The following is a 60948-nucleotide window of genomic DNA, read 5'->3' as shown; positions in this document are numbered from 1 at the left end:
ATGCACTACAGGGATGTGATTTAATAAAAATCCACTAGCATTAGCAAGAGCTTTTTCAAATCACTAGTGCTTAGGAGTAACTGTTCTGCATAAAATACACCGTTCTACATTGCAGGCTGATATATTAGTAGAAAGGATGCTAATCGGGCAATTGACAAGTTTAAATCATCCTTTCTTTTTTCCATGTGCAGTTTCTCTCCTCATCCCCCCAGTCTCTAAGAGCGTACGCACGGCCGCAGAAGAGAAGTGACAGGCATGCTGAATCAGCCTGATGCCTCTGTCACTCACTTCTCTGCTCTTTGATTGGCCGCCTTGGTCTCCCCTTCTCTCCGGTGGTCCTGCCGCTGTAAGAGCGAAGGGAGGGGGGGCAGAGGCTATATACTGTCACTGTCCTCTGCCCCCCTCCTCGAGTAGCATGTCTGCGCCCCCCCTCAGCCCTTCTGCCACCCACCGCCGCTGGATTCTCTCTTCCCCGCACTGAACATCTGGGAAGGATAAAGGCGGTGTAATGTCTGATTGCGCTGCCCGGAAGCTCCCTTCCACACCGAGTAGCACGCATGCTCAGTGTGAAGTTAATGATGCCGCTGGAGATAAAATATGAAATATCTCCGCTCCCACACCTCTTACACTCTCCAAATTTTGAGGGTAGGGAGGGGACCCCCCAAACGACCTTTATGCCAAATTGCAGCCCCCGAGACCCGCTGGTTCAGGAGATAGATTAGAGAAATCTATCTCGGGAACCAGCGGGTCTCGGGGGCTGCAATTTGGTATAGAGGTAGTTCGGGGGGTCCCCTCTCTACCCTGAAAATTTGGGGAGTGTAAGAGGTGTGGGAGCGGAGATATTTAGTATTTTATCTCCAGCCGCATCATTCTATAGGAAATGTGGCCGCACAGTCTCCTACTGCGCATGCGGGGCAGCGCAAATCCACAGGCAGCGTAATCAGACACAACACCGGCACACACAGAGTCTTTGAATAATGGTTTCAGGCACTGCAGTATCCTTCTATATCCTCTGCACTGCCTCCGGTGGTAGTGCTCCCCCATTTTTAGCCCTTGTTTAAAACTGCTTCATTTTAATAAACAGAGCTGCTTCTCAGACTAGACAAACCCGCCCACATAAAGGCAGCAGACATTGGTTTACTTTCCATACTCCAGAACAAAACATTTTCTGTTAGGAATTAGGTAATAAACAGTAAGTGTTTAGCATATAGCAGACTCAGACTCAAAATTTTGGAATTAACAGCACAAAATATATGCCTTTGGACATCTAACAAGGCACAGGGATTTAATTTTCAGCAGCTAATATTAATCAGTGTCATTAGGAATGTAACACAGGGATTGGCAGCAAGTTCATTTTGCTTAGTATGGCCACAGGCACAGTGCAAATCAAGTCTGTAGACTATCTTTGTGGTTCACCAACAACAGTACTTTATTTTTGCTGTACCCTCTATTAAAAAAACTTTACCACTAGATGAAAATCCTCTCTGCTGGGAGCAAACCAACCATTCGTCCCAAATGGAAGAAAAAAAAAACACAACCGAATAATTTGAACAAATATTCTACATAAAAACATTCTAATATTTTTGTTTGGCAGTCCAGTACACTATGTGCGTCATAGAGTAGGGACCACTTTAGACAAACTAATTGCCATTTTATCCTCAGGAAAAATTGCAAATCCTGGAGGGGAATGGTTAATTGGCAGTACAGAAGAGAGAAAAACTATGGACATATATAAATACCAATGATCATCCTCCCAGACTCTATCTCCCCCTGCAATTGCCACAGTATGACTTAAAGAACACCTGAACTGAGGGACATGGTGGCTTACCATATTTATTTCATTTTAAACAATACCAGTTGCCTCGTCCTGTTGTTCTTTTCTGGAAACCGTAGTGAGTCACACATCTTAAACTAGCATGTGACTAATCTAGTCAGACTGCAGTCAGAGCACCTGCTCTGCATGCTTGTTCAGGGTCTATGGCTGAAAGTATTAGGCGCAGAGGATCAGTAGGATAGCCAGACAACATGCATTGTTTAAAAGGAAATAAATGTCAGCCTCCATATCTCTCTCACTTCAGGTGTCCTTTAAATACAATTGAAAGAATGCTTGAGCATGCTCATTTAATATAAATCAATGTAATATCAATATTGCAAAGTTATTTAAATCAAGCAGATAAAACAACATTCAGTCAGTTATGCAACTGTAATCTGTATTCAGTCCAGCACGAATGGAGCAATACGCGAGTACTACAGCTAGCCGCTGTGGCGGTGAGTTGTATCAGATCTCTGTTGAGCGTATACAGTCCTGAACAGGACCTCTGAAGAAGTGCATATTATCCACGACACGTCAGGTCGGCCATCTGCAGCAGAAAGAGTGCACCTTCATATTTGCCCTCCGCACCAGGGACAGTGCACCTCCATCCTGGCCTCCCTCCACCAGCAACCAGGTATTCCATGCTATTTATATACTTTATTAGGCAAATTATTTTACTACCACCAGGATGACGTTATTACAATTCATGATTTATTTATACTTAGGACTTTTTGATCCTGCGAATAACAATCTAGACTGCATAAGATATATCTGACTGCTGTGAATGGAAAATAAAACTCACAGACTCTCTTCCTTTGTGCCAAGATATGATGGAATCTATATTTATTCTTGATCAAGGGCTTCTATGCCAGCTTACAAAGGCAAAGGTCTGACCTCCACCTCACTGGCACAGAAAAGCAAAGGTCGTCCCACCCTCAGTCTATTTTAAAGTCCCTTAACATGCTCCCTCCTTTCAGGCGGCATCATCTGGTTGCATCCAATCATCTCTGGCTTCTGGCCACTTTCACTTTCTGGCTGGGTGCGCAAACTTGTCTTTGACTGTGTCCTGGTTTTGTTTCTTCCTTCAGACTATTCCTATCTTTCGATTTCTCCTTGAGAAGTCTTTGTGTTGTTCAGCCCCTCCAGAAAATACCAGTATAGGCCAGTTCTGTGTCTCCTTCAAGGGTCCCTGGAATATCAAAGACCTTGGCAAAGTACCTGAGTTCAATATAGCATACTGAAAGCATCACTATAGCAATTTAATATATATTAGCAATTTTTAAAGCAATACAGTAGTTTGTTCTCAATAACACATTATACAAGCAAACTTTAACCATTTAACCCTTCTGGACGTAGAGGCTACTTCCAGAAGGCCATACTCGCTCCCGAGGCCGATCGTGTGCGTGCACGCGTGCACCCGGCCACGCATCGTTAGCCCAGGAATCAATGAATAGGGACATGGTGCCAATCATTGATTCCTTTCCCCGGCAGAAAAAGCGACCTCTTCTCTTGGAAGCCTCGCTTTTTCTGCCTGTTACGTCCCCCTAGGTCCCTCTAAGCGTTCATGTTACGCTTAGAGTGATGTCATGTAAAAAACTCAAGGTTGCCATCTTGTGGCCAAAAAGGAAAACTACATCTACTTGTAAAAAAAAAAATTAAACACATATTTACAAAAACAATTACTATTTACATCCCACCCTCCCAAAAATACCCAAATAAAATAAACTACAATAAAAAAACACGTAAATATTTACCTAAGTGTCTAAACTTTTTAAATATCCATGTAAATATGAAATATTTCTATTTTTTTTTTTTATTATAAGCTTGTAAATAGTGATGGATGCAAAACGGAAAAAATGCACTTTTATTTCCAAATACAATATAGTCGCCATACATTGTGATAGGAACATAATTTAAACAATGTAATAACCGGGACAAATGGGCAAATACAATACGTGGGTTTTAATTATGGATGCATGTATTATTGTAAAACTATAATGGCCGAAAACTGAGAAATAATAATTTTTTTCAGTTTTTTTATTGTTCCTGTTAAAATGCATTTACAGTAAAGTAGCTCTTAGCAAAATGTACCACCCAAAGAAAGCCTAATTGGTGGCGGAAAAACAAGATATGGAGATCAGTTCATTGTGATAAGTAGTGATAAAGTTATAGGCTAATGAATGGGAGGTGAACATTGCTCGGATGCATAAAGTGAAAACGACTGAAGGCTGAAGTGGTTAAGCAGTATAAAAGATATAAACACAATTAAATTATAAAAACTTTATTGATTCTTTCCACACTGCACCACCCTTTCTATGGCTGTTGCTTTGTAATGCAGACTTAGCTCTCCTCTCCAACAGAGTCGGTACGATCATTACTCCCTCTGGCTACCTATATTCAGACACATCTCTAGCTACATTGGTATTAAGGGCAAACCTCTAGCAACCTAATATTGGCGGTATACATGATCTAGCTATCTGATACTTAAAGGAGTTATCAATCAAAATGTGCTGCCCCATGATATACTTACCCGGGGCTTCCTTCAGCCCCTTGCAGCCATGTCCCTCGAGGCATTTCCGCTCGCAGCCACCGGCCCGGGGTCGCCACCAGTGCAGAGGCCGACCTCCTCTACTGCGCCTGCATGAGCGCCGCTGTCAATCAAGTCCATGTTGTCTGCAGTGTACTGCGCCTGCACAGTACACTGCGGACAACGTGCACTTGATTTACAGCAGCGCTCGCGCAGGTTCAGTAAGGACAAACTCGAGGTCAGCCTCTGCACCAGCAGGGACTCCGGGCCGGCAGCTGCGAGCGGAAAGAGGGACATGTCGGCTGCAAGGGGCTGGAGGAAGCCCCGGGTAAGTATATCTTAGGGCAGCACATTTTGATTGATAACTCCTTTAAAGGATAACTGAAGTGAGAAGAATATGGAGGCTGCCATATGTATTTATTTTTAAACAATACCAGTTGCCTGGCAGCCCTGCTGATCTCTTTGGCTGCAGTAGTGTCTGAATAACACCAGAAAAAAGCATGCAGCTAATTTTGTCAGATCTGACAATAATGTCAGAAACACCTGATCTGCTGCATGCTTGTTCAGGGTCTATGGTTGAAAGTATTAGAGGCAGAGGAGCAGCAGGATAGCCAGGCACCTGGTATTGCTTAAAAGGAAATCTTTATGGCAGCCTCCATATCCCTCTCACTACAGTTCTCCTTTAACCTCTTGAGGACCGCAGTGCTAAACCCCCCTAGTGACCAGGCCATTTTTAGTAAAATGGGCCACTGCAGCTTTAAGGCCAAGCTGCAGCGTCACACAACACAGCACACAAGTGATTTCCCCCCCCCCCCTTTTCTACCCACCAACAGAGCTCTCTATTGGTGGGGTCTGATCGCTCCCCCCATGTTTATAATAAAAATACATATATAAACAAAAATAGTTTTTTTAATAAAAATCACTGTTACTTTAAATATTTCCCCTCCACACAGCCAGCCAATCATTGCGATCGGCTGTCATAGGCTTCAGCCTATTCTCTCCAGTGTCCCAGGGGGACAGCCGTGTCACACGGCTGTCCCCAGTACAGTGCTGCTGCTTATCGCAGTGATGTACAATGTAATTAGACGGCAATTTCGCCGTCTAACAGTCTCCCGAGTGGCAATCGACGCTCGGAGACTGAAGGAGGGGCGGAGCTCCGCCCCCCGAACAGGAGATGCGATCGCCTGCACTGCGAGCTCCCGGGACTTTACGCCGATCGGCGTTAGGCGGTCCTGGGGCTACCGCCGCGGCCACGCCCATTCGCGTGATCCGGTCGGCAAGCAGTTAAAGGACACCTGAAGTGATTGTATATGGAGGCTGTCATTTATTTCCTTTTAAACAACACCAGTTGCCTGGCTATCCTGCTGATCATTCTGGACTGGTATCAAAAGTGTCTTAACCACTTTACCCCCACGCGTACGGATTTCCTTGCCCCTTTTTTCCCTCCTAAAAAACCAGGGACGGAGAAATCCGTACCTTCCGCGCTACCGCCGCTGTCCGCGCTCCCGCCGCTCATGCGCGCGCACCCGCCGCTCGTGCTCGCCGCCGCCCGCTCGCCCGGAGATCAATGAACGGGAAAATCCATTCCCGTTCGTTGATCTAAGCCCCCGCAATGATCTGCTGCTTCTTTCAGAAACAGAGAGATCATTGTGAGTCTCCCAGCCTCCTACTGCTTCCTGGACATGTATACAAACACTCTGTGGCCATCTTGTGGCCAAATAGTAAACTACACCCTAAAAGCATTTTACATATACAAACATTACATTTACACAATAAATTAACTCATTACCTCCCACACTCCCCAATTTTTATTTATTTTTTGTAATAAAAAAAAAAAAAAATACAATAAAAAAAAAACATAAATAGTTACCTTAGGGACTGAACTTTTTAAATATTTATGTCAAGAGGGTATAACACTGTTACTTTATAAACTGCGGGCTTGTAATTAGGGATGGATGCAAAACTGAAAAAAATGCACCTTTATTTCCAAATAAAATATTGTTGCCAAACATTGTGATAGGGACATAATTTAAATGGTTTTATAACCAGGACAAATGGGTTAATACATTTCATGGGTTTTAATTACAGTAGCATGCTTTATTTAAAAACTATAATGGCCGAAAACTGAAAAATAATAATTTTTTCCCACATTTTTTCCTATTTCCCCATTAAAACACATTTAGAATAAAATAATTCTTGGCATAATGTCCCACCTAAAGAAAGCCTAATTGGTGGCGAAAAAAAACAAGATATACTTCATTTCATTGGGATAAGTAATAATAAAGTTATAGACGAATGAATGGAAGGAGCGCTGAAAGGTGAAAATTGCTCTGGTGGTCAGGGGGTAAAACCCCTCAGTGGTGAAGTGGTTAATCACACACCTGAATCGAGCATGCAGCTAATCTGCAGGCTTGTTCAGGATCTATGGCTAAAAGTATTAGAAACAGAGGCTCAGAAGAACTGTCTGGCAATCTGCATTGCTTAAGTGAAAATAAATATGTCATCCTTTATATCCCTCTCACTCACCCATGACCATGGTTCTGACAGTTTGCTGTCTGTGAGCCGTGTTGCATTGTGGGAAATAACAGCCTTTTCCAACTGCCAGGCAAGCAGTATCTCCTTACGTGCATAGAACTCTCAGTGTATGAACATTCCACAGTGATGCACCTGCCAGCAGTAAAGATGCTGCTGCCTGTGATAAACTTCAGAATGTAAATCAGGGAGAGGAAAGGTTTTACAATGGGCCAACACCAACTAAATAATTTAGTAAATGAATATTGTAAAAAAAAAAAAAGATAAGCAATAGGTTTCATTATGTTATTTTCCCTACGATTCCTCTTTAGAGGCAACACTTGATACTTAAAGAGAACCTTAAAGGGGCACTATACTGAAAAATTGTAAAATGTAAAATATTTGCAAACATAGACAAATAAGAAGTATGTGTTTTTTTTCCGGAGTAAAATGAGCCATAAATTACTTTTCTCCTATGTTGCTGTCACTTGCAGTAGGTAGTAGAAATCTGACAGAAGCAACAGGTTTTGGAATAGTCCATCTCTTCATAGGGGATTCTCAACAAGGCTTTTATTCTTTATAAAGATATTCCCTAAAAAGGATTTTTACAATGATGCTGGCCAGCTTCCCTGCTCCCTACACAGTTTTTTGGCAGTTGGACAGAGCAACTGCCATTCACTAAGTGGTTTGGAAAATAAATAAATCCCTGAGAATCCCCCCATGAAGAGATGGACTAGTCCAAAACCTGTCGCTTCTGTCAGATTTCTACTACCTACTGTAAGTGACAGCAACATAGAAGAAAAGTAATTTATGGCTCATTCTCTGGGGAAAAAAAGTACTTATTTGTATATGTTTGCACATATTTTAAATTTTAAAATTTTTCACCATAGTGCCCCTTTAAGTGACGTGACATGAGATAGATGTGTTTGTGCAGTGCACCGCACACAAATAAAAATGCTGTCATGCTTTTCTTCTTTCTCTTCCTGAAAGAGTTAATATTCTATTATGCAACTTTTTCCCAGTCAGCCTATGAGAGAGGATCGCATTGTGGGCCACTTGAAGGGACAAGCTGTCCCCTTACAGTGCTGCACAACGATCGCAGCGCTGTTTACTAAAAAAAAAAAAGCATTTTTTTTCTTTTGACAGCCTGCTAGCTGCGATTGTGGGCTAGCAGGCTGTTTACGGAACAGAGCTCCATAACTAAAGCAGGGATGCGCGCGTGCCATCCTCTGCAATCTCCTCCCCCAGGACTTGACGCCAATCGGCATTACTCAGTCCTGGGAGAGCAACCTTGCGGCCGCCGATCGGCATTAGGCGGTCGTAAGGTGGTTAAATTGTCCCTGAGGTGGACTGGAACACAAAAAGATAAATATTTACCTAACAAGAGGGAAGCCTCTGGATCATCTACAGGCTTTCCATGTCCTCCTGGAGACCACCGTTGCCACACATGGACCCCTGGACCATATCTGACATGAGCTTGTTGGATAAGTTACCATGGTCACGCACCCTGCCGTGTATGAGGGTGGCTGCACTGCGCCTATGCAGTCAGCTGGAGCTGCTCATCCGCTCATGCATGAAGAGGAGTGCAGCAGCAAACTTCCAGAGGGTCCGAACGCTGGATCGGTGGTCTGGAGGAGGACATGGGAAGCCTCTGGAGGACTTCTTCCTAGGTAAGTATCCATCTTTTTTGTTAGGATCCGTCTCAGGTTTTCTTTAATACTGAGAGTGCCTCTGGCTACCTGATACTAGGGGGTACCTTAGGGCTGGAAGAGGGCTGGCCTGCCACCACACTTGCAGTGCGGTTTGATAGTTCATGGAGGGTGTAGTAACATCTGTGACTATAGGCCCTTGTGATGTAAGTCTGAGACTGAGTGCAGTTACACCTTCTACAGGAAGAGTCCTCCTCACCCCTCCTACAAGGAGTCATTTTTACTATTAGCATCTCCTTTAAGGACACTTGAAGTGAGAGGGGTATGGAGGCTGCCATATTTAATTCCTATTAAACAATGCCAGTTGCCTAGCAGCCCTGCTGACCTCTTTGTCTGCAGTAGTGTCTGAATCACACCAGAAAAAAGCATGAAGCTTATCCAGTCACACTTAAAGGAATACTTAAGGCAAAAAAAAAAATGACATTTACTCACCTGGGGCATCCCTCAGCCCCCCGAAGCTGGATGGTGCCCTCGCAACCCCGCTCCAATCGTCCTGTCCCTGCCGGCGGCTACTTCCGGTTCGGCGACAGCCGCCGACAGGCTGGGAACGCGGCTGATTTTCCGCGTTCCCAGCCGCTGCTATCACCCTCTATGCTGCTATCAGCCGCGTTCCCAGCCTGTCGGCGGCTGTCGCCGAACCGGAAGTAGCCGCCGGTGGGGACAGGACGATCGGAGCAGGGCTGCGAGGGCACCATCCAGCTTCGGGGGGCTGAGGGATGCCCCAGGTGAGTAAATGTCATTTTTTTTTTTTTTTTGCCTTAAGTATTCCTTTAAAGGGAACCTAAACTGAGAGGGATATGGATGTTTCCTTTTAAACAATACCAGTTGCCTGGCAGCCTTGCTGATCTCTTTGGCTGCATTAGCAGCTGAATCACACACCTGAAACAAGCATGCAGCTAATCCAGTCTGGCTTCAGTCAGAGCACTTGATCTGCATGCTTGTTCAGGGGCTGTGGCTAAAAGTATTAGAGACAGAGGAGCAGCAGGAGAGTCGGGCAACTGGTATTATTTTAAAAGAAAAAATCTATATCCTTCTCAGTTTAGGTTCCCTTTCAGTCAGAAACATCTGATCTGCATGCTTCTTCAGGGTCTATGGCTAAAAGTATTAGAGGCAGAGGATCAGCAGGACTGCCAGGCAACTAGTATTGTTTAAAATTAAATCAATATGTCGGCCTCCACATCCAACTCCCATCATGTGTGCTTTAAAGATTATCTGAGACAAATACAAAATACAGATTTATACTTATTTAGGGTTACCTCCAGTCCCTTGTAGTCCATGGGCTCCCTTGGTGTCCATCAGGAACCGTCTGTTCTGCCACAGTAAGCCCCGGGAAAAAACCCCAACTGAGCCTGTTGGGGACTACTGCGCATGCACGGCCCTGACCATGCGCCTCATTGGTTCAGGTACCATGGTTGCAGGCAGGGCTGTGGAGTCGGAGTTGGAGTTGAGGAGTCGGAGCAATTTTGGGTACCCGGAGTCAGAGATTTCATAAACTGAGGAGTTAGAGTCGGATGATTTTGTACAAAATCCACAGCCCTGGTAAGTATTAGACTAAGGAGTCTGAGTCTGAGCCATTTTGAGTACCTCGAGTCAGAGTTGGAGGTTTCATAAACTGAGGAGTCGGAGTCAGAAGATTTTTGTAACGACTCAACAGCCCTGGTTGCAGTAACAAGCCTTAACTAACTGCAGGCACAGACTGCTCCCAGCCATAGCCAGGACTGTGCATGCGCAGTACTTCAGGGGCTGACAGCGGGAGAATAGATGGGATCAGAGAGACCCCGATAGGGTCTATAGACTACAGGGGCTGAAGGAAGCCCCAGGTAAGTATAAATCCTTGTGTTGTATTTGTCTCAGGCTTACGTTAACCATCTCTACAGACAACAAGTCAAATTATTTGCTCCTCTCTAAAATTCACCTACTTCTTGTTAGCTAAATATTTATCTTCTGTGTTCCATCCACCTCAGGGACACTTTAGGTAACTAGAGGTGCCCTAACTGAAGTGAACATAACATAATGAATACAATTACTTTTTTTTACAATATTCACCTGGAGATGGCTTTCATTACTTGCACTATGGGGCAACCCAGAAGATAATAACATAATAGCTATGCTCCAAGTATCCCCCACACACAATTCTCACCACATCCTATTCCTACCTAGCAGAAGCAGGACTATGTGGAACGCACAGAGAGGAAGTGATGCTATGTGTGGGAAGGAAACAGGAAGTGTAGAGTAAAGTGGGCGGAAGTAAAGAGGAGACAATACTGGAACTGGCAGCAGAGGAGGTAATAAGAGATTATGTTTTTATTATACACCCAGTGACTTCCCTGTGTCCCCTCGCCACAGTCACACACTGTTATTATTTATTATACATTTATATAGCTCTGACATATTTCACAGCACTGTACAGAGATCACTGATCCATTCATTCCCATCAGCCTCTGCACCAGAGGAGCTTACACTCTAATGTCCTCACTACAGTCACACAATATTATTATTATACATTTATATAGCTCTGACATACTCAACAGCACTTGCAGAGATCACTGACCCATTCTCATCAGTCTGTGAATCAGAGGAGCTTACACTCTAATGTCCTCACTACAGTCACACAATATTATTATTATTATTATACATTTATATAGCTCTGACATACTCAACAGTGCTATACAGAGATCCCTGATCCATTCCCAACAGTCTCTGCACCAGAGGAGCTTGTACTAAATGCTTGGCACAAATTCCTTATTTATTTATTTATTTATTGGACATTCCAAATGCATAGCTCCTAACTGTCCCTCTTTCGGAGGGACAGTCCCTTTTTGGGAGCCCTGTCCCTCTTTCCCCCTCATTTGTCCCTCTTTCAGGACTTTGTCCCTCTTTCTATGTAAATATATATATATATTTCTATAGTAAAAATGTGTTTGACTCTAAACTTTATTCCAATCCTTTAAATTGATATAATACTAATTTTAAAATGTTACTATGAAGGAAAATTAACCAAGATAGAAAGGACCAGTGTGGTTTGAATTATAAATCAACATATTTTTCTTATGAAATCTTTATGGTATGTGTGACTAGGGGCGTGGTGGGGGGTGTGCCCAGGGGTGTGACATGGGCATGGCTTAAGTGTCCCTTATTCTCAGCTCAAAAAGTTGGGCGGTATGCAAATGTTATATTTATGTTTTGTCTTTTATCCTTTCAGGATGTCTATTTTTTGTGCAAGAGTGGCAGTATTTAGAAGGACCTCTACAAGGACATCATAATGGAGAATCAGCCGCCCCTCACATCACCGGGTAAGAGAAGACTTTCATGTCTTGTAAAGGAGAGAGCAGTATGGAGGGTCCACCTACATCTCCCATCATCTGATGATCACATAAAGACAATGTATTCAGTCAGTGTGTATTTTTCCTACAGGTGGATCCAGTAACAAGAACCTCACAGAGAAATGTACAGGTCCTCTTTATTCCCAGGATTGTACACAGGAAGATCCCACCATCCGCCACCATTATCAGGTAGGTGGAATTCAGGGGCTATGCAAGGATGTTGATGCACGTGTTGATTTTTCTTGTCAGTCTGGTTGCTTTGTGTATTGGTGTCAATGCACATTCTTATCATTTTAGGGTAAGGATATGAATGTTTTGAAAGTGGAGGATAAAGCTGTAGAGACGTATGTGAGGGGTGATCAGCGGTGTGCGGAGGAGAGTGACCTGATTGGTAGCATTAAAGATGAAGAGGAGGAGTCACATCTCAGTGATGATCTGCAGTCTATGGAAAAGGACATCGTGATGGTGATAAGTAGAAGAGGCAGAGGGGGCTGATGTGAGGGATGATCAGCAGACTTTGGAAGAGGAGGTCAGGATGGTGACAATTAAAGAGGAGGGATTTTCTCTAGTTCCCGGCATAGGTAAGTCATAAACACTACAAGCTGGAAACGTTTTGCAGTGTTTCGCTAAAAACGTAAATCCTACCTGCACTTTTCTTTCTACTCTCACTGTCATGGGCACCTCTTGCCCCAAACCTTTCAGAGCAGGATCTTCTACCAGGCAACCTAGGCAGGTGCCTGGAGCCTAGTGGGTGTCGAAGGGCCCACCAGCCACCTTCCCTGACCTCTTTCCATGTCAGCTTACCAAAAAGACCACAGGGGGCCCCAAATCTACGACCTTGTCAAGGCCCAATTGCATCTTAATCCTTCTCTTGTTTTAATGAGTAACAGTGATGATGTCACGTTGGAACTTCCTGCTGGGTTCCCTTGTCTTTTGCTGTTGGGCTGTCCTTCCTACAGTGACACTTGAGAGTGGGTGTGTCCCTTATTTCACTCACACCCTCCCTTTACTGCTGACTGGGTGAGAGGCAGGGCTGTTATAGCCAAGGTTTTTGCAAGGGACATAGTGTAGGCAACAACTGTGAGCCCACTCTTAGAGGACACATTTATTTTTATTTTATTTCTTTATTTATTTATTGGGGGAGGGGGGTAATATTTGGTGGAGCTTAGTGACAACTGGGCCCCTAGTCTTTCTCTAGGACATAGGCAATTGCCTCGGTGCCTTGTGGATGATCCAGCTGTGGGATAAACACAAAGTATGGGATGTAGGGAATTGTTGAAAGAGGAGGAGATAGGACTACACTGAAGGGCCTTGGAGGTATGGATGGTGCCAAACACGTAACCCCAAGAGGTGACACATTAGGGTAGTTGGTGGGGAATAAGGAGTTAACATGGCAAATAATACTGGTCTCAGTGTATTAAATATGAAAGAGAATCCACAGCCGTATCCTCTCTGATGCCCGGCCACTCCTTACAGAGCTGGCATCTTAATCTCATCTTCGCAGACAGGAAAATGTGCACCTCATTGCTTGTCCCTAGGGAGGATGCTAGGACCCACTAATTACAGCATGAGAATCACACAAACTTAACTAGACAGAAGCATCTGGGGACAAAGAGCAGAACCTGAAGCTTGCTAGGAATTGGTCAGAGTGGATTTGGCAACTATATGTTGTAGATTCAGTGTTCCCCAACCCTGTTCTCAAGGCCCACCAACAGTGCATGTTTTGTAGAAACCCACAAACATGCACAGGTGAGGTAATTAGTGTCGCAGCAGAGCTGATTAACTACCTGTGTGGCTTTCCACAAAACACTGCACTGTTGGTGGGCCTTGAGGACAGGGTTGAGGAACACTACAATGTAGAAGATGACAGGTTTGTTAGGAGTGGCCAGGAGGACAGTGTGGCTGAGAGCCTATAAGCCAATACAACATTTCAATTACTTGTGTTTTTAAAGAGGCACTGCAGTGACCTATAGTCAAAAGCACTTCCTATATCTATATATTATTATTTTGTATTTATGTAGGGCCAACATCTTCCACAGCGCTGTACAGAGTATATTGTCTTGTCACTAACTGTCCCTCAGAGGGCTCACAATCTAGTCCCTACCGTAGTCATATGTCTATGTCAGATGTGTTGAACTCCAGGCCTGGAGGGCCAGATCCATGCCAGTGTTTAGGATGGACTGAGAAAGAGAGGAATGTGTTCTACCTGATGGACCACACCTTTCCTGATTCAGACCCATCAATTCATTTGAGCTGTATCAAAAATGTGTGAGGATCTCGGCCCTCGTAGGACCGGTTTGACATACCTGGTCTATGTATATACCATTTAGTGTACGTATCATAGTCTCGGGACAATTTAGGGGGAAGCCAATCAACTTATCTGTATGTTTTTGGGATGTTTGAGGAAACTGGAGTGGCCAGAGGAAACCCACACAGACACAGGAGAACATACAAACTTTTTGCAGATAGTGCCGTGGCTGGTATTCGAACCAGGGACCGAGCACTGCAAGGTGAGAGTGCTGCCCACTACTCCACCGTGTTGGTATGTAGCACTGTCCTCCCAATGATAAGGGCCCCACATGTGATAAATATCAGAATGCAAATCAGTGTGAGGAAAGATTTTACAATGGGCAAACAGCAACAAACAACGATTTTGTCCGCTTCCCTGAAACACATCAGTGTTACAGATGCTGAAAAGCGGTCAGTGGACAAAACTGCGTTGGTGGGCTCAGGTCCTTACAAGGACTGCCCCTATCTTTTGCAGTATTACGGAAAAGCACAGTCCTGGGCTGTCAGTGCCTATTTCATTGACGGGAGAACAGCCACAAAGAAGATGAGGGTCCCGGCTAGCAGCGGTTGGCTCAAGATGGATCGGATAATGTCATGACTTCATGTTTCACAGTCAGGGGCAGTACCTCTGGATCATTTTGAGGATCCAGAGACTTCCCTCTACTGAAGTAAGTATTTGAAAAATCACAGGTTTGCTTTATATTAAATGAAAATTGTATGCACCATTAACTAAGAGACTGCTTGGCTAACATGCTTGACTCCTGACTGAATAAAGTTACATCTGTATAACAGTAATATCTTCTGTCCACCAGGGGGACATAATTGCAGGAGCCCCTCGGAGGCACCTCTTATCTCCCCTCCAGATGATGCTGCAGAAGATAATGGTGTCACACAATGTTCTCCAGGAGGAAACCCCATTACTGGAAATGCACATCACCGGGATTACAATGTGGATGTAGAAGTAGATGGGTGCAATGTGGAAGGATCTCTGTGTGATACATCACATCATGCAAGCTTGACAGACAGAGAGACATTTCCATGTCCTGAATGCAGCAAATCTTGTAAATCTAAAACTGCTCTTGTGGCACATCTGAAGAAGCATTCTGACAGTCAATCTCTGATGTGTTCAGAGTGTGGGAAATGTTGTAGGTCTAAATCAGTACTCGTTAGACACCTGAGAGTTCACACTGGTGAAAAGCCTTTTTCTTGCTACAGCTGTAACAGGTGTTTTACAGACAGGCAAAGCCTAACCAATCATTTTAAGCTCCACACGGAGTTGAAACCATTTTCCTGCCCAGAGTGTGGGAAATTTTTCACTCACAAGGGAAACTTTCTTAGACACCAGAAAATTCACACAGGTGAGCGGCCATTTCTCTGCCCAGAGTGTGGGAAAGATTTCATTCAGAAAAGGTGCCTTTTCACTCACATGAGAAGCCACAAAGGTGAGTATCCATTTTCCTGTTCAGAGTGTGGGAAGTGTTTCTCTGAAAAAGCAAACCTTCTTAGACACCAGAAAATCCACACAGGTGAACGTCCTTTCTCTTGCACAGAGTGTGGGAAATCTTTCATTGAGAAAAGAAATCTCTTACTTCACCAGAGCAGCCATACAGGGGAGCGTCCTTTCTCCTGTTCAGAGTGTGGGAAATGTTTTAATGAAAAAGCACAGCTTCTTATACACCAGAGAAGTCACACAGGTGAGCGTCCCTTTTCTTGCCCGGAGTGTGGGAAACGGTTTACAAGAAAAGGACATTTAATTACACACCTGAAAACACCCAGTTGATGATGATATGGTCAAGTTTTATAGGTTGAATTGTTTATGTTGAGAAGAATGTTATCATAAATTTAAGGAAACTGAAAAGGGCACTCCTAGTATACAGCAGTGGGCTGAGTGTTCCCTTATTTATTTAAGTACAGTAAAAATATGCATTTGTGATGTGTTTTGGACTATTATATCATCTCATGGGGGTTTCTCAATATATTCTTTATAAATGATGCCACCTCCACACTATTCTGGCCACTGCTGTACAGGGAGTGCTTTTTAAAAAAAAAAAAAAAAGGAATTTCCCAGAAACCCACCATGAGGAGATGGACTAATCTAAACCGTAAGTGGCAGTTATATAGGAAAAAAGTAATTTATAGTGCATTTCACTGCTCGCTGTAAGTGGCAGCTACATAGGAAAAAGTATTTTATAGTATATTTTACAGCCCTCCCTAAGTGGCAGCTACATGAGAAAAAAGTTCTTTATAGTGCATTTTACTCTGGTACAAATGTAAACAAATGTAAATTTATGTATATATATATATATATATATATATATATATATATATATATATATATATATATATATATATATATATATATATATATATACTGTATATATATATATATATACTGTATATATATATATATATATATATTTGTTTTACATTTTTTTCATGATCGTTATCCTTTAACTACAGGCACCAATCTATAAATATAACCTAGTTACTTAGTTAACAGGTCAGGTGTTGACTTTTTTTGTGAAATAGGTTTTCTGCAGTCACTCCTGTCCAGAAGCACTGTACAGGGATACAGTATTCATCTGTGAGGGTGGAGCTGTCACTGTTTGAGTTGCACCATCTCACTGTTCAGATGGCAAGGGGGCACAGATTAAATCTCTCAGAGAAAAATGCAGCCTATAGCACAGGCAAGCAGTAACACAGGAAGGGATGTATGTGACCTCGGCCAATGAAGGAGCTCCTGCACATCGCACAGCTGAGGGACTGCAGAGATCTGAGAGGATTTGTACCTGGAGTAAATTCTTTAATGTTTACATGTATTCATTATAATAAATAATAAAGCTTTCAGCTTCTTCCCTGAGTTATTTTGTACATTTTTGTCTTCCATGAATTCCTTTTGGATAAATGGAGATAACATCGATAGATCTGCTGCTGCATGTAAACTACTGAACCTTCAGTATTAAACCATTGTTTTTTTTTCTGTCCCCCAAACACAAGGTCACCTTTTCAGGCTTCTTTCAGATGGGCGGCTGAACTGTGCGCTTGTGGACCCAATGTGGCCACCGGCAGGGATGGTCAGAATTGCTGATTTCCGATTCTACGGAAATTCCGGATTCCGCCAATGCAGATTTCCGCTACCGCTGTATTCCGACGGTATTTAGCAGTACTCCGATGGTATTCTGATTTACGTGGATTTCTGTTTTCCGTGGAAAATTCTGCCTACCGCTTACCACACTACAAATTTTCATTCTCTGATTGGCTTATTCATTCAGAGTATTCTGATTGGCTTAAAATTACTGACTATTAGTATGGCGGATTTCCGTGAAAATTTCCGCTACCGCTTACCGCACTACAAATCCTCAATCTCTGATTGGCTGATTCATCCCGAGTCTTCTGATTGGCTTTAAATTACCGATTATCGATATAGTGGAAATTTCCGCGAATTCCACATTCCGCACCCTAATTTCCATGTACCGCATTCCAATGCAAAAATGTAATTTCCAATTAGAAATGCTGAAATTTCCGGTCCACGGAATCGGAATGAGTATCCCTTGCCACTGGCCCCATTTTCACATCTCATCAATAAGATGCATTTTCAGCTACCAGCAGTGGTGTAGCTAAGGAGCTGTGTGCCCAAGTTTTACAACGGGCCCCCCAAGCACTCTATACATAACAATTGATACGGCGCACCAAAACCTGCCAATGGCAACTACAGTGTCAGAGGTGCAAGAAGGGGATGGGGAACAGTTTGTTAATCATTACCACTATTCAAAGCATCTATAGAAGTGATTAATATGAGCACAGAATCAATAAAGAGCTAATACTGCAGTTGAGGGAGGGCCCTTCGGGCCCCTCTGGTCCAAGGGCCCCGATGCGGTTGCAACCTCTGCAACCCCTATTGCTACGCCCCTGGCTACCAGCAAGCAAAAAGACACGCAGGATAATTTTGACAATACTTTCTCACCTACCTTTTGATACTTTTTCAATTGTAGAGTGCTGAAAAAATATTTTAAACAGAAGATGGAAATTATCTCCTAGAAGAAAACTTAGTAAAAAAGGGGAATTGAATCAGGCCAACAGTGCCCAGTATATATGAGCCGTGTGTTTTAACATCTTGTTGATATATGGGAACAATGTCCGAAAAAGGCTCATTAGCCGAAAGCTTACTTTTTATTTTCCTTTAAGTTACCCAATAAATGGTATCGACCTGATTCAAAACTTTTTGTGTTGCTGGACGACCTGATTGTACTGTGTGTTGAACTATTCATGTATTTATGCTCCCCACGATTGTCTGTGTTGTACTATAAACAGTGCTACAGAAGATGTTGGCGCTATGTAAATAATAAATATGGTAGCGGATGACAATGTATACAGAAAGAAGGACCCTGTAGGACTCCATGCACAAGAGGCCCCTAATAACTTACACATGAGTCCTGGTTGATACCAGTAATGTATTTTAAAAGGAACTTGACGTAAGGAAGCTTCAGGCTAGATACTTACCTGCAGGTCGAATATCTTCAATGGGGGACAGCAGTGGAATTACTGAATGGACTGAGTACCAATGAGGCTCTATGGCATACAGAACCTTCCCTCTACATAGGTGAGTATCTAACTTTTGTATGATCCACTTCAGGTCCACTTTAATTCCAATATAGTTTAAAAAAAAATATATATATATATATATATATACCCAGTGGTGTGAAAAACTATTTGCCCCCTTCCTGATTTCTTATTCTTTTGCATGTCTGTCACACTTAAATGTTTCTGCTCATCAAAAACCGTTAACTATTAGTCAACGATAACATAATTGAACGCAAAATGCAGTTTTCAATGATGGTTTTTATTATTTAGTGAGAAAAAAACTCAAAACCTACATGGCCCTGTGTGAAAAAGAAATTGCCCCCTGAACATAATAACTGGTTGGGCCACCCTTAGCAGCAATAACTGCAATCAAGCGTTTGCGATAACTTGCAACGATTCTTTTACAGCGCTCTGGAGGAATTTTGGCCCACTCATCGTTGCAGAATTGTTGTAATTCAGCTTTATTTGAGGGTTTTCTAGCATGAACCGCCTTTGTAAGGTCATGCCACAACATCTCAATAGGATTCAGGTCAGGACTTTGACTAGGCCACTCCAAAGTCTTCATTTTGTTTTTCTTCAGCCATTCAGAGGTGTATTTGCTAGTGTGTTTTGGGTCATTGTCCTGCTGCAGCACCCAAGATCGCTTCAGCTTGAGTTGACGAACAGATGGCCGGACATTTTCCTTCAGGATTTTTTGGTAGACAGTAGAATTCATGGTTCCATCTATCACAGCAAGCCTTCCAGGTCCTGAAGCAGCAAAACAACCCCAGACCATCACACTACCACCACCATATTTTACTGTTGGTATGATGTTCTTTTGCTGAAATGCTGTGTTACTTCTACGCCAGATGTAACGGGACACGCACCTTCCAAAAAGTTCAGCTTTTGTCTCGTCGGTCCACAAGGTATTTTCCCAAAAGTCTTGGCAATCATTGAGACGTTTTTTTAGCAAAATTGAGATGAGCCTTAATGTTCTTTTTGCTTAAAAGTGGTTTGCGCCTTGGATATCTGCCATGCAGGCCGTTTTTGCCCAGTCTCTTTCTTATGGTGGAGTCGTGAACACTGACCTTAATTGAGGCAAGTGAGGCCTGCAGTTCTTTAGATGTTGTCCTGGGGTCTTTTGTGGCCTCTCGGATGAGTTTTCTCTGCACTCTTGGGGTAATTTTGGTCGGCCGGCCACTCCTGGGAAGGTTCATCACTGTTCCATGTTTTTGCCATTTGTGGATAATGGCTCTCACTGTAGTTCGCTGGAGTCCCAAAGCTTAAGAAATTGCTTTATAAGCTTTACCAGACTGATAGGACTCAATTACTTTTGATCTCATTTGTTCCTGAATTTCTGTGGATCTTGGCATGATGTCTAGCTTTTGAGGTGTTTTTGGTCTACTTCTCTGTGTCAGATAGCTCCTATTTAAGTGATTGGTTCTTGATTGAAACAGGTGTGGCAGTAATCAGGCCTGGGGGTGACTACAGAAATTGAACTTAGGTGTGATAAACCACAGTTAAGTTATTTTTTAACAAGGGGGGCAATCACTTTTTCACACAGGGCCATGTAGATTTGGAGTTTTTTTTCTCACTAAATAATAAAAACCATCATTGAAAACTGCATTTTGTGTTCAATTATGTTATCTTTGACTTAATAGTTAACGGTTTTTGATGAGCATAAACATTTAAGTGTGACAAACATGCAAAAGAATAAGAATTTTCACACCACTGTGTGTATATATATATATATATATATATATATATATATATATATATATATATATATATATATATACATATATACACATATACAGTGGCTTGCAAAAGTATTCGGCCCCTTTGAAGTTTTCCACATTTTGTCACATTACTGCCACAAACATGACTCAATTTTATTGGAATTCCACATGAAAGACCAATACACAGTGGTGTACACGTGAGAAGTGGAACGGAAATCATACATGATTCCAAACATTTTTTTATAAAGCAATAACTGCAAAGTGGGGTGTGCGTAATTATTCAGCCCCCTTTGATCTGAGTGCAGCCAGTTGCCCATAGACATTGCCTGATGAGTGCTAATGGCTAAATAGAGTGTGCCTGTGTGTAATCTAATGTCAGTACAAATACAGCTGCTCTATGATGGCCTCAGAGGTTGTCTAAGAGAATATTGGGAGCAACAACACCATGAAGTCCAAAGAACACACAAGACAGGTCAGGGATAAAGTTATTGAGAAATTTAAAGCAGGCTACAAAAAGATTTCCAAAGCCTTGAACAGTGGTCCGTGGGATGTTCAACGATCATTCAGAAATGGAAGGAGTATGGCACAACTGTACACCTACCAAGACAAGGCTGTCCACCTAAACACAAAGGCCGAACAAGGATAACGCTGATCAGAAATGCAGTCAAGAGGCCCATGGGGACTCTGAACGAACTGCGGAGATCTACAGCTCAGGTGGGGGAATCTGTCCTTAGGACAACTATTAGTCATGCACTGCACAAAATTGGCCTTTATGGAAGAGTAGCAAGAAGAAAGCCATTGTTAACAGAAAAGCATAAGAAGTCGTGTTTGCATTTTGCCACAAGCCATGTGGTGGGGCACAGCAAACATGTGGAAAAGGTGCTCTGGTCAGATGAGACCAAAACTGAACTTTTTGGCCAAAAGGCAAAACGCTATGTGTGGCGGAAAACTAACACTGCACATCACTCTGAACACACCATCCCCACTGTCAAATATGGTGGTGGCAGCATCATGTTCTGGGGGTGCTTCTCTTCCGCAGGGACAGGGAAGCTGGTCAGACTTGATGGGAAGATGGATGGAGCCAAATACAGGGCGATCTTGGATGAAAACCTCTTGGAGTCTGCAAAAGACTTGAGTCTGGGGCGGAGGTTCACCTTCCAGCATGACAATGACCCTAAACATAAAGCCAGAGCAACAATGGAATGGTTTAAAACAAAACATATCCATGTGTTAGAATGGCCCAGTCAAAGTCCAGATCTAAATCCAATCGGAAAAATCTGTGGCACGATCTGAAAACTGCTGTTCAGAAAAGCTATCCATCTAATCTGACTGAGCTGGAGCTGTTTTGCAGAGAATAATGGGTAAGGATTTCAGTCTCTAGATGTGCAAAGCTGGTAGAGACATACCGTAAAAGTCTGGCAGCTGTAATTGCAGCAAAAGGTGGTTCTACAAAGTATTGAATTTATGAAAAAATATTATTGGGTAAGATCCTTTATGTTGTGAAGGATCAAAACACAGTCCTCTTTAGGGGCAATCCACCTTGCCCACCGTGACTAGTATATTGCTTTTAGAAAAGGACTAATATAAAAATGCAATCTCAAAATTACAAAAATTTCCTTATAAAAAACTTTATTGACACATATACAAAAAAGTGTATCCAAAAATAGAAAATATATAAGAGCACAGTTCTTAAATATCAGATAGTGGGTCCTCTTAGAGCCAAAGACAAAAAAGCGATATCTGATTTAGCTTGGTAAACAGTTGCAGTTATAACGGGTATTAGTTTTCAAGGCAACGACACATGTTCGTTTCGGGCTGTGTAAATATGTATATGCCCTTCATCAGGCCAAAATACCCAATTCTACAAAAAGAAACAACAACATCACATTAGGAATCGCAAAACACATTTCCGCACAAAATATGATCAAAAAAAGGATCACAAGAAAAGAGGGCCCACCACCATGAAGGATTATGGCGTCTACACCAGGCTCAGTCCAAGAGCCTTATACGCCTGGGAGGTTAAAAGAAAAAATAGTACATAGCACTAACTTAAAAATTAGACCAAGGATTCATAGTACACACAAAGAGTGTCAGGATGAAGAACAGAACCACCAAACAAAAGAAATCGAGAAAGATAAAACTCCAAGTGGACCAAACAGAGTACACGCAATGGGGACTAGTAAATATCAGTCCTCATGTTAAACTGTTGGTCCTAAAGGCAGGAATGTACCCGGTGTGTAGGACATTATCAACAGTGCAAAAGGCATGCAAGTAGAGGGTAGAGAGCATAAGAGATCAATGCAAACCTGCGTGGCTCAATCAGGCGAGGAAAACCAGATAAGAATCAGAAATATACTGGGGACGCCTGAGCCTACCAGGCGTACAAACAACCTAAGAAAAAATATGTATACACATGAACATAGCTTAACCCCATGTAAAGATAATGTCAACACGCGTAACACATACTGCAAGGCTCCATAAAATGACAGTACAACTCATAATGGACATACAGATGGACATAAATAATAAAATGAACCTAAGCCCATGGATAATCATATCAAGATAATGCCTAATTTGCTCAGCACGTGGACAATTGTACATGTAAACCAATGATACAACCGCATATGAGCAGGCGGAAGTCTAATCAGAATAGACTTAGTAAACAAATGCATCATCCACATACAAAGCAAATAGTACCCCGACAAACCTAGCAATATATGGCCCACCGAACAAAGGTCAATAGAGATGGATAAAGCTGGAAGTATAACTAAAGAGAAGCAGCTAGGCATATCAAATAGAAGCTCTGGAACTTACCTTCCCAACAGCGAAGAAGACGCTAAAACGTGGGAACCCAGATAATAATGGCTGCTATGCACATTTAAATATCCCACAAGGCCCCGCTCTCCAAAGGATTAGCCAATGAGAAGCTGGCTATGGCAAGGCTGCATCAGAGCACGTCATCCGAACGGACGAATAGTCCGTATGGAGGCGTTCAGTGGGTGGAAACTACTACATAATGCGCTGCCTCCTCCCACCAGAGATGACGCGAAGCTCCCAGGAGTCAATGTGCATGCGCAACCCAGCGCTGGAACGCAAACAAAGGTACGTATCCAGCCAGGAAGCACTCCATAGGGCGGGGGAAGAGAGCACAGGCAGGGTCACATCCTATCAAACAAGGAAGGACCACGCTGGAGCGCAAGTAAAGGTATGTAACCAGCAGGGGCGTATCTTATTAGGCAAAAAGGAAAAAATACAAAGTGGCTTCTTATTAGGCAAAAGGGTGAGAGAAACTGGACCTAATTATAATATATAGAGCAGCCAAAAAAAAGCCATCCATAAAAACTAAAAAGATAGTTGATGGCCCCCACCGTATACCAAAAGGTCCCCACAGAAAAAGCAGATAACTAGATAGGGTGTCGACGCCACCTACTGGGGATGGTTAAGAACACCCAAAGTACTAAGTCTCTAGGGATATGTATTCTCATACGGGCCAAAAAAGAAATAGGGGGATAATAATAAGAAAGGAATAAAAATACTCTCCTGGGGACAAGGGATAATAATAGATACTCTACAAATAAAAACCCTTAATAGAATTAATCCATTGAAGGGGAATGTGGGAAGCAACCTACAAAGTTACTATTCTATGTAATAAGAATATGGAAGCCATGCAGTATACATAATGTCACACGCCCAGACATCATCAAAAATAGAAAAAATACCCGGTTTTCCTAGGACCGGACCGGGCCACCAGGAGGCAGAGACGTCCGTCATGGAAGGCAAAATTTCAAAGATGTTCAGTAGGATAAAGAGATCTGTAATACAGACAAAAAAGAAAGAAAAAGAAAAAGACATTAGGAACTGAGAAGGGCACATAACCTATTGTGGTCTATATTCAATATTGAGACCCGCTGGAGTCAGTGTTTGTAAAAATCTGATCCAGCGGGCCTCTTTATGCAACAAAATTGATTCCCTACTGCCACCCCTTCTCAGTGGGGGGACGATATCCAATACACAGAATCTCAACTGATTAGCCGAGTGACCCGCCATTACAAAATGTTGGGCAACCGGGGAATCAATTTGAGATGGTTCAAGCCCACGTCTCAAAGCCACATTAATTCTGGACCTGTGCTCAATGATGCGCTCCTTGACAGCTCTTGTGGTTTCACCTACGTACATTTTGCCACAGGGGCATTTAATGCCATAAACTACATACTCAGTATCACATGTGGCGTAGTGGGAAAATTTAACCGGGAACCCTTTCATGGGGTGATCGATACTTCTCCCCTTTAAGACAAGTTGGCAGCATGAGCAATGTAGACAGGGGAATGTACCCCTGCGTACCGGAGCCAAATGTCTCTGAGTTCCAATTTTGCCGGAACCCATGTCCGCCTTAATCAGATGATCACGTATCGATTGTGCCCTTTTATAGGCAACCATGGGCACCTGTCTAAATGCAGGTATCTCTGAGCTGATGGAGCGCAGAATTGGCCAGTGTCGCTTAACCACATTAGTGACTTTCGATGAAAGTATATTAAAGGATGTGGCCAAGATCATTCGGTCTTGAGTCCCATGTTCCTTGGTCCCTCGGGTTTTCCCCAACAAATCAGCTCGTTCACATTTCATAACATCCTTCTTAATACGTTCAACTAGTTTCTTAGGGTAATGCCTATCTACAAATTTAGATGTCATTCCAGACATGCGTCTTTCTACCTGTTGTTCCTCACTAACAATTCTACGTACTCGCATGAACTGTGATTTAGGTAATGATTCTCGAAGGGGCCTAGGGTGGAAGCTATTAAAGTCCAAAAGGGTATTGCGGTCTGTAGGTTTTGTAAACAAATCAAACGTCAATAGTCGACCTCTTTTGTATACGCTAACATCAAGGAATGCAATATGTGATGGATCAGCATTGAAGGTAAACTTCAAGGCAGTGGAAGCCCCCTGAAGTTCCGCGTAGAAGAGGTCAAAGGAGGACCGGGTCCCCGCCCATACCATAAAGATGTCATCAATGTATCTGCGCCAAATACAGGCGTGTTCCTTAAAAAGGTCATTGCGGTATACCCAGTCCTCCTCGAACCTCTCCACAAATAGGTTGGCATACACTGGGGCCACATTTGAGCCCATGGACGATCCTCTCTTTTGGAGATAAAAAGTATCCTGAAAGAGAAAAAAATTCCTCTCAAGGACTAATTCAAGGAGGGACATAATAAACTCAACCTGGAGTCCACTTACTGTCAAGTCACCCAACAAAGACTGTCGGACTGCTGCCTTTCCCTCAGTATGTGGAATGCATGTATAGAGTGACTCTATGTCTAGTGTAATCAGTAAACAATTCTCATGGGGTAAAATCAACCTGCTCGTTTGATTAATGAAATCCGATGTGTCCCTAATATATGATTTCTGATTAAGCATATATTTTCTAAGAACCTTGTCCAAAAAGATAGCAGTATGGCTAAACACAGAATCGCAGCCAGCCACAATGGGTCTACCAGGTGGCTGGTCAAGTCTCTTGTGTATCTTGGGCAAGCAATAAATGACCGGTGTTATAGGCTTATCATTATACAAATATTCAAAGAGTTTCTGGTCAATTATATTGCTGTCCAACGCATCACACAAGATGACTTTGAGTTCTTCCAAAAACATACCTGTGGGATTCACATCCAATTTTCTATATACCCCTTCGTCATTTAATTGTCGTAGTATTTCTGACATATAGTCACTTTTATTCATGACTACAACAGCTCCACCCTTGTCAGCTGGTTTAACTACGATGGAGGGGTTCTTTTTAAGGTTAAATAACGCCTCCTTCTCAGCTTGACTAATATTGTGTTTAACATAGGGCATAGTGCCCCTTTTAAATTCTGTTTCCAACTTGGCCAGATCTTTTTTAACTGATTTAATATAGGCCTCCACGTGTTCATTACCTTCAGGTGCTCTATTACCTGTAGGGACAAAAAGATTAAGTGTCTCTGCATCATATAGAGCTAAATTAGACACAATTCTTGTGGTTGCAGGCTGTCTAGAAAAGAAACTCTTCCATCTAAGTTGGTTGAAGAATTTTTCAAACTCAATATCTAAAGAAAAAAAGTCCGGGGTAGCTGTAGGGCTGAAGGAAAGTCCTTTAGATAACACAGATAATTCATCAGAGGTCAGTTGGTGATCAGATATATTAATCACTGGTGACAACTCAGGTTTCACGAGTAGTGACTCAGAGGCTATGTGTGATCCCGGAAGTAATATTCTCGTCTCTGCATCTGTCCACCGGTCCATCTGCCCACCGTGACTAGTATATTGCTTTTAGAAAAGGACTAATATAAAAATGCAATCTCAAAATTACAAAAATTTCCTTATAAAAAACTTTATTGACACATATACAAAAAAGTGTATCCAAAAATAGAAAATATATAAGAGCACAGTTCTTAAATATCAGATAGTGGGTCCTCTTAGAGCCAAAGACAAAAAAGCGATATCTGATTTAGCTTGGTAAACAGTTGCAGTTATAACGGGTATTAGTTTTCAAGGCAACGACACATGTTCGTTTCGGGCTGTGTAAATATGTATATGCCCTTCATCAGGCCAAGATACCCAATTCTACAAAAAGAAACAACAACATCACATTAGGAATCTTCTTCTTTTTAGGGGCAACGGGGCCTTCATCCTCTCGGCCCCCCAAGAGACGACAACCGAAACAGATGCAGAGACGAGAATATTACTTCCGGGATCGCACATAGCCTCTGAGTCACTACTCGTGAAACCTGAGTTGTCACCAGTGATTAATATATCTGATCACCAACTGACCTCTGATGAATTATCTGTGTTATCTAAAGGACTTTCCTTCAGCCCTACAGCTACCCCGGACTTTTTTTCTTTAGATATTGAGTTTGAAAAATTCTTCAACCAACTTAGATGGAAGAGTTTCTTTTCTAGACAGCCTGCAACCACAAGAATTGTGTCTAATTTAGCTCTATATGATGCAGAGACACTTAATCTTTTTGTCCCTACAGGTAATAGAGCACCTGAAGGTAATGAACACGTGGAGGCCTATATTAAATCAGTTAAAAAAGATCTGGCCAAGTTGGAAACAGAATTTAAAAGGGGCACTATGCCCTATGTTAAACACAATATTAGTCAAGCTGAGAAGGAGGCGTTATTTAACCTTAAAAAGAACCCCTCCATCGTAGTTAAACCAGCTGACAAGGGTGGAGCTGTTGTAGTCATGAATAAAAGTGACTATATGTCAGAAATACTACGACAATTAAATGACGAAGGGGTATATAGAAAATTGGATGTGAATCCCACAGGTATGTTTTTGGAAGAACTCAAAGTCATCTTGTGTGATGCGTTGGACAGCAATATAATTGACCAGAAACTCTTTGAATATTTGTATAATGATAAGCCTATAACACCGGTCATTTATTGCTTGCCCAAGATACACAAGAGACTTGACCAGCCACCTGGTAGACCCATTGTGGCTGGCTGCGATTCTGTGTTTAGCCATACTGCTATCTTTTTGGACAAGGTTCTTAGAAAATATATGCTTAATCAGAAATCATATATTAGGGACACATCGGATTTCATTAATCAAACGAGCAGGTTGATTTTACCCCATGAGAATTGTTTACTGATTACACTAGACATAGAGTCACTCTATACATGCATTCCACATACTGAGGGAAAGGCAGCAGTCCGACAGTCTTTGTTGGGTGACTTGACAGTAAGTGGACTCCAGGTTGAGTTTATTATGTCCCTCCTTGAATTAGTCCTTGAGAGGAATTTTTTTCTCTTTCAGGATACTTTTTATCTCCAAAAGAGAGGATCGTCCATGGGCTCAAATGTGGCCCCAGTGTATGCCAACCTATTTGTGGAGAGGTTCGAGGAGGACTGGGTATACCGCAATGACCTTTTTAAGGAACACGCCTGTATTTGGCGCAGATACATTGATGACATCTTTATGGTATGGGCGGGGACCCGGTCCTCCTTTGACCTCTTCTACGCGGAACTTCAGGGGGCTTCCACTGCCTTGAAGTTTACCTTCAATGCTGATCCATCACATATTGCATTCCTTGATGTTAGCGTATACAAAAGAGGTCGACTATTGACGTTTGATTTGTTTACAAAACCTACAGACCGCAATACCCTTTTGGACTTTAATAGCTTCCACCCTAGGCCCCTTCGAGAATCATTACCTAAATCACAGTTCATGCGAGTACGTAGAATTGTTAGTGAGGAACAACAGGTAGAAAGACGCATGTCTGGAATGACATCTAAATTTGTAGATAGGCATTACCCTAAGAAACTAGTTGAACGTATTAAGAAGGATGTTATGAAATGTGAACGAGCTGATTTGTTGGGGAAAACCCGAGGGACCAAGGAACATGGGACTCAAGACCGAATGATCTTGGCCACATCCTTTAATATACTTTCATCGAAAGTCACTAATGTGGTTAAGTGACACTGGCCAATTCTGCGCTCCATCAGCTCAGAGATACCTGCATTTAGACAGGTGCCCATGGTTGCCTATAAAAGGGCACAATCGATACGTGATCATCTGATTAAGGCGGACATGGGTTCCGGCAAAATTGGAACTCAGAGACATTTGGCTCCGGTACGCAGGGGTACATTCCCCTGTCTACATTGCTCATGCTGCCAACTTGTCTTAAAGGGGAGAAGTATCGATCACCCCATGAAAGGGTTCCCGGTTAAATTTTCCCACTACGCCACATGTGATACTGAGTATGTAGTTTATGGCATTAAATGCCCCTGTGGCAAAATGTACGTAGGTGAAACCACAAGAGCTGTCAAGGAGCGCATCATTGAGCACAGGTCCAGAATTAATGTGGCTTTGAGACGTGGGCTTGAACCATCTCAAATTGATTCCCCGGTTGCCCAACATTTTGTAATGGCGGGTCACTCGGCTAATCAGTTGAGATTCTGTGTATTGGATATCGTCCCCCCACTGAGAAGGGGTGGCAGTAGGGAATCAATTTTGTTGCATAAAGAGGCCCGCTGGATCAGATTTTTACAAACACTGACTCCAGCGGGTCTCAATATTGAATATAGACCACAATAGGTTATGTGCCCTTCTCAGTTCCTAATGTCTTTTTCTTTTTCTTTCTTTTTTGTCTGTATTACAGATCTCTTTATCCTACTGAACATCTTTGAAATTTTGCCTTCCATGACGGACGTCTCTGCCTCCTGGTGGCCCGGTCCGGTCCTAGGAAAACCGGGTATTTTTTCTATTTTTGATGATGTCTGGGCGTGTGACATTATGTATACTGCATGGCTTCCATATTCTTATTACATAGAATAGTAACTTTGTAGGTTGCTTCCCACATTCCCCTTCAATGGATTAATTCTATTAAGGGTTTTTATTTGTAGAGTATCTATTATTATCCCTTGTCCCCAGGAGAGTATTTTTATTCCTTTCTTATTATTATCCCCCTATTTCTTTTTTGGCCCGTATGAGAATACATATCCCTAGAGACTTAGTACTTTGGGTGTTCTTAACCATCCCCAGTAGGTGGCGTCGACACCCTATCTAGTTATCTGCTTTTTCTGTGGGGACCTTTTGGTATACGGTGGGGGCCATCAACTATCTTTTTAGTTTTTATGGATGGCTTTTTTTTGGCTGCTCTATATATTATAATTAGGTCCAGTTTCTCTCACCCTTTTGCCTAATAAGAAGCCACTTTGTATTTTTTCCTTTTTGCCTAATAAGATACGCCCCTGCTGGTTACATACCTTTACTTGCGCTCCAGCGTGGTCCTTCCTTGTTTGATAGGATGTGACCCTGCCTGTGCTCTCTTCCCCCGCCCTATGGAGTGCTTCCTGGCTGGATACGTACCTTTGTTTGCGTTCCAGCGCTGGGTTGCGCATGCACATTGACTCCTGGGAGCTTCGCGTCATCTCTGGTGGGAGGAGGCAGCGCATTATGTAGTAGTTTCCACCCACTGAACACCTCCATACGGACTATTCGTCCGTTCGGATGACGTGCTCTGATGCAGCCTTGCCATAGCCAGCTTCTCATTGGCTAATCCTTTGGAGAGCGGGGCCTTGTGGGATATTTAAATGTGCATAGCAGCCATTATTATCTGGGTTCCCACGTTTTAGCGTCTTCTTCGCTGTTGGGAAGGTAAGTTCCAGAGCTTCTATTTGATATGCCTAGCTGCTTCTCTTTAGTTATACTTCCAGCTTTATCCATCTCTATTGACCTTTGTTCGGTGGGCCATATATTGCTAGGTTTGTCGGGGTACTATTTGCTTTGTATGTGGATGATGCATTTGTTTACTAAGTCTATTCTGATTAGACTTCCGCCTGCTCATATGCGGTTGTATCATTGGTTTACATGTACAATTGTCCACGTGCTGAGCAAATTAGGCATTATCTTGATATGATTATCCATGGGCTTAGGTTCATTTTATTATTTATGTCCATCTGTATGTCCATTATGAGTTGTACTGTCATTTTATGGAGCCTTGCAGTATGTGTTACGCGTGTTGACATTATCTTTACATGGGGTTAAGCTATGTTCATGTGTATACATATTTTTTCTTAGGTTGTTTGTACGCCTGGTAGGCTCAGGCGTCCCCAGTATATTTCTGATTCTTATCTGGTTTTCCTCGCCTGATTGAGCCACGCAGGTTTGCATTGATCTCTTATGCTCTCTACCCTCTACTTGCATGCCTTTTGCACTGTTGATAATGTCCTACACACCGGGTACATTCCTGCCTTTAGGACCAACAGTTTAACATGAGGACTGATATTTACTAGTCCCCATTGCGTGTACTCTGTTTGGTCCACTTGGAGTTTTATCTTTCTCGATTTCTTTTGTTTGGTGGTTCTGTTCTTCATCCTGACACTCTTTGTGTGTACTATGAATCCTTGGTCTAATTTTTAAGTTAGTGCTATGTACTATTTTTTCTTTTAACCTCCCAGGCGTATAAGGCTCTTGGACTGAGCCTGGTGTAGACGCCATAATCCTTCATGGTGGTGGGCCCTCTTTTCTTGTGATCCTTTTTTTGATCATATTTTGTGCGGAAATGTGTTTTGCGATTCCTAATGTGATGTTGTTGTTTCTTTTTGTAGAATTGGGTATCTTGGCCTGATGAAGGGCATATACATATTTACACAGCCCGAAACGAACATGTGTCGTTGCCTTGAAAACTAATACCCGTTATAACTGCAACTGTTTACCAAGCTAAATCAGATATCGCTTTTTTGTCTTTGGCTCTAAGAGGACCCACTATCTGATATTTAAGAACTGTGCTCTTATATATTTTCTATTTTTGGATACACTTTTTTGTATATGTGTCAATAAAGTTTTTTATAAGGAAATTTTTGTAATTTTGAGATTGCATTTTTATATTAGTCCTTTTCTAAAAGCAATATACTCTACAAAGTATTGACTCAGGGGGCCGAATAATTACGCACACCCCACTTTGCATTTATTTATTTGTAAAAAATGTTTGGAATCGTGTATGATTTTCATTCCACTTCTGACGTGTACACCACTTTGTATTGGTCTTTCACATGAAATTCCAATAAAATTGATTCATGTTTGTGGCAGTAATGTGACAAAATGTGGAAAACTTCAAAGGGGCCGAATACTTTTGCAAGTCACTGTATATATATATATATATATATATATATATATATATATATATATATATATACATAGCGTTTCCATCTACAATATTCCACAACATTTTTAATGTGTTTCCACTATTTTCAGTATCTTACAATAGTAGAGACATTTAGTATGATAATATTAGCCTAGGAACAGGATAACTTCCTCACTCATTTTAACATGCGCAGGTCAGATTGCGGGAAAATCTCCCAGACACAATAAGATCCAGGGGAAGGGAGAGGAGGAAGAGAGGTGGGATTTATTGACAGGAAGTGATGTCATGAGACTGGAAGCCAGAAGTAAAATGGGAGGGCACTGAGAGGAGACATTGCTGGAACTGGCAGTGGCAGCAGAGGAGGTGAGAGATTTGCTGCTAGCAATTCTGAACTGGTGATCTGATTGCCATACGTGCCGTTATAATATATGTACATAGGCATGCTAAATGTTTATTATTATATCTGAACATCAGTATGTCATAATATCCAGTCACACAAATCTATAACAGTATCAGGTTAAAGAAATATACAGGTGATAATATAATAGTCTAATAATATGCAGATACAATGATATTCCTATAACAATAGCCATATCAGATACGTCCTCCTCAGGTTTTAGTATTTTCCGTACTCCGGTACGACTATGGGAGATAATTTTGAGCTGATCTGCACTATTACTGAAGCAAATTATTATTTAGTATTTATATAGCGCAGACATCTTCCACAGCGCTGTACAGAGTATATTGTCTTGTCACTTAACTGGCCCTCAGAGGAGCTCACAATATAAATTAATCCTTACCATGGCCATATGTCTATGTATGTATCGTGTAGTGCAGTGGTTCGCAACATTTTATTCATATGTACCCCTTTTAAAACTGTACTCACCAAGTACCCCGTGGCCTAGTAAACATTATCACAAGTACCCCTTAACAAATATATATATATATATATAAAAGCATTAACTATTGCTTTTAATTAGCTAAAATACTAATTTGGTGATCTATTTTCTCAAATAGCTCATCAGGGGTGGTCTGTATGGCTGATATTATTGTGAAACCCCTTCCACAGTTTGCTGTCTGTGAACCTCTTTGCATTGTGGGAAATAACATAAACAAGCAGTATCTCCCACTGTGCATAGAAATCTCAGTAAATGAACATTACTTACAGATCACCTGGCAGAACTAAATATGTCACCATGAGTGATACATTTCAAAATGTAAATCAGGGAGAGGAAAGATCTTACAATAGGCAGACACTGACTAAATAATCTATAAATTAATATTGTAAAAAATAAGCAATTTTATTCATTGTGTTATTATCACTACAGTTGGAAAAGGATAATTAGAACAGGTCTTTGGAACTGTTTATTATTGCTTATTACATGAACTTTAATGTGTTTAACAATTATAAGGAGAGAAAAAAACGTGTTTGTGGAGTCTTAGAGAGACTACAGTTCGTTTTCATTTAAAGTGTCCTTTAGAATCCTCCTTGTGTCTCTTACCTGTTCATGCACCTCCATTACCGTATACCCATCCTATGGATCTGAGTGAACTCGACTTGCCTAATCTCCATGCTCCCATCCAGTGACTGACTAAGCATTACCATATATACTGTGCTGCGTAATCTGGTTTTCTTGTATTCCCGTATTGTATTATTGCTGTTTGTCACCCCTAAATATTGTCTGTAACCTGTTGGCACTTTATAAATAAAATAAATAAATAAATAAAATGGACCTAAACCCAGAAAGAAAACACAGAGAAATACACCCTGTATGTATGTAGAGAGTTAAGCCTGTCTAATTCCCCCTCATCTGCCACTAATCACAAGTTATAATTTGATCCCTCGGCTGCATCAGCTGACTGCCACGACAGAGAGGCTAATTTGAGAGCACAGGATGTTAACAATATATCTTATTTTTTGAAAACATGCAGTTGAAATAAATCTGCAGTGTATCAGCTGTAACGCAGAAATGTTTTTATTTAAAGGTTATTATACTGATGCTTATCTTTTAGAGCAGAGAGGACGTTTTGAGTCCAGGTCTCCTTTGAGTGGCGCTGTTTTGGAAAATGTATATCCATTCTGTTAATGTATCTCAAACTAATCTTTGTTTTTGTCTTTTTAGGATGTCGCCATCTATTTCTCCATGTAGGAGTAATGGCATTTAGAGGAAAGACCTCTATAGAAATGTTATGATGGAGAATCAGCCGCCCCTCACATCACCGGGTAAGAGGAGACTTTCATTTATTGTAAAGCAGAGAGCAGTACAGAGGCTCCATCTAGATCCCCCATTATCTGATAAATGCATAGAGACAAAGTATTCAGTCAGGGTGTGTGTTTCCCACAGGTGGATCCAGTAACAGAAACCCACCAGAGGGATGTACAGGTCCTCTTTATTCCCAGGATTGTCCACAGGAAGATCCCACCTTCCCCCACCATTATCAGGTAGGTGGAACATGATGTCTAAAACTGATAAGTGGCTATAAAAGGTACACAATACTGTATGTATAAAATATATGTCTTCAGAAGTATTTTGTGGTTTTAGGGTGGGAAACCAGAGAATACAAAAGCTGAGGAAGAGCTGAAGCATGGGCGGTTTACAGAGGAAGGTGACATAATGAGGACAATCATAGAAGAAGAGACATATGTAAGGAGTGATCAGCAGACTATGGAGGAGGGTGACACGATAAGGACAAATATACCGGAAGATGAAGAGCCGTATGTGAGGAGTAATCGGCAGTCTATGGAAGAGGGTGACCTGATGAGGACAAACAAAGAAGAAGAGACTTATATGAGGAGTGATCAGCAGTCTACAGAGGAGAGAGAATCAATGAGGACAATCAAACAGGAGGAAGAAGAGACATATGTGAGAAGTAATCAGCAACCAATGGAAGAGAACATAATGATGGTGATTATTAAAGAGGAGGAATTTTCGGAAGATGTTGACACAGGTAAAAACAGATACTCATAATGCAGTACTATTGGATGAGTTTGCTTTTGTTCTAAAATACAAGCTTGTAATTGCCATTGTTTACAAAACAAAAGTAACAGTATAACTTCATAGTACCAACAAATGAGGAGGAGATACTGTACACCATATGAAAGGCCCATCTCCATTCCTCAGTATAACATCATAGTACCAACAAATGGGGAGGAGATACTGTACACCATATGAAAGGCCCATCTCCATTCCTCAGTATAACATCATAGCACCAACAAATGAGGAGGAGATACTGTACACCATATGAAAGGTCCGTCTCAATTCCTCAGTATAACATCATAGCACCAACAAATGAGGAGATACTGTACACCATATGAAAGGTACATCTCCATTCCTCAGTATAACATCATAGTACCAACAAATGAGGAGGAGATACTGTACACCATATGTAAGGCCCATCTCCATTCCTCAGTATAACATCATAGTACCAACAACTGAGGAGGAGATACTGTACACCATATGAAGGACCCATCTCCATTCCTCAGTATAACATCATAGTACCAACAAATGAGGAGGAGATACTGTACACCATATGAAAGGCCCGTCTTCATTCCTCAGTATAACATCATTGTACCAACAAATGAGGAGATACTGTACACCATATGAAAGGCTCATCTCCATTCCTCAGTATAACATCATAGTACCAACAAATGAGGAGGAGATACTGTACACCATATGAAAGACCCATCTCCATTCCTCAGTATAACATCATAGTACCAACAAATGAGGAGGAGATACTGTACACCATATGAAGGACCTATCTCCATTCCTCAGTATAACATCATAGTACCAACAAATGAGGGGGAGATACTGTACACCATATGAAAGGCCCGTCTTCATTCCTCAGTATAACATCATTGTACCAACAAATGAGGAGATACTGTACACCATATGAAAGGCCCATCTCCATTCCTCAGTGTAACATCATATCACCAACAAATGAGAAGATACTGTACACCATATGAAAGGTCCATCTCCATTCCTCCATTTCTCAGTATAACATCATAGTACCAACAAATGAGGAGGAGATACTGTACACCATATGAAAGGCCAATCTCCATTCCTCAGTATAACATCATAGTACCAACAAATGAGGAGGAGATGCTGTACACCATATGAAAGCTCCATCTCCATTCCTCAGTATAACATCATTGTACCAACAAATGAGGAGGATATACTGTACACCATATGAAAGGCCCATCTCCATTCCTCAGTATAACATCATAGTACCAACAAATGAGGAGGAGATACTGTACACCATATGAAAGGTTCATCTCCATTCCTCCATTTCTCAGTATAACATCATAGTACCAACAAATGGGGAGGAGATACTGTACACCATATGAAAGGCCCATTTCCATTCCTCAGTATAACATCATAGTACCAACAAATGAGGAGGAGATACTGTACACCATATGAAAGGTCCATCTCCATTCCTCAGTATAACATCATAGTACCAACAAATGAGGAGGAGATACTGTACACCATATGTAAGGCCCATTTCCATTCCTCAGTATAACATTATAACACTAACACATGAGGAGGAGATACTGTACACCATATGGAAGTAACAATAGTAACAACAAATGAGGAGGTGATAGTGGTTTGGTCAAGCCAGTTCTAGGACATGGTGACTGCCATGCCAACATACATAACTCCTCACTGCAGAACATGAAAGAGTAACATGTAAATGTTTCCCTCCAGCAGGGCAAAACAATGTTTGGAGCACCTCTGACGAACATCTCACGTCACTTCCAGATGATAACGCAGAAGATAACAGCGTCACACAATCTTCTCCAGGGGAAAACCCCATTACCGGAAACTTTCATCACAGAGCATACAGTCCAGATAGGGGAACAGCTCCCTCTAGTGGTGAAGAGTCTGATGACACATCACAAGCTGTCACCTCAAGTCTTCATCCACCATTTCCCCGAGATGTTACCACAACAAAGCCTTGCAATCGGAGGGGTTCTTCCCGTGGGAGACCACCTCGCGTTCCAGCTAGAAATACTGAAAGATTTCCATGTACTGAATGCAGCAAACGCTGTAAGTCTGAAGCAGAGCTCATTGCACACCAGAAGATGCACGTACACAAGCGGCCATTTTCATGTGCAGAGTGTGGGAAATGTTTTAGATGGAAGTCAGAGCTTGTTAGGCACAAGAGAGTTCACACTGGCGAAAAGCCCTTTTTGTGTTCTAGATGTAAAAGATCCTTTTCAGACAAGGGGAGTCTCAGAAGCCATTTCAAACTCCACACTGGTTAAAAGCCATTTTCCTGTTTCTGGTGGTGCAAACATTTGTCAGAGAACAGCAGCATGAACAGAATGTATAAGAACCAGACTGGAGAGAAGTCATTTCATTGGCCAGATTGTGGGAAATGCTTCAGTCAGTTTAAAAAAAAAACCTGACCAGGGAGGTCACATAGGTTAACCTCCTCAGCAATGTTCAGAGTGCTGGTAATTTTCCATTGCAAAGGGAAACCACCTTAGGCACCAGGGCAGGGCATTTACACAGGTGAGTATTCTTTTCCCCTCTTTGGTGGAAATCTGTTGCCTCCTTTGTCCTCTCTGGAGACTCCAGAGTCCAGACTGATTATTGGACTGTAAATGAGCATCATTAAACTTGTAAGGTTCTCCATATGTTCTTCTCTCCTGTAAACCCACCAGAAGGCACCTCCTTCCACCTCCAATGCTGTAAATATGTTAAAGTGGCCTTGATTCATAAAACTGTTCTGCTATAGCAGTGTGAGCTCTATGACAGCAGCGCAACCTAAATCCAGGGCTGTGCCAAGATGACAAGGGCAAGGTATACAGTGGTGTGGCCCTAGATCAGAGGAGGGGTGATTGGGAGGGATTGGTTAAGGAGTTGAACAGCTTGGGGAAAGAAGGAGTTCCTGTGTCTATTGGTCTTGGTGGGTAAGGACCTGTAGCGGCGCCCCAAGGTGAGAAGATCTAGATAACGGTTGCCAGAATGAGAGGGGTCTTTTGCAATTCTGATGGCCCTGGAACACAGTCTGGAGGAGTAGAGAAGGTCAAGTGGTGGGAGAGGGGTGCCGATGATCCTCTTTGCGGTATTTATGACTCATTGTAGCTTATACCTGTCGCTAGCAGAGGCCCCTGTGTACCATACAATGATGGAGGAGCATATAATCGACTCAATTGTAGCAGAGTAGAAGCAGGTAAGAAGACATTGTGACATTCCAAATTTTCTCAATTGACGCAGAAAGAACAGCCGTTGTTGGGCTTTCTTCTGTTTTTTGGTGACATTCTCCCCCCACCTTAGGTCACTGGAGATGGTGGTTCCCAGAAAGCGGGCGTATGGGACTCTCTGTACCTTCGATGAAGACCGGGGTGGGGGGGGAGTTCAGGGGGTCTTTTCCTAAAGTCGATTATCAGCTCTGCAGTTTTAGCTGTGTTTAGGACAAGCTTGTTTGCCTTGCACCAGTAGCAGATATTCTCGATCTCTTGGCAGTAGGCTTGTTCGCCGCTCTTGTCAATAAGGCCAAGGATGGTGGTGTAATTCGCAAACTTGATGGCCTTGACAGAGTTGTTCGATGAGGTGCAGTAGTTTGTGTACAACGAGAACAGGAGTGGGGACAGGACACACCCTTGGGGGGCACCTGTGTTGGTGACTCGCTCCTGTGAGGAGAAGGTCCCGAGCTTGACTACCTGGATCCTGTTTGTTAGAAAGTGTCTCAGCCAACAGCAGAGACTGGGTTGTACATTGAGGTGAACTAGCTTGTCGAAGAGGATATCTGGGCTGATGGCAGGGGCTTAACAATAGACCCTGCAAGGGATGCAGCCTCAGGGGAAGGGGGGGGGGGCAGAAGAGTCAGAGGACCTCATGGGGGGAGGAGTTTATTTTCTCAGTCCTGAGAGACTGACTACTAAGGTCACGGAGAGAAAAAGCTTTCTGCTCTGCACAATTTTTCTAATGTCTGCATCTGCTCAGCCACTGATAACAGAATTATACAAAGATTTGTAGAAAAAGATTTGTAGACAGTCCCTATTCAGTATGCAGCAGGCTCTTGTATGCAGAGTCCTGCCCTCAGCCATTCTACCCTGTCCCAAAGTTCTGTGAACTGTAGTGATGCTGGAGGAGTCTGCAGAGCCAGTTCTGCTTCATCAGAGGAGGACAGAGGGAGTGTAATAAGCGGTGGCTGGGAGCACACTCGTCTTTCGTTTTTCTCTATGCGCTTTCTGCACACCATGTTTGTGTGTTTGTGTGAAAACATGCAGGTTTTATCACAGGAGCTAATGTAATGTATAGGGAAAATGCCTGCATTGCTTCATTGCTGTCTGTTTTTATCTGCATGGGGAAAACACATTCAAGTGTGCAATAGCCAATTGAAAAACATTGGTTCTCAGTTTACCTGTGCAGAAAGTGGGGGGAGGGTACCCCCTCCAAAGTTTCGCAGGGAGGGCCAGTGATTTCTAGTTACGCCCCTGGCTGATGGTGTTGAATGTGGAGCAGAAATCCAGAAGGAGAATCCTGGCATAGGTGTTTGGCCTGTCTAGATGATTCAGGATGTGCTCCAAACTGATATTGATGGCATCCTCCACAGACCTGTTTGCTCTATAGGCGATCTGGTAGGGGTCGATCAAATCTTCGGTGGTGTGTTTCAGGTGGGACAGAAGCAGCCTCTCAAAGACCTTCATGACATTTGATGTTAGTGCATTGCCGCTACTTTGTTAATTAACATAGTAGCGGTCGCGATACTTCACAGCAGAGGCCGGCATTTAAAGGAGCGTGCGTTGCTATGTAAGCACACGTAACTAAGGAAGGGCCGCTATGCACCACGACCACGCATAGCATGCCTCCCTGAATTTAGGTTGCGCTGCTGTCATGGAGCTCATGCTGCTACAGCAGCACAGCTTCATGAATCAAGGCCATAGTCTGTACTGTATAATATTCTAAATATTCTCTACATAATCACTGCTACAGTTTTCTATGACTGCTTCTCACTGCTTCTCTTGATCTGTTGTGACATATAGTAGGATGCCGTAAATTATCCAGGATACCAACTTTTACGTTAATTATTTGGGTTTCGGCATCAGAAACACTTCCTTAATCTATATATTGCTTTATATTGTTGTTTGGCCACGCCCTACCGGTGATGTCACAGCCTAGGCTATTTAGCTATGCAGATTCTGGGGGACCAGGTATTGTTTCTACCGGCTTCAGAACACAGAGTCAACATTTCAAAGAGCTGCACCTGACATCACAAGATGTCACCACCTGTCATACATTTTTACAATGGGCAAACACTGACTAAATCATTTATAAAATATTATTGTAAAAAATGTGCAGTTTTATTCATTACATTTCTTTCAGTACAGTTAGTATTTAAGCACTTATTGACAGTATTGTGTGACAGTGGCGTCACTGCTTGGTGAATAGACCACTGTGGCTGTTCAGGGTTGGGCTGACTTCTTCCTTCCTTTCTTCTGATACAGGGTTCCCCATCAGTCCTCCAGGGGCCTCTATTGCGCCCTCATGCTGTAGAGTAGTATAGTGGTGCTTTACATTACCTCCTCCAGAGTCAGGCAAGGTTCATCCTTCTCATCAGAGCAGCCACCCGCTGCCCCTCACCTGTATACTGCCCCCCTGCAGGTCACATGACTTGGCAGCAGAACAGAGGTGAGGTGAGCGACTTTCAGTGACTGCACCACAGAGGAGGACTTGACAGTGGAAGGAGCAATAAACTTTATTCATCATTGCTGCACTACTCTGCATGGGGGAGGGGGGATTCTCATGATGGCTACACTTGTTGTTAGTGTAGGAGGGTGTCTTGGTGGTCACAACTGATACGGGGAAGGGGTATCATGGTCGCCATACCTGTTATGAGGGGAGTGGCGGGTCATGATAACTGCGCATCTTATGAGAAGGTAAACAATTCAACAGGGTAGACACTTTCTTAATTTTCAATGACTTTATTGATGCAGACAGGCAGTGTTTTGGCACACACAGGTCCCTTCTTCAGGGCAAAACAAGTCTGTCAGAGCATCACCACAGATATCCACCACAGCATTTGCCGATGTACTCGCCGATACATGATGTGCACCCTCTGGTGGCTGCAGCACTCTGGTCAGCCACCTGATGGAGCATATCTCTTATCAGCGAGTGTGGCTGCAAATGTTGTGCTGGATGTCACATTGATGCTCTGACAGAAGAAGGGGCCTGTGTGCTTTGAAACATTGCCTAACTGTTTGCATCACTAAAGTTATTGAAGTGCCAGACTTAAGCACTTTAAATAAGCACTTCAAGGAACACTTATTGGGGAAATACTAAGGGTGTGCGGGTTGAACTGTTGTTAGGAGGAGGATGTTATGGCGGCTGCAGTAGTTAGCGGGGGTGTCATGGTCTGGCATTCCAGATATTTAAATGAGGTTAGGGGTAACACATACACACGCGTAGTTTTCATCTGAAGTGCCCACTAATGGCCGCCTCGGCCGAGCTCCATCTAGCGTGTCTACGCACCTTAAAAGGAACCAGTGGTAAGAGACAAATGAAGGCTGCCATATTGATTGCCTTTTAAACAATACCAGTTGCCTGGAAGTCCTGCTAATCTCTCAGACATCAGTAGTGTCTGAATCACACACCTGAAACAAGCAGGTGGCAAATCTTGTCAGATTTATGTCAGAAACACCTGATCTGCTGCATGCTTGTTCAGGGTCTATGTTAAAAGTATTAGAGGCAGAGGACCAGCCAGGCAATCTGTTTTGTTAAAAAGTAAATAAATATAGAACCCTCTCACCTCATGTTCCCTTGAAGTAACATGAGATAATTCATGAGGTAAGTCTGGTTAGCGACCAGGGACGGTTCTAGACTTTCATGCTGCCTGAAGCAAACTTTGGAGGATGGTGCTCAGATGTCACTGCTACTGATCGAGTTTGCAGTGATTGGCCCAGTGGCTTTGCCGTGGTCCCGCCTGCTAGACCATTGGCACCAGTTAGCAAAAGGAGCAGCAGACGGTTGTGATTGGCCGGTCTGGTGCCAGCACCCCCGCCTGATTGGTCACGTGCCAAAGCTTCCTCTCCGACTGGCCAAGGTGATCTCTTGCTGGTGATGGAGTTGTACCATAGTATGCCTCAAAAAGAGGCATATATCATCACCTCACCTGCTTATGATGTCATAGGAAAGGGTGGCAGGTGCCACCATTCGAAAGAGTGTGGGGATTTGAGGATTCATGGATGAGGAGAGTAGTGTGTGTGCCAGGAAGCCGCGAGTGGAGAGGAGACAGGTGCCAGCTGGCCCAAACTGTTTGTCCAAATGCCGCCCCCTAGATTTTGCAACCTGAATCACATGATTCTGGTGGCTTCATGGTAGGTCCACCCCGTTAGCAACCCCAGAATCTTTAGTACCCTGTATAAGGCTGGACAGCATGGCAGCTCCTCCCTTGTGTTCATTTTCACAAGGTTTATCCTAAGAGCAGGAAAAGCAGTTCAGTAGCTCCTGGTCCAGATATAGGAAGAGTTTACCATTTCCCCAAGCGTCATCACTGCTAACAGGTGGGGTGGGCCTATTTGATGCCTTTTGATATTTATATTGCATTATTATTATTATTATTATCTTTTTTTGTTATGTTAATGCTTCAGAGCTTTGATATTCAAATATTGTCATTGTGATCAATAAAAACAGGTTTCTGCTTCTTCATCAATCCTCTCTCTTCCTGTTCTGACTCAGTTACATTGAATGAATGAGGGTTGCAGGTAAGTGCTGGTTTACACGCTATCAAGGCTGTATTAGTCAATTCCACCCCTAGGCTATCTAATTATTGTTCCTAATCCATATGCAGCAGCCCCCCTCCCATTCCATGTGCAGCCTCCTCTACCATGTGTAACATCCATGCACAGCAATCCCCTCCCATTTCATGTGCAGCCTCCTCTACCATGTGTAACATCCATGTACAGCAGTCCCCTCCCATTCCATGAGCAGCCTCCCCTACCATGTGTAACATCCATGTACAGCAGCCCCCCTCCCATTCCATGTGCAGCCTCCTCTACCATGTGTAACATCCATGTACAGCAGTCCCCTCCCATTCCATGTGCAGCCTCCTCTATCATGTGTAACATCCATGTACAGCAGCCCCCTCCCATTCCATGTGCAGCCTCCTCTACCATGTGTAACATCCATGTACAGCAGCCCCCCTCCCATTCCATGTGCAGCCTCCTCTACCATGTGTAACATCCATGTACAGCAGTCCCCTCCCATTCCATGTGCAGCCTCCTCTACCATGTGTAACATCCATGCACAGCAGTCCCCTCCCATTCCATGTGCAGCCTCCTCTACCATGTGTAACATCCATGTACAGCAGCCCCCCTCCCATTCCATGTGCAGCCTCCTCTACCATGTGTAACATCCATGTACTGCAGTCCCCTCCCATTCCATGTGCAGCCTCCTCTACCATGTGTAACATCCATGCACAGCAGTCCCATTTCATGTGCAGCCTCCTCTACCATGTGTAACATCCATGTACAGCAGTCCCCTCCCATTCCATGTGCAGCCTCCTCTACCATGTGTAACATCCATGTACAGCAGCCCCCCTCCCATTCCATGTGCAGCCTCCTCTACCATGTGTAACATCCATGTACAGCAGTCCCCTCCCATTCCATGTGCAGCCTCCTCTACCATGTGTAACATCCATGCACAGCAGTCCCCTCCCATTCCATGTGCAGCCTCCTCTACCATGTGTAACATCCATGTACAGCAGCCCCCCTCCCATTCCATGTGCAGCCTCCTCTACCATGTGTAACATCCATGTACTGCAGTCCCCTCCCATTCCATGTGCAGCCTCCTCTACCATGTGTAACATCCATGTACAGCAGTCCCCTCCCATTCCATGTGCAGCCTCCTCTACCATGTGTAACATCCATGTACAGCAGTCCCCTCCCATTCCATGTGCAGCCTCCTCTACCATGTGTAACATCCATGTACAGCAGTCCCCTCCCATTCCATGTGCAGCCTCCTCTACCATGTGTAACATCCATGTATAGCTGTCCCCTCCCATTCCATGTGCAGCCCCCTCTTCCATGTGTAACATCCATGTACTGCAGTCCCCTCCCATTCCATGTGCAGCCTACTCTACCATGTGTAACATCCATGTACAGCAGTCCCCTCCCATCCCATGTGCAGCCTCCTCTACCATGTGTAACATCCATGTACTGCAGTCCCCTCCCATTCCATGAGCAGCCTCCTCTACCATGTGTAACATCCATGTACAGCAGTCCCCTCCCATTCCATGGACATCCTCCTCTACCATGTGTAACATCCATGTATAGCTGTCCCCTCCCATTCCATGTGCAGCCCCCTCTTCCATGTGTATCATCCATGTACTGCAGTCCCCTCCCATTCCATGTGCAGCCTCCTCTACCATGTGTAACATCCATGTACTGCAGTCCCCTCCCATTCCATGAGCAGCCTCCTCTACCATGTGTAACATCCATGTACAGCAGTCCCCTCCCATTCCATGGACATCCTCCTCTACCATGTGTAACATCCATGTACAGCAGTCCCCTCCCATTCCATGGACATCCTCCTCTACCATGTGTAACATCCATGTATAGCTGTCCCCTCCCATTCCATGTGCAGCCCCCTCTTCCATGTGTATCATCCATGTACAGCAGTCCCCTCCCATTCCATGGACATCCTCCTCTACCATGTGTAACATCCATGTACAGCAGTCCCCTCCCATTCCATGGACATCCTCCTCTACCATGTGTAACATCCATGTATAGCTGTCCCCTCCCATTCCATGTGCAGCCTCCTCTACCATGTGTAACATCCATGTATAGCTGTCCCATTCCATGTTCAGCCCCCTCTTCCATGTGTATCATCCATGTACAGCAGTCCCATTCCATGGACATCCTCCTCTACCATGTGTATCATCTATGTACAGCAGTCCCCTCCCATTTCATGTGCAGCCTCCTGTCTTTGCATGTACATCCATTGAGCAGCATCTCTCCTCATCCATATGTTGCTTCCCATTTGTGGCTTACCTTTCCCATTTGCAGGGTTTTTTCAACATTCATCAAACCCGTTTTCCATGTCCAGCCCCCCCCCCCCCCCCCCCTTCTTGGCCAGCAGCTGCCCGAGGCCTGTGCCTTTCCAGAAATCCAGCCCTGCACTGTATAGGATCTGTCACTGCATCCACACGTAGAGAATAATGGAAGGGAGATGATTTAGCTGCTGTCTGCCTTTTGTTCTTCATCTATACAAATTAATCACTAATCAGTTATAGTACAAAGAAGTAATTCCTTGTTTCCTCTTCTTATAGCCCTCTTTTTAGACAGATGTACAAATCTGTATAAATTAATATCTTGCTTTTTTCCAAATGTAAAGGAAGATTAATGATGGAAAAAAAAAGGTCTACTGTAATTTTAAAACTTGCCATCTTTTGTTAATGATTACTTCATGGTGTGTAGTGAGGGTCACGTCTAGGAGAACTCATAGAGAAGCATGTGATCAGTTTGATCAGCTGATAGATTTGCAAAGCTCTGAGTTGCTGTGACCACAGTCTGCTTTAGCACATGATCATGATTAGCGAATCAGAGACTTACAAAACTATCACCTGACCAAACTGATCACATGCTTCTCCATGAGTTCTCTTAGACCAGAGGTGCCCACACTTTTTCGGTTTGTGAGCTACTTTTAAAAATTAGCAAGTCAAAGTGATCTACCTATGTACAATTTTAGGAGCACACTTGTATATACAGAATAGAAAATATAGTGGGGTCGGGATCTACCATGAAGGCCTTCGCGATCTCCCGGTAGATTGCGATCTACCTAATGGGCACCCCTGTCTTAGACCATCACTAATGGTGTGCCGTACTGGAGGTGCAGTGAAGGTGTGACTGGAGGAGTGGTTATAGTGTGACTAGAGGTGTGGTAGATAAATTACTGGGGGGTGTGACTGGAAGGAGAGTGACAAGCTCCTTTAGCTCCCGGATTGTCCCAGTTGTGGGGACTATTGGTATGCCTATGTGGCCCTACCAAATTTTATTAAAAAGTGGGAAACTTTCCCTTGCACTTTTACGCTATGTTAAGCGTCTCTTTTTGGAGGCTACGTACCCGGATTGACGAGAACCCAGCTGAGATTGCAGTGGTGGCTGAGGGGTGGCCAATACCCCTGATGCGCTGACGGGCCCGTTTTTCCAGCTGATCCAGTGAGTCCTTTCACAACGGGGGGGAGCTCTGTGTTTAGCCCCCCCCCCCCCCCATATGTAATTAAAAGTGCAAGCTGAAGATTTTGAATATAGGAGAGATTGAACTTTTGAGCGCTTCACCCGACATGATACTATATTTACTTTAGCTTATCACAATAAGCAGGGAGCGCGCCACCTGTTTGCACTCATGTATATGCTCAGCTCGCTATTCCTTTATACGATTACTGTATTACAATATATGGTGTTTATTGATTTGTGAGAGCTATTTTATGATATTGTTTTATTTTTTGTGACTTGGCCAGCCAGGCACTGCTGTATTGTGCTCTGGTCAGCCCTAGTTCTAAAATGTAAGTTATCCACAAATGTCTTTGTACATTGGCCATATTAACCGGCCACTTGGAAGTGTCAAACTCTTAGGTTCTGTCCGTAACATATACATTAAAATTGAGTACTCCACCAGACACAGTGTGAATAAGCCCTGTTTAGTGATTTATGATATTCGCAGCAGGATTTACATAGACAATAGTTGCAGCTTCTGAGACTAAGTCTGTGGAAATGAAAAACCTGTGTTTAGGTAGGGACAGCTGGGTAGCATACTGCTGAAGGGTGTTGAAGCCTTTGACGTAGAATTTGAGCCTTTGACCCAAGTTTGAATCCCGGTTGGAGCCAGTATGTAAAACAGTAAAACAGAGTAACCAAGCAGCTCAGGGTGACCCAAACTACTAGGAATGTATAGGGGGATAAAAGGAACCAAAAAGCCCTCCTACTAATGTAATTTGCCTTCTTAAAACAGAAGGAAAGTTGCAATAATTCAGTTATAAGTGAACATTTGTGGTTACCCACAATGCACTACCACTGAATATGCAAATTATCCCTTTTCGCCCTTGTTAAGCCAAGCAAGCATCCAGAACCGCTGGTGTATAGCAAGCCTATATCTTTACACAGGTATATCAAACCCATATGTGACAGCCTGTTTCAGACTTTTGGTCCTCATCAGTACATGGCAGGGATTGATAAGGCTGTATGAGATAGGGCTTGGACCAGTACAACAGAGTAACCAAGCAGCTCAGGGTGACCCAAACTACTAGGAATGTATAAGGGGATAAAAGGAACCAAAAAGCCCTCCTACTAAAAAAGCAAAGCTTGGTGTAATTTGCCTTCTTAAAGCGGTATTGTCACCATAAAAATCAAATTTCAACAGCAACTGGTCTGAGTGTTTTAAGTGATAAAGATGCTAATCCTGCATTCAAAACTTTTTCTGCTGTTATGGTTTGGAGTTATCACATACTTTAGGAGCACTGGCCCTAGTGCCAAAGAGTGCCAAAAAGCTGAATGCTGGAAGTTATTTTGAATGCTGGGAGTTCTTTTTATCTATAATATATTCCTCCTCTTCCATTTATTTCCCTGCCTAGCTGATCACTTGTGTTTACAAGCAAGGCTGAGGTGACTCAGTGATTGGATGTGTAAATAAAAAAAAGACTCTGGGAGGAGGGCAGCTAATGAATACACAATGAGCAAGAGAGAGGAGGGGGGAAACAAGAGTCAGGGAGGATATGATGTCAGCATTAGCTTGGCAAAATGGCCTCTGCCTACAATAGGATTTTCTGCTTTTTCTTTATAAAATTCACAGGAATCATTACGTGGATAGCACAATACATCTGTTATGTAAGTAGAAGTAGTATTTATCTACTTATATATGTGTTTTTTATTACTAGGTTAGCATGGGTGTCGCTTGTTCTTTAAAGGGAGGGTTCAGGGAGGGGTTGAAAAAAATAAAAATACATATCCACTTACCTGGGGCTTTCTCCAGCCCGTGGCAGGCAGAAGGTGCCCTCTCTGCCGCTCCGCAGGCCAGGCCGGCTGCCAGGTCGGGCTCTTCTGCGCTCCAACGACGGGCTCTTCTGCGTCCCACGCGGGCGCGCTGACATCATCGGACGTCCTCCGGGCTGTACTGCGCAGGCGCAGAACCACTGCACCTGCGCAGTACAGCCCGGAGGACGTCCGATGACGTCAGTGCGCCCTTGTGAGGCGCAGATTGAAGCGCAGAAGAGCCCGACCTGGCAGCCAGGCTTGGCCACGTCGGGTCGGCCACCGGAGACGACCGGGAGCCTCTGGAGCGGCGTCTAGGGCACCTCCTGCCTGCCACGGGCTGGAGGAAGCCCCAGGTAAGTGGATATGTATTTTTATTTTTTTCAACCCCTCCCTGAACCTTCCCTTTAAAACAGAAGGAAAATTGCAATAATTCAGTTATAAGTGAACATTTGTGGTTACCCACAATGCACTACCACTGAATATGCAAATTATCCCTTTTCGCCCTTGTTAAGCCAAGCAAGCATCCAGAACCGCTGGTGTATAGCAAGCCTATAGCTTTAAGTTTTACACAGCTATATCAAATCCACATGTAGACAGCCTGTTTCGGACTTTTGGTCCTCATCAGTACATGGCAGGGATTGATAAGGCTGTATGAAATAGGGCTTGGACCAGTACAACTAGAGTGACCAGACGTCCCGGATTGCCCGGGACATGTCAGAATCAGAATCAGAATCTTTATTTCGCCAAGTGCGACCGAGGTCGTACCCGGAATTGGTTGTGGATCACATGGCAGTAGGCAACTATAGCAAGGACAGAGATTGGCATAAGACAATAGCCATAGTACAAGCAAGACAGGCATAGACAAAAAAACTAATTGCATATAATACAAGCAAGATAAGCAAGACCTGCAGTAACACCCAGTTTTAGTCGGTCGATGCAGTACAATATGTGTTTTGCTCTTTTACGGGACCCTCCAGGTTGGATATTGTGCCGCCCAGGTAGAGTTCTAGCCGGCTAGTAGGATCTGAGAAAGCAGCTAGCGTACCGACGAGAGGCCGGAATTCAGTAGGAGGGCTGCCTGGGGAAAAAAGGTGTCTCTACGCCTGTTAGTCCTCGGGCGGATGGTCCTGTAGCGTCGGCCCGATGGAAGGAGCTTAAAGAAGCGGCAGCCCGGGTGGGACGGGTCCTGGGAGATCCTGTTGGCCCTTGTTTTCATTCTGGTGGTGTAGAGGAGGTCCAGAGGTGGCAGAGGAGAGCCAATGGTCCTTTCCGCTGAGCTGATAACTCTTTGGAGCTTGTACTTATCACTGGCGGTTGCTCTTGCGTACCACACGATAATGGCGGAGCAGAGGGTAGCTTCAATAGTGGCAGTGTAGAAGCTGGACAGCAGCTCCTGAGGCATACCAAATTTTTTCAATTGGCGCAGGAAGAATAGTCTCTGCTGAGCCTTCTTCTGGATTTTGGTTGTATTCTGTGCCCACCTTAGGTCACTCGTTAGGGTAGTTCCCAGGAACCTAACGCTGGAAACCCTGGGCACTTCAATCTCGTTGATAGAGATTGGTTGTTGTGTGGGTGAGTGTCTCCTAAAGTCCAAGATCAATTCCACTGTTTTGGCTGCATTAAGGACGAGCTTGTTGACCTCACACCATGTGCAGATTCTCTCTATCTCGCTGCGATACTCATGTTCACCTGCCTCTCCGATGAGCCCAATGATGGTGGTATCGTCCGCAAATTTAATGACCTTTACGGAGTCGGCAGAGGAGGTACAGTTGTTGGTGTACAATGAGAACAGGAGAGGGGACAGAACACACCCCTGTGGAGCCCCTGTGTTGGTAGTGCTCACACTGGAGAAGAAGTTACCAAGCTTCACCTGTTGCGTCCTATTAGAGAGGAAGTCTTTTACCCACGCGCAGAGTGTGGGGTCAGCTCCAAGATGTGCCAGGTTGTCGATCAGTATGTTTGGGCAGATTGTATTGAATGCAGAGCTGAAGTCCAAAAACAGGATCCTGACGTAGGAGTTTGGTCTTTCGAGGTGTTCCGTGATGTACGCCAGGCTGATGTTGATGGCGTCATCCACGGACCTATTGGCCCTGTATGCAAACTGATGTGGATCAAGGAAGGGGCTGGCCAGGCGTTTCAGGTGGGCAAGAACCAGACGTTCAAGGATCTTAGTGACTATGGGGGTGAGGGCCACAGGTCTGAAGTTGTTGTATTCTGTGTTGCCTGGCTTTTTTGGGACCGGTATGATTGTGGACCTCTTAAGACAGGAGGGGACACTGCCTTCCGCCAGGGACCTGTTAAAGAGGGAGGTGAGCGTGGGGGCCAGCTGGTCTGCGCAAGTTCTCAGGCAAGTTGGAGATATGCCGTCTGGGCCGGCCGCCTTCCTGGCATTGAGTCTGCGGAGGTGATGGAGAACATCTTTTTCCTGGACTGCTACTGGCACTAAGTCGACCTGGACCTTCGGGGAGAGCGTTGTCGAGGATGCAGGGTTAGCAAGCTGCTTGGGGCTGTTTTCAAACCGACCGTAGAACTTATTTAGTTCCTCGGCTAGTGAGGTGCTGGGGGTCGCATGCTGGGGGGGCGGTTTGAAGTTCGTAGCTGCTCTGAGGCCTTTCCACACCTCGCGTGGATTGTTTGACTGGAGGTAGTGACCCAGCTTGTCAGAGTAGGCCCTCTTTGCAGCACGCAGTTCGCGATTTAGGGTGTTCTTTGCATCTCTGAACTCATCTGGGGTGCCGTGCTTGTGCGCCACCTCCTTGACATGTCCCGGATTCGGGGTCCGCTGTCCCAGGCTGCATGAGGTCCCGGGAAATGTCCCGCTTTTAGCTGTGGGACGTCCCGGCCTCGGGACTCTGGCCACTGTTTCTGCATGAACTGGCAGCGGCATCTATAGACGCCGTGCCAGTTCATTGCCTGCAGCCCCGCTCAAGCCTCCTTAGTCTTCCGGTGTTCCGACACAGGCAGGCGAGCAGGGCTACGGCGAGATGGCTGCCGAAGCCCTGTACTGGAGACTATTTGTGTCTCCAGTACAGGGCTTCGGGCGCCATCTTGCCGTAGCCCTGTCAGCGCGGGAGACAAGATCAGGAGCAAGAGCAAGATGGTCCCGGGAGCAGCGCGCCAGAGGCCGAAGACTTTTGCCAGGTGAGTAAATGCTTTCTTTTCCAGGTGAAATGTGCTCCCATTGCGGTTATTTTCTGGAGAAATGTTTCTCACATTGCGTTTATTTTGTACTGACATGTTTGCCCGCATTGCGTTTATTTTGTGCTGACATGTTGCCCATTGCGTTTATTTTCTGGTGTCCGGGGTAACTGTTACTGCATTTATTATTTAATGGTCATAGATGGCTATGTTTGCTGCTTAGTGGTTACGGTATACTATTGGCATCACACAGTTTCTGCACACCCATGATGCGAAGCCTCGTTTGTCCACATCATGGCGTAAACACTGCTTTCTTATGCCTCGCTGTTACATCATTACGTTAGCTCCGCCCATACAATGTCATGGCCACGCCCACTTTTTCCGCCGAAGCCCCCAGTCTTCGTCGCTGCGCGCTCCTCAGGCCCCCCACTTGTCGCCGCGGCCGCCCCCTCCCCCCCTTTTCCCCGTCCCAGGTTGGACCCGCAAAAATCTGGTCACTCTAGTACAACAGAGTAACCCAGCAGCTCAGGGTGACCCAAACTACTAGGAATGTATAGGTAAAACAGTAATGCTCCTTGAGTCTGCAGGAGAAAGTGCCTTGAGTCCACCAGGAGAAATAGAAATGTTATGTATATTCTCAACCATATTATCTTGACTTTTCTGAGATATTGACTTCTTCATAAAAGTCACTTTGTAACCTTTCTTTTAGCTAATAAAGCTTTCTGAAAGTAGAAATGTTGTGTCCTGTAAAACCTGCAGTACCTCTTCCATCCACATGGTGGCGGCCTCACCTATGCCGAATGGAACGCACAAGCAGGAAAGATGGAACACAAAAAGGAAGCGAAATAGAACAGGACAGGAAAAGGTGGAACATGGGTCAGGAGTGAAGAGTTAAAGGTGAAATGGGGGTAAAGAGAGAAGACATTACTGGGACTGGCAGCAGAGGAGGTAATAGGATTGTATCATGTTTACAGTAATTAACCCCCTGGTTCTCCCCCATCAAGGGGCATGTAAGGGTATTTGAGGGGTTCCATTGATCACAGGACCCTGAATTACATCTCCCTCCAAGTTGCGGTGATTCGGAGGAGGAATTGTATTTTACGCCACTGGGGATTTGAGCAGCAGCAGCAGGGAAAGCCGTCATTCAGCTCATCCTGCGCCCAACTCACTGGCGGTATATATATATATATATATATATATATATATATATTATTCACGCCCTGGAGAGGTTATTAACTGTACATGGGGACCTGGAGGGGGTTAATGGTGGCAATACTTCCTTCCTGCCATCCTAGTCCTCAGGTGCAGCCATTAAAGGACAACTGACCTGAGAGGGATATGGAGGCCGCCATATTGATTGCCTTTTAAACAATGCAGATTGCCTTGCTGTCTTGCTGGTCCTCTGCCTATTAATACCTCTAGCCATAGACCCTGAACAAGCATGCCAATCAGACGAATATCTGGTGGAAAGTAGGTGTTTGTCACGGAGGCCTCAGAATTCACAATGAAGACAGAACAGAAGCAGGAGCAGTAATATATGGTCATTATTATTATTATTGATTTATAAAGCGCCAACATATGCCGAGGACCTGTATACAGAGATTCTCCAGCCCTGGAAAACTCACTCAAGCCCAATAGCTCAGCACCTTTCATTATTATTTTTTTATTTATTTAAAGCGGACCCAAACCAAACATTTTTTTAATTCACAATATTTAGTTACACCACTCTGACACATACAAAGATAAATAAACACTCCTTCAAGCCTATGAGCATTTCAGTGCATGCTTTACACCCTTCTCTTTTCATAACTAGGGTTATACTGGGGGTAGCCATTAGCAATTTCTCCTTTGCTGGACACCATCTACTCCAGCAGTCTGCCGGATTATTTCCCGGCAATATGAAAGGAAAGGAGGGGTTCCTCCAATAAATGTAAAATATTTATATATTTGTCATCATGCAGCTGAAAAAATGCTGCAATTTATTATTATTATTTAAAAAATAGATTATATTTCTGAAATCTTGTATTTTTAATTTGGGTCCACTTTGTCTCACTTTTCCACTTTACATGAAAAGCATCCTCTTTACTTAGAGTAAAGACTGGTACACACGTTCAATTATGATTGGCCAATCACTGACCAATTTTATCACATCAACGAGGGTTTACCTTAACATTCTGCTCATAGTATTCTGTATCTGTAGACCCACATATTACATGCCGGTGGTAAATTTGGTTATTGATTGGCCAATCACAATTGAAAGTGTGTACCAGGCTTAACAGGGCCCTATTCAATTAATGAAGAGAATCTTCTTCAACTAGATAAACAGAGACTGCTATTCATCTAGAGTCTTCTAGCGAAAAGTCCTGCTTATCTGGTCAAAGTCCTCATTTATCCGGACATGCAGAGTCCTCTTCATCTTGACAGAGTCCATTTCATATAGAGAGAAAAGGAGTCCATCTAGAGCAGGGGTGTCAAACTCAATCATGTAGGGGTCAAAATTGAAAACATAGTCTAAGTTGGGGCCAAATTGTTTATTAAGATGCAACATTTATTGAACAGCCTCAAACTAAGTGGTGTAGCTATATCAACCATGATGGAGAGGGGCTGCTCTTCCCCCTTCTGCAGAGGAGAACAGTGGAGCAGTTTAATATTGGTAAGATGGGGTGGGGGATACCAGCCACACAAGGGAGTTTGGACCTCTAGAGGGGACCCCATGGTAATTTTGCTGAGGGGTTCCTGTGGGCTGTTGCTGCAACTCAACCAGTAATACCGTCACCAGTGTGCTCCTCTGGATGGATGGGAAGGCATCTATTGCACTATTGTTCTTTTACTGCTTACAATGAGGCACATTTGAAGCTCTGGAGGGCCACATAAAATGTCAAGGAGGGCCGCATTCAGCCCAAGGGCCTTGTTTGACACCTGTGACCTAGAGTAATGCAATCCACTTCAACTAGACAAAAATGGCCCCTCTTCAACTCACTTTTTCTCCTAGGTGATAGCTTCACGCCTTATCAATAAAATGCTTTTTAGGCCACCAGCAAGCAGGAGATACTCAGAATAATTTTGACAGTACTTTTTTCGCCTACTTTTTTGGTACTTTTTCAAGAGCAGCGTGCTGAAATGTTCTTTTAAAGAAACACTGGAGTCTCACAAAAACCCACGTTTTATTTCAGATTGCTCTATAGTATTAATGTGTTGCCTAAAACGCTACATACCCGTGGCTGAATATTCACTATAACCCCCCGAAATCCCTGGGCAAAAAGCCACAACTTTTTTGGTCGTGGATTTTGCTGCCCTAAGGAGGCAGAGCTTAGCGCTGTTGCTCTGCCTCCATTCGCGTCCATCAGCGCTGATCGCCGCCTCTCCCCCGCCCCTCTCAGTGAAAGAAGACTGGGAGGGGCGGGGAGAGGCGGCAATCAGCCCTGATGGACGTGAGTAGAGGCAGAGCAACAGCCCAAAGCTCTGCCTTTACTAGGAAGCGCCGCACAAATCTTCGGGGGGTAATAGTGAGTATTCAGCCACGGGTATGCAGCATTTTCGGTGGGACATTAATACTGTAGAGCAATCTGAAATAAAAAGTGTTGTTTTTTTTTTTTTTTTTTTTGAGACTTCAGAGTCTCTTTAACCATTTACCGCCATCCTAACGTATTAAAACGTCATGCTTACCGCTATTAACAGCAACATGACGTTTTAATACGTCGCGCATTCCCGCCGCTGCTACCGCCGTGTGTCCGCCGCTACCGCCGCCATTACCGTCGGGATCCCGTGCTGGGTGATTGGGGAAGAGGACCGAACAGTCCTCTACCCAATCGCAGTGCCTGGAGTGAATGGACGTGACCGCGAACAGCGGCTACGTCCATTCACATAAACAGGAAATGTAACAGTTTAATAAAGTGTAAAAAAAAAAAAAAAAAAAAAAAAAAATGAACACGGCCTATGAGTGTTCACCATCTTGTGGCCAAAAAGTATATTACACCTACAAAATACATACATTTTCAAGTATATACACATCATTAATAAAATTACACTTCCAACCCTCCCCCCCAAAAAAAACACTTGTAAAAAAAAAATCAGCTTAAAAAAAATAAATAAATAGTTGCCTTAGGGACTCAGCTTTTTTTATTCTATATTTTATGGGGGAAAATTAATTTTAATTTATTACATAGGGGCTTGTAATTATGGCCAGAACAATCAGAAAAATAACCACTTATATTTCAAAATAATATACTGTCGCCATACATTGTGGTAGGGACATCATCTAAACGGTTTAATTATCGGGACCACTGGGAAAATAAAACGTGTTTGTTTTATCCACAGGAGAATGTTTAATTTTAAAACTATAAAGGCTAAACACTGAGAAATAATGATTTTTTTTCTTTTTTTTCTGTTTTTCTCATTAAAATGCATTTAGAATAAAAAAATTCTTAGCAAAATGTACTATCCACAGAAAGCCTAATTGGTGGCGAAAAAAACGAGGTATAGATCATTTTCTTGTGATAAGTAGTAATAAAGTTATTAGGGAATAAAAGGGAGGAGCGCTGACAACTGAAAATTGCTCTGGTCCGTTAGGATAAAAACCCTTGGGGGTGAACTGGTTAAACAGAAGATGACGGAGAAAGGAGAAAACGTGGGAGAAAAAGTTAATTGAATAAGATCCATATAGAGTCTTCTCCATTCAGACTAAAAGAATTTCCACTTAATGTAGATAAAAAGTTCTAATATTTTTGCTTATATACTGTATTTCCCATATTTCAATTGTAATTCGGTCTTTAAAATGTTGCTCAAAGTGTAGTGTCATTATGGCTGCAGTTCCTCTACTTACCACAGGAGGGTGATCTCTCCTGCATTGTGAACAGACGACAGAGACAGGAAGTGGAGACTAGAGGAGCCATTGCTGCTGGGACTGGCAGCAGAGGAGGTAATATTAATAAGACGTTATTTTATGCAGCAGCTTTGTGGCCGTAGTAGAATACAGGGTCCTGATTATCTCCTTCTGTCACTTGCCTAGACAAGGCAGGATGCTAGTGTGTGCAGCATCTATATACATGCTCCACTGTGTCAGCCTCCCCCTGCAGCTCTGTCTATGTACTTTTCCCATGTAGCCCCCTGCATACTTTTCGTTTTCCCTCTGTCCATGCACAGCTCTCTCTCTCTCTCTCTCTCTTTCTGTCTCTCTCTTTCTTCATCAACCCCTGCGCAGCATCTTTTCTCGCCCCCACCTCCTTGCAGGCCCCTTTCTGTGAAGCCCTGTGTGCCTCTCCTCTTTCTGTTTACCCAGTTAGTTTGAGAAGCTCCCAACCCTATCCAGCCCCCTGTATGCCAAGGGTAAATAGTGGGATCGGGACGCCCATGAATAGGGAAATAGATTTCTTAATGACGTCAATATTGTAAAGAGAGGTAATCGCTTACCTCTCCAGAAGATGGGACGCCAGTTTAACTGAGATACATTTTTATTAATTCAAAACACAATTAGACAACGCATTTCACAGGCACTAGGCTGCTTCCTCGGGTTAATATACAGTGCACCTCTACTCTACCTACTTTACTGTCAAAGTGTGCCGGAGAGAAAAAATATACATACTTGGGGCTTCCTCCATCTCCCTCCAGGCCTAACCCCCCACGGAGGTGCAGAACACTCTCGGCGACGGGAGCATGTGACCAGACCGGACCAATTACGGTCAAACGAGGAGGAGGGTAGCGTGGGAGCAGTAAGCCTGGAGGGTGCTGGAGGAAGCCCCAGGTATGCATATTTTTTTTCTAAAGTCCCCATCTCAGGTTTACTTTAACCACTTGAGGACCACAGTCTTTTCGCCCCTTAGAGAGGAGCTGTTAGGTATAAGGTCTCAGAGAAAATAAACACATATATCAGTAGCTAAAGATTGGCTGTACTTACATTACATATGCATTTCACTGTCCACGTTTGGATTTCACAGAATTTGTATATAGTATATGCAGAGATAGATGCTCCTGACAGCTCATGGCAGGCTCCATGTTTTTCTGTCAAATGTGTCGTCATGTCCTGCCTGCTTCCTGATCACAGATAAGCTCCTACTTGAACAACACAGTGTGCAGTGAATATTAATGAGCCATGTGGCTAGGAACAATAGCTGACTCCTGCAGAGTACTCTGCCCCGAGATTTATCAGTGCTACACGCTGGACAGATTACAAGCTTCTGTAACGTCTCATTAGCAGCCGAGGGGAGGGCCCCAGAATGCTTTGCAGTTTAGTATGCGGCTTGCGTCCTTATGGCTCTGTAACAGACTTGCTGATAAGCACACATCAAAGGTAACTGAGATTTTTATCTTCAGTAATGCCTTTTTGGTTTCCTTCTAAACTGTTTAACACAGGAGAATAGAGGTTTAAATTAGCTTCTGCAGCCTGACAGTTACTCTTTAAGGACCAGAGTCTTTTTCTCCATTCAGACCACTGCAGCTTTCACGGTTTATTGCTCGGTCATACAACCTACCACCTAAAGGAATTTTACCTCCTTTTCTTGTCACTAATACAGCTTTCTTTTGCTGCTATTTGATTGCTGCTGCGAGTTTTAGTTTTTCTTATATTCATCAAAAAAGACACGAATTTTGGCAAAAAAATGACTTTTTTAACTTGCTGTGCTGACATTTTTCAAATAAAGTAAAATTTCCTATACATTTGAGTGCGAAAGTTATTCTGCTACATGTCTTTGATAAAAAAAAAACATTCAGTGTATATTTATTGGATTGGGTAAAAGTTATAGCGTTTACAAACTATGGTGCCAAAAGTGAATTTTCCCATTTTCAAGCATCTCTGACTTTTCTGCGCACCTGTCAGGTTTCATGAGGGGCTAAAATTCCAGGATAGTACAAATACCCCCCAAATGACCCCATTTTGGAAAGAAGACATCCCAAAGTATTCAGTGAGAGGCATGGTGAGTTCATAGAAGATTTTATTTTTTGTCACAAGTTAGCGGAAAATGACACTTTCTGACAAAAAAAAGAAAAAAAAAGTTTCCATTTCTTCTAACTTGCGACAAAAAAAATGAAATCTGCCACGGACTCACTATGCTCCTCTCTGAATACCTTGAAGTGTCTACTTTCCAAAATGGGGTCATTTGTGGGGTGTGTTCACTGTCCTCGCATTTTGGGGGTGCCTAATTGTAAGCACCCCTGCAAAGCCTAAAGATGCTCATTGGACTTTTGGCCCCTTAGCGCAGTTAGGCTGCAAAAAAGTGCAACACATGTGGTATTGCCGTACTCAGGAGAAGTAGTATAATGTGTTTTGGGGTGTATTTTTACACATACCCATGCTGGGTTGGAGAAATATCTCCGTAAATGACAATTGTTTTATTTTTTTTACACACAATTGTCTATTTATAGAGATATTTCTCCCACTCAGCATGGGTATGTGGAAAAATACACCCCAAAACACATTATACTACTTCTCCTGAGTACGGCGATACCACATGTGTGGCACTTTTTTGCACCCTAACTGCGCTAAGGGGCCCAAAGTTCAATGAGTACCTTTAGGATTTCACAGGTCATTTTGAGAAATTTCGTTTCAAGACTACTCCTCACGGTTTAGGGCCCCTAAAATGCCAGGACAGTATAGGAACCCCACAAATTACCCCATTTTAGAAAGAAGACACCCCAAGGTATTCCGTTAGGAGGATGGTGAGTTCATAGAAGATTTTTTTTTTTTTTGTCACAAGTTAGCGGAAATTGATTTTAATTGTTTTTTTTTTCACAAAGTGTCATTTTCCGCTAACTTGTGACAAAAAATAAAATCTTCTATGAACTCACCATACTCCTAACGGAATACCTTGGGGTGTCTTCTTTCTAAAATGGGGTCATTTGTGGGGTTCCTATACTGCCCTGGCATTTTAGGGGCCCTAAACTGTGAGGAGTAGTCTTGAAACCAAATGTCGCAAAATGACCTGTGAAATCCTAAAGGTACTCATTGGACTTTGGGCCTCTTAGCGCACTTAGGGTGCAAAAAAGTGCCACACATGTGGTACCGCCGTACTCAGGAGAAGTAGTATAATGTGTTTTGGGGTGTATTTTTACACATACCCATGCTGGGTGGGAGAAATATCTCTGTAAATGACAATTGTTTGATTTTTTTTTACACACAATTGTCCATTTACAGAGATATTTCTCCCACCCAGCATGTGTATGTGTAAAAATACACCACAAAACACAATATACTACTTCTTCTGAGTACGGCGATACCACATGTGTGACACTTTTTTGCAACCTAGGTGCGCTAAGGGGCCTAACGTCCTATTCACAGGTCATTTTGAGGCATTTGGATTCTAGACTACTGCTCACGGTTTAGGGCCCCTAAAATGCCAGGGCAGTATAGGAATCCCACAAGTGACCCCATTTTAGAAAGAAGACACCCCAAGGTATTCTGTTAGGAGTATGGTGAGTTCATAGAAGATTTTTTTTTGTCACAAGTTAGCGGAAAATGACACTTTGTGAAAAAAAAAACAATACATATCAATTTCCGCTAACTTGTGACAAAAAATAAAATCTTCTATGAACTCATCATACACCTAACAGAATACCTTGGGGTGTCTTCTTTCTAAAATGGGGTCACTTGTGGGGTTCCTATACTGCCCTGGCATTTTAGGGGCCCTAAACCGTGAGGAGGAGTCTTGAACCCTAATGTCTCAAAATGACCTGTAAAATCCTAAAGGTACTCATTGGACTTTGGGCCCCTTAGCACAGTTAGGCTGCAAAAAAGTGTCACATGTGGTATCGCCGTACTCAGAAGAAGTAGTATAATGTGTTTTGTGGTGTATTTTTACATATAACCATGCTGGGTGGGAGAAATATCTCTGTAAATGACACATTTTTGATTTTTTTTACACACAATTGTCCATTTACAGAGATATTTCTCCCACCCAGCATGGGTATGTGTAAAAATACACCACAAAACACATTATACTACTTCTCCTGAGTATGGCGATACCACATGTGTGACACTTTTTTGCAGCCTAGGTGCGCTAAGGGGCCCAACGTCCTATTCACAGGTCATTTTGAGGCATTTGTTTTCTAGACTACTCCTCACGGTTTAGGGCCCCTAAAATGCCAGGGCAGTATAGGAACCCCACAAGTGACCCCATTTTAGAAAGAAGACACCCCAAGGTATTCCGTTAGGGGTATGGTGAGTTCATAGAAGATTTTATTTTTTGTCACAAGTTAGTGAAAAATTACACTTTGTGAAAAAAACAATAAAAATCCAATTTCCGCTAACTTTTGACAAAAAATAAAATCTTCTATGAACTCATCATACACCTAACGGAATACCTTGGGGTGTCTTCTTTCTAAAATGGGGTCACTTGTGGGGTTCCTATACTGCCCTGGCATTTTAGGGGCCCAAACTGTGAGTAGTCTGGAAACCAAATTTCTCAAAATGACTGATCAGGGGTATAATCATCTGCAAATTTTGATGACAGGTGGTCTATGAGGGGGCAAATTTTGTGGAACCGGTCATAAGCAGGGTGGCCTCTTAGATGACAGGATGTTTTGGGCCTGATCTGATGGATAGGAGTGCTAGGGGGGTGACAGGAGGTGATTGATGGGTGTCTCAGGGGGCGGTTAGAGGGGAAAATAGATGCAATCAATGCACTGGGGAGGTGATCGGAAGGGGGTCTGAGGGGGATCTGAGGGTTTGGCCGAGTGATCAGGAGCCCACATGGGGCAAATTAGGGCCTGATCTGATGGGTAGGTGTGCTAGGGGGTGACAGGAGGTGATTGA

The 60948-nt window shown here is 43.5% G+C and overlaps 2 protein-coding genes and 1 long non-coding RNA gene across 7 annotated transcripts in view; 2 read left to right on the top strand and 1 right to left on the bottom strand.

Annotated features, from left to right (window-relative positions):
- Positions 1-2627: 2627 nt before the first annotated feature.
- LOC137535191 (uncharacterized) lies at positions 2628-10759 on the bottom strand. Its single transcript, XR_011024396.1, has 2 exons — positions 10717-10759; positions 2628-3031 (listed from the first exon to the last, which is right to left on the bottom strand). It is a non-coding gene; the product is annotated as an uncharacterized lncRNA (long non-coding RNA).
- Positions 10760-10797: 38 nt separating this feature from the next.
- LOC137535189 (zinc finger protein 501-like) lies at positions 10798-38904 on the top strand. Of its 4 annotated transcripts, none has more exons than XM_068257004.1 (8): positions 10798-10845; positions 11763-11853; positions 11975-12072; positions 12181-12464; positions 34216-34316; positions 34438-34535; positions 34636-35041; positions 36799-38904. In XM_068257004.1, exons 5-8 carry the CDS (start codon positions 34283-34285, stop codon positions 37353-37355), a joined length of 1095 nt encoding a protein of 364 aa, XP_068113105.1. In that variant the 5' UTR covers positions 10798-10845; positions 11763-11853; positions 11975-12072; positions 12181-12464; positions 34216-34282; the 3' UTR covers positions 37356-38904. The 4 variants fall into 4 exon arrangements, with proteins under 4 accessions (XP_068113105.1, XP_068113103.1, XP_068113106.1 ...); XM_068257002.1 differs by having other exon boundaries at positions 36796-38904; XM_068257005.1 differs by lacking the exons at positions 34216-34316; positions 34438-34535; positions 34636-35041; positions 36799-38904 and adding an exon at positions 14985-16414.
- Positions 38905-56072: 17168 nt separating this feature from the next.
- LOC137535181 (zinc finger protein 16-like) overlaps positions 56073-60948 on the top strand; it is a 28052-nt gene continuing 23176 nt past the window's right edge. For both annotated transcript variants that reach the window (XM_068256992.1, XM_068256991.1), the window contains exon 1: positions 56073-56124. The gene's annotated coding sequence lies outside the window, so the exon portion shown is untranslated. The remainder of the gene's footprint in view (positions 56125-60948) is intronic.

The sequence above is a fragment of the Hyperolius riggenbachi genome, chromosome 10 (genome assembly GCF_040937935.1).
Source record: "Hyperolius riggenbachi isolate aHypRig1 chromosome 10, aHypRig1.pri, whole genome shotgun sequence".
Lineage (NCBI taxonomy): Eukaryota > Metazoa > Chordata > Amphibia > Anura > Hyperoliidae > Hyperolius > Hyperolius riggenbachi.
This window is presented reverse-complemented; position numbering and strand designations above follow the sequence as displayed.

Excerpts from the sequence above, each read along its gene's own strand:
- LOC137535189 (XM_068257002.1), top strand. The coding sequence starts at position 34,283 with ATGATGGAGAATCAGCCGCCCCTCACATCACCGG. Across the intron at positions 34,317-34,437 it reads GCCGCCCCTCACATCACCGG|GTGGATCCAGTAACAGAAAC; the intron begins GTAAGAGGAGAC and ends TGTTTCCCACAG. Across the intron at positions 35,042-36,795 it reads TTCGGAAGATGTTGACACAG|CAGGGCAAAACAATGTTTGG; the intron begins GTAAAAACAGAT and ends GTTTCCCTCCAG.